General features: G+C 36.6%; 1 protein-coding gene across 3 annotated transcripts; it reads right to left on the reverse strand.

Moving 5' to 3' along the window:
• Positions 1-411: 411 nt before the first annotated feature.
• On the reverse strand, positions 412-37,507 carry LOC124080060 (terminal uridylyltransferase 7; the record flags this gene model as incomplete). 3 transcript variants are annotated; one of them, XM_046425897.2, is given in 19 exon segments in its annotated part: positions 412-501; positions 1,402-1,505; positions 4,824-4,881; positions 6,942-7,042; positions 7,592-7,678; positions 9,009-9,159; positions 9,762-10,867; positions 12,242-12,422; positions 15,228-15,377; positions 20,232-20,351; positions 22,168-22,294; positions 23,107-23,176; positions 24,400-24,451; positions 26,042-26,130; positions 28,309-28,486; positions 28,987-29,103; positions 29,813-29,994; positions 35,677-36,227; positions 37,357-37,507. In XM_046425897.2, coding segments are annotated over 18 exon segments (3,483 nt in total), but the record flags the coding sequence as incomplete, so codon positions are not given.
• Positions 37,508-53,425: the final 15,918 nt, after the last annotated feature.

The following is a 53,425-nucleotide window of genomic DNA, read 5'->3' on the forward strand; positions in this document are numbered from 1 at the left end:
GTTCACCTGTAACATAATTTGCCCAATATCACTCCCCAGCACTTTCCCCTCCCTCCCTCTCACCCCTCGGTCCTTTTCCTCTATGGATTTCCCTTTGATTTTTGTGAGATCCCACCCTCTACCTTTTCTAAAAATCACACTGTCAAAATCTAAAATATCCCAATGAAATGAACCAACCCAATTCAAACCAAACTGAACCCAATGAAGCAGTGAACTATTAACCAGAAGCAAGATCAGATTATTATGTAAAATTTAAGACAACAAAAATTTAGTTGCCTGTATAGGGCTTCCCAAAGTTACAGGAAGCATCTGACATGGTTATTTTTCATTAAAAAATACAGATTTTGTTTTCAACAAGATTTGAAGATGCAATGCAATTTCCTGACAAATCACAACAAGAAGCTTACTCACCTTTGTAAATACTTTCATGGTATAGCACAGATATTTCACTCTGGGATCAATGGTTGAGTAAGCAGATAAAAGCCTTGTGTTATGAAGGGCCTGTTAAAAGGGAAATTACACTATAAGGCTATCAATTAGATGAAAAAATATTTTAAGCTGAAATATTCTGGAAATGGTCACTTGCAATTAATTTTAGGAAGAACATATTGAGATTGAGATTACCTTTTCTTTTCAAAGACACACTTTGTTAATTTACTAGATAAAAACAAAGAATTGTAGTAACATGTTCTCATGACTTCCATTATGTTAATATGTCCTTACTTTGAAGTTCTAGAAAATAAGGAGCTATTAAAATAAACAATTAGTTTCCTTTAAGTAAATATAAAGTTTCTCTTTGCTCCATGGCATTATTTCAATTAAATTATCTCAGGGACCAGAAAAATTTTGTAAAATCCTGAAGCAAGACTGACACCATGGTTACATAGTTCTCTCCAAAAACACCACCACCACAAAATTACCACAAAATTCAAGCCAAACAAAAAAGCTTGCCACTCTGATCTCATTTTAAGTGAAGAGAATAGTAATATGTGTGTGTGTGTGTGTGTGTGTATATATATGTATATATATATATACACATATATAATACATAATAATAATTATACATATATAATTTTTTTATTTTTATTTTTTCCCCCAACTGTTGAATAGCATACTTTGTTTTTAAAAATTTTTGTGGCACTGGGGATGGAAGCCAGGGTCTCATGCATACTGGCAAGTGCTCTATCATTGACCTACTTCTCCAGCTCAAGTAAATATTCATATTAACTAAATTCTCTATCCCTATCCTCAGAACATCATCAAGCACATAGCAAGTACTCATAAAAATCTCTCCAAAGAATAAGAAACATGAAATAAATGGCTCATTTAACTTGAGGTTTTTAAAAAGGGGCAGTTATTCTCTTTAATCTTTTTAAAGAAAAAGCCCTGAAAAAATCTTACCAATGTGTTATACAAACTGATATCTACTTCCAGACCACTTCTTGAATGGAAGAACTTCACAATTGGCACCTTTGCTGTTGTAATAGGTAAGATGTTTCTCAGACCTAGATTGGGAAATAAGATAGTATGATTAAATACAGTAGCTGGGAATAAAAAATGGTTTGTAAGCTAATATTTCAACATAAACATAAATGATGTAACATAACTTAGGCTTGTTTCACTGTATTGAACTAGAACTTAATGGACCTTTTGTGTGTGTGTGCGCGCACGCGTGTATGCATGCATGTATGTGAGATTATTAGTTTGATAAACACCAAAACAGAGGAAACAACTACAGTATCTGCAGTACGTGTTTTGTCTATTCTCTTCATGACTGTATCTAATTTGGAAGAAACCTTATGGGCAATCACCTGAATCCTTTGAAACAAGCTACTCGTCATGGAGCTAGAAGTTATGAAGGTAATAGGAAGCAATCAATTTTAGTAAGAGAAGGAAATTACCTGATCTAGCCTTTGAAGGAAAAGAATGTGCAAACGATAGTGTGTAGGTTGAGGGGATTTACCAGGCAAGAAAAACTATACTCAGAAAGGGTAGACGTCTGAAACAGAATGGCTCGAGATCTTACAAGGAATTATGCAGGCAGTAGAATGAATTGAGGTAAAGGAACATGAATAAAGAGAGATGAGGAAGAAATTGGGAAGAACCCAGAGCCCTATATACCATGTTAAGAATGATATTTAGAGATAAAGAGAAGTCAACAAACTGGTGTGAGGAAAAATCACTGACAATCTTAAACAATGCCTCAGCAATGGATGCACTGGAGACAATGGAATGCAAGACAGCCACTTAAAAACATCTGGGCCTGAACTATCAAGGTACAATGGAAATACAGAGAGAAAACAAGTCATGCTTGAGTCTCTATGACAGGATGGGGAGGAGAAATGTTAAGGAGAAGGGCTGTTAACAGTAAGAATTACTATTTTCTGAGTACAAAATGTGTTACCAGGGGCATGCAAAGAGTCTTTCATAAACTTTACTTAGATTGAGCACCATCATCTTACGGATGAGGAAACAGAGACCCACAGAAATCCACTTAGGAACATACAATTGGTAAATGGTGAACCTAGGATTCAAACGAGGCACAAATGATTCCAAACCTCTCCTGAATAGACTACGTCAGACTAATAATCACTTCACCCATTTTGGTGATTCTAAAGATACCAATGTTGAAAATCTAGAAAGAGGATTCAGAAGGAAGGGCAGGAAGCAGTGGTGGAACCAATAGAAGGAAGGAAGTAAACAGAAAAATGAGTCTATTCTGATATGTAGGAGTATGAATTTCCTGAGAGTGCTAAGTGGTGATGTTTAAAGGGCAGATATACAGTTATCACATTACAGAACTTAGGTAAAGGGGCTGGGGTTTTGTGATGCTGGGGATTGCGGCTTAGCGGCAGAGCACTTGCCTAGCACATGTGACGCCCTGGGTTTGATTCTCAGCACCACATAAAATAAATAAATAAAATAAAGCAATTGTGTCCAACTACAACTAAAAAAAAAAAAAATTAAAAAAAAAAAAGAACTCAGGTAAAAAGCATGTAAATGGTAAAAGTAATTTCAGGATGAAAAGTCTGTGTAAGGGGCTGAGGTTGTAGTTCAGTGGTAGAGCTTGCCTAGCATGTGTGAGGCCCTGGGTTCGATCCCCAGCACCACATAAAATTAAATAAACAAAATAAAGGTATTGTGTCCATCTACAACTAAAAATATTAAAAGAAAGAAAGATAGATCTGTGTGGGAAACTAACTTATATTAACGGGGAAGAGAAGTAAGGAAGCTTGGATTTACTGAATACTCAGAATATACGGTGCTGTACAGACGAGGAACTGGGTGTTTATAATGAGGCTGAGTGAGGTATTGGGATCACACAGCCTGAAAATGGGAAACCAGGATTTAAAGCCGGGTGGTGGGGGAGGGGCTGCTAACAAGGCTGTGGGATCAATTGGGATAAATCCCCAGTACCACAAAAAGAAAAAAAAAAGAGTACCTGCTTTAGATGCAGAAGGCCCTGAGTTTAATCCCCAGCATCACAAAACAAAAAATTTTAAAAACAGAAACAAAAAAAACCCAAAGAGCCAGGCCCAGGTACTTGGGAGGCCAAGGAAGGAGGATGGCAAGTTGTAAACCAGCTGTAGCAACTTAGTGAGAACATTTCTCAAAATAAAAAATGAGATTATGTACCTCATTTGAATCAAATGTATAATATGTCAAGATCATTGTAATGTTTTGAGCAACTAATAAAAAAATTAAAAAAAAAATAAATAAAAAATGAAAAGGGCTGAGAATATAGCTCAGTGGTAGACTTGCCCTTTAATTCAATTCCCTTTAATACAAAAACAAAACACCCCTCAGAAGAGTCTGATTTCAGAATATCTACCAAATACTTTTCTTTATCACCTCTAAATTAGATAAACCATTTTCTCCAACTCCTTCCCATTCAGGAATTAGACACCATTGGACACTATAATACATAGAACCTTGTCCTAGCATTTATTCATAGTAAATCAAACTGGTTCTATTTTATCAACCCCAAAGCTCCCATGTTCAGTCTTTTATTTTCTACCCACTGAAATTAAGGTTTAGTCCTCAACTTCTTTCAAACAATTCCTTACAATTTTGCTTAATTCTTGGTATCACTCTTGGACTCTCAGGTTTACACAGCATTGATAGATGCCCCACTAGCAAAAGAATATGTTAATGGCATTTTAGCTCTGCAAACAATTTAAAAATCCATATATTTTACAGTTGTAAATGATTTCTCACTTTTCTTAATTTATTGATAAAACAGACCAAGCAAAGTGAACCCTGGCTCAAGGTTATAATAGCTTGATGAACAGAACAGCTGTGAATGCAACTGCCTAGGCCAAGATGCTCTTCACTACACTTATGAGGTTTTAATAATTTCTATACTTTGATTTATATGATATCAATAAGTAAAATGATTTCCAAAATTTCCTGTCTGGTATATACTTTGTCTTGGGGGAAACACACACACACACACACATACACACAGACACAAAATTCAGCTAGGGAACAATATGCACACAAATTGTCACCAACTCCTCAGTCTTTCATACTTAATCATGATATTTTTTAAGGACACTAGTACTGTAAGTATTTTATAAAATGAGTCACTATATTGCTTTGTAGGCATTAATATATTATAAGTACATGGGGCTGAGGTTATGGCTCAGTGATAGAGTGCTTGTCTAGCACACGTGAGGCACTAGGTTCACACCTCAGCACCACATAAAAATGAAATAAAGATATTGTGTCCACCTACAACTAAAAAATAATAAAAATAAATTCTAAGTACACGAAACACTAAAAAAGTTATAGTATTTTTAGAAACAAATATTTAGAGGTACCTGAATGTTTTCTAAGGACTCTTGCCAATTCTTCAATAGTTCTTACACAGTCCAACCCCTGCAACAAAGATGACACAAAAATTAATCAAAATTGGAAGACAGGTTACTATACTGTTTATAGTATCCACTGTCTTCAGATATAATGAAACTCATTATATGTTTTTCACTTTTAGTTGAGAATCAGTCAGTATCCATAGGAAATATTCTAAATATGCAAAAACTGCCACACATCCTATGTTCTAATTGCTTTTGAAGGTGCAAAAAAGGTTAAAATCAGTCAGGAAGCCATGGACTGAGAGCTTCTTGAAACGTCTCTGAACCATGGATGAGGACTTTCATTTTTTTGCTATGTAATTACCTCTCTCAGAAGTACCCTATGTGCCAGAGTATATAAGAAGGGGCTTCTATGCCTCATCTTATTAATTACAGGTAAAATCTTAATTATAGTTTAAGAGTTGATGACTTGCTGTGGATAGTGATTAAGCTCACATTATTTCCCCACTGGAAGAGCCAAAATTATAATGCAGAAAATTAAGGTAATATAGCAAATAAGAATGATATTTCTAATAATTCATACTTAAAAACACATTCACAGTCCCTATCAATGTAAGCCCTTTTGATGACTGTACACATTCCAGAACATATTTGGAATTTCACTTTAGAAATGCCTTCAAAATTAGTTTATATACTAGGTTAAAAAAAATTAATCTCGGGCTGGGGATGTGGCTCAAGCGGTAGCGCGCTCGCCTGGCATGCGCGGGGTGCTGGGTTCAATCCTCAGCACCACATACAAATAAACTAAAGATGTTGTGTCCACCGAAAACTAAAAAAAAATAAATATTAATAAATTCTCTCTCTTAAAAAAAAATTAATTAATTAATTAATCTTGAGGTTGTATAATAGGGTTGTGCCATACGGAAGACCTAATCTTGCTTATTCATTTTATTCACCAAATTCTGGGCAGATCATTTTTGTCCATTTTTCCAAATCTGTTATATCTTCAAGGCAAAGAAAGCACTTGAGAACAGTAGCAGCACTCTTCTGGATATAGAGCCTTTGGACTACTGTTACAAATTTAAAAAATAGGGACATGGGGTGTAGGTAAGAGGTAAGAGCCCTTATTTAGCATGTTCAAGTCCCTCAGCACCACTAATCAAAAATAAAAATAATAAAAACAGAAATAAACAAAACAAACAAACAAAAACGAATAGGAACTCAGCACATCTCAGAATTTATATAATTTTTATATAAGTGCCTTCCTGTATACATCAGGGGCTGACAAATTTGTTCTGCTTTGCGAGCCACATAAGCATGTGTTATAAGTACTAAACTCCCAGTCATGTAGAGAATCAGACATACACAAAACATAGGGCTGGGGGTTATGGCTCAACGGTAGAGAGCTTACTTAGCATGCGTGAGGCACTGAGCCACTGGGTTCGATTCCCAGCACCACACACACACACACACACAAACCAACTAAATAGACAATACATAAATGAATGGGTGTGGCTCTGTTCTAATACAACTTTATTTACAAAAACAGGCTGTGAGCTGAATTCAGCCCATAGGCCAAAATTTGCTATCTCCTGACATATAAAAACCAAGCTGATATGCACTATGATCTCCTAAAGCAAGAGACAGAAGTTATTATTTCCATTTTATAGCTATCGACCAAAGACCACATGTTTAGGTACTGAAAAAACCAAGTTGTCTCAAATCCAGGTCTTTGTACTATAAAGGTAGCACTCATCATTTATACCACACTGCCTGCCTGATTTAAAACAAAAACAAAATAAAAACCTTATAGATAACGTATGGATATGCATATCCAGGTCAGTCTAGTAGCCAGGCTAATGGAACACCAGGAAAGCTGGTTTGGCTTTGCAGAATTCCCAGTGGTCACTTTCAAATCTACTTCATACTAAAAGTTGAATGTACAAGGCAATCTATTCTTCATATTCACCTCTAAGCTTAATGTATTTGGCTAGAGGGTGTGCCAAATGGCACACTCCATATGGCATGCCTTGATAAATTTGGAAAGTACCAAGCTGTACCATCAGTCAAGATAGTTCAAATCACACTGCCAGAGCAAATGCAAGTTTTATGTGGTCACTGTACCTCAGCAGTTTCATGTCCGTTAATTGTCATGCAGACGTCAAGGTCACTCTGCTTAAAACCAAATCCATTTTTGGAGGAGCCAAACAAGCTCAATTTAGTTCCTGTTAGGGATATATGAAAAGTAATAACTAATTACCTGAGTACATTTAATATTTTGACCAAAATGACCCTCTCATGAATCAAATATACCCAGGTGTTAACTATCCTATCTCATAATAATTTTTTTATTAACTATTTATTTATTTTTTCCAAGTTTACTTTAATATACAAGCTGTATATATCATGAAAGATTACTAGGTGACATTTCAAACAAAATGGAGATCATTTCAACACATTTAATAATGTATCACTCCTTTCTAAATAAATGCATATTTTAGAGGTGTGAACTCTGATTACAAATGTAATATTAAGTGAAATTCACTTGTGGTATCTATTAGAATAAATTCTGCACTGTACTTTCTTTTCTGTTCGTAAACCAGGATTTGGTGCACCAAAGACCATCCTAGGTATATCACAAAGCAACTGAAACTCCGAACCCACAATCACTGCAAGATGTTATTCTCAAAATTAGTATGCTCGTAATACATGTACTCTTTTGAAAGGAAGGTCACATTACCTTTTTTAAGGATTAAAAAATATATATCATTTACCTGGAAAGTCCTGTTTTATGAAACTTTCTAAGTTTTGCCGGATATGTTCACGAGCCTGATCTTCTAAAACAGTTGGAGAAAAATCCTCTGTTTAAAATAAATAGACACATTGAGAAAAAGACTGATGACTTTTTTTTGAAAAAGCTGAAAGTAAGACTTCAAAGGTTTAAAGAAAACACCCTAATTTTTGTGCCTTTGCCCAGATAACATTTGTAATGTAAAATAATCTTTTGTTTCTTTAACAGAAGAGTCTATTAGAAAGAACTACTCTTAAAATGAAAACTAATTTAGACAGGCTCTGTACCTGGGTTTTACAGAGACCTCAAAGAGTGAATCCAAAAATTTGTGAGCATGTCCATATTTTTTCCTAAAGAGAACCTAGTTTTCTTTTATAGATTTAAACCACCAAAAAGTTTTTGTTTTCATTTTTAAATCCCTGGCAGCCAGGCATGATGGTGCACACCGTAGTGCCTGTTACTCAGAAAGCTGAGGTGGGAGGATCACTTGAGTCTAGGAATTTGAGAAGGCTTTTGATAATACCTCAAAAGTTTTTAAAAAATTATTTTTCAGCATAGATGGACACCTCAAGATGTAGCAATATGAAGCATTAAGTTCTCCATTCTAAGCAGTAAAATGTCTCTATTGCAAAATTTTCTCATTGTAGGACTTGAAACCTCTCTATACCAATGCTCCCCCAAACTCTACTCTTCCTTAAAGGGCTGTCATGTTGTGTGCACTATGAATTAATGTTAACTAAGAATAATTCTGTGCTCAAATTTTGGAGCTGTTGGATTAAAGATATAAAATCAAGTTTCTTTGCTACAACATTGCTTTTAAACACTGCTTTTATCATGCCTTGCAAATCTCTAAAGAAGATTTACTGCTCCCCAAGGGAGGGGGCAATATGTACAGTTATTCCTTTGTGAGAGAATACTTCTGGTCATGAAAAATGCATCTAGGAAAACATTTCAAGGAATGTAATCTATTAGTTGGAAAAGCTAATATAGTATTTTAATCTTAAGACTTAAAAAGTCTTAAGATTAAGTAGTTCAGTGATAAAGCATGAGTTAAGCACGTGGAAGGCCCTGGGTTCAATCTGCAGCACAAATAAAACAGAAAAAACAAACAACTTAAAAAGATATTCCTTCCTTCTTTCTTTAATGATTACTTATTGTGTGTCCCAAATGGGACCTGCATGTCACACTGAAGCAAGAGGATCTCAAATTCAAAGCCAGCCTCAACAACTTAAGAGTGACCCTTAATTTAGCAAGGGTCTCAATAGAAAAAATAAAAAGGACCAGGAATATGGCTCAGTGGTAAAGCACCCCTGGGTTCAATTTCCAGTAACAACTACAACAACAACAACAACAAGTCAATTTACTTTTCTGACAAATGAAAAGAAATGTGAATAACTTACTGTAACACTGGAAACAAACTTGATCTAAGATATTTGAAAACTTGGGTGTTAGTGGTGGCAAAGGTTCCAGCTGGATTCTTTTGAAGTCTTCAGGACAGTCCTTCTTTAGATGACCCTCTCGTTTGCACAAGCTGCACACAACTGTGGGAGACTGTAGGAATATGGCAAAGCAAAATAACACTGAAAACTTTATTTGCCAAATAATGGGATTTAGAATTTTTTTTTTTTTTTTTTGGCTTGCAGATTGAACCTAGGAGCACTTAACCACTGAGTAACATCCCCGGCCCTTTTTACTTTTCATTTTGAGACATAGTCTCGTTAAGCTGGTTAGGTCCTTGCTAAGTTGCTGAGGCTGGCTTTGAACTTACGATCCCTCCTGCCTCAGCCCCTTGAGTGGCTGAGATTACATGCCTGGATCTTTTTTATTTTTGAAGTACAAAGCCTACTCTTCACTTTCCAAAGAAATGAAGCCATTAAAAGATCTGAGAGAGAAGCATCCTTATGATGTCATCAGGAGAAAAGGATAGTTACTATCAGCTTTCCATTCCTCCTACGCAGATTCCTACAAATCTGATTGGAAGGAATGTAAAGTGGAAGGAAGTGAATCAAGTGGCTGTATTAGGACAAAGGCAAAACTTCTTAACCACACCCAAAACATGGAGAATTATGTTCTTGTGTATGAAAATTGAAATTACATGTATTAAAATTGTTTAAAGTCTCCTGGTGTTTAATTGTTTAAAGTCTCCTGATTACCTTGCCTTTGGTGAAGATAAGTTTACTAAATTCATAGAAGAAATCAGACTGGTCCACTGGTGAATTTTCCTCACATATATTTTCTTCTTTAAGATTTATTTTATTAAGTTCCGTAAGTAGGGCGCCATCTACATTTTTTTCACATTCTTTCAAGTCTTCATATTTAGCCGGCTGAACTAATTCATCATCCTCTTCAGAAAGAGCATCTTCATCACCTGATCCAGTATAGGTATTGTCCAGCTCATCTTCATTAGCAATGCCATCCTCATCTTCCCTTTGGTTAATGGTGAGCCTGGGTTCTTCCTCCTCCTCTTCATCTTCCTCCTCTTCTTCATCAAAGTGAATGATTTCAGATGTTTGACACTGGACTAAAGGGACAAAGTGGTTTAAAGAGTCTTCTAGCTCATCAGTACCTTCTACACTTTCTTCATCAAGATCAATCTTGTCATCAAAAGTAGCAAATCCATCACACACTTTGGCTGTAGGATTTTGGAGGCCTTCTAAATTCAAAATGCTATCTGTCTCATAATTACATGGGCTGCTGCCAATTGTAAGTTCTCCACACTCATTACTGCTTATACTGGGGTCATCAGCAGTCAAAGGATGCTTTCCCTTCTTTCTGATTTTCTCTTTCTCATCTTTACTTCCTGTTTCTTGATGGTGTACTTTAATATCCTCATAATTATCACAATTGACTTCTGCCTGGATACAGCCAGAGTTTCCTAAATGTGTGCATTTCCTGATGTGTACATTTCCAATTTCCTCAGCTGGTGGGCTTCCACAGCTTTCAGCAGTCTCTTTAAGAGAAAGTGGCTGTGCCTTGCAAGCATTTTCAGTTGAAATGGTAGTAGCACCAGGGCCTTGAGCCAAAACTGAATTGTTGAGCTTATCGTCTTTTGTTTGCACATCTGGATCATGATTTATTACTTCTTTAAAATGTTCTGAAATACACGTAACTGTGCTCAGAGGCTTTGGAAGGCTGGATTTTGCAAGTTTGTGTGGAAGAGCAAAATATTTATATGTCGTTCTTAAACAGTGAAGTATATATTCAAACACAGGTTGATTATTTAGGGTCCTTGCCACATTTCTTTTAACAGAGTAGGGATCTGTAACAATAACAATGAAAAAACAAATATACCACTTAATATATTTCTATTTTGTGCTCTAAAAATTAGCCCGTTGCAAATAAAAATAGATAACAAATAAACAACAGTGAAGTTTATATCTTATATGCTTAAAAAAAGAAAAAATGCAGGTAGAGAATAAGAAGATACAGTATAAGAACAAAAAGCAATGTTTTCTGAAACATCTGTTCTGCTAAGAGAACCCATCCTGTACAGAACCAGTACCCCTTCCCTATTCTGCCGTGACTGCGGTGGTAGGAAAGATGTCATTCGTGTGTTTATCGTGCCCTCAGGAAGTCAGGTCTTCCCTATAGGCTTTGCTGCTGAGTGCTCTGCCTCCCCACTCAGCCAAGCCCTGTGGTTTGTCGAGCTTACCTCCACTCTTCTGCCCTGGGAAGCCCCATCACTGAATTGGCTGGACTGAATTTCAGGGGCGAGAGGGAGGCACCAGGAGGAGACACCACTTCTCTCAATCTTTTCTCCTCCCCTAGAACTCCAGCAGGTTAGGCAATTGGCCAGAAGAGCTGAGCCAGAGAAACTGCAGGGGAGGGTTTAAAAATGTGAGATCCCCATGACTGCACACAGAATTTATGCAAATTGCAAAAAACCCTCTTATGCAACATAAAGCTTGAAAAAAAAATCAAGCAAAAATAAGAGAATTCCATTTAGGAAATTCTGTAAATTATTAAAGGAGGAGAATTAAGATTTCTAGAGGGGTTTCAACCTCCTGACTTTGCAAAGCTGAGAAGAGATAGTCCATTTAATGACATCTACAGGGCACATCAGTGTGTCTTTCATATAGTGACTTCAGTTAAAGAAGCCTTCACTAAAAATGTGTTTTTAATGAGTAAGTTACTGATTACTACTTTAAAAAATAATTATCTGTTCCCTTTACTGGAGAGTTATCCAACTAAGAATGTCAGTCTTCACAAGAAAAAGTATTTTTCTCATCTCTGCAAAACTAAACAATATTAACAATAACCCATGAAAGGACTGAATTTAAAAATCCAGAAGTGAGAACAGCAGGAAAGGGAAACTCAGATCACTGGGAAAAAAACATTAAGCATTTAAGTTGTTAAGCAATTCACAAAGAAAGCAAGAACTCAGCTAACCATTATTCAAGTTGCTTAAAAATTAAGATATTTCATTATAGTTCTTCAAAAACTCAGGATAAACCTTTTGATCCTTTTAGATGACTCACTGTAACACATGCAAGATCCTAATTATTTAGTTCACCTTTGAGGTCAGGCCTACCTTACAAGTAGGAGATGAAAAGAGACTGAAATAAAAGCATGCTGTTAGACTGGTACCTTAAAAAAATAATAAAATAAAAAAAGAATAAACATTTTGAGATACCTTCAATGGCAATGCGCTTTTTGGGCCAATCCTTTGATTCTCGAGATATTGATTCTTTGACACGGATACTGATCACTAAATCAGCCAAATTAAATTCTAAAGCATAGAATCGCAGCAGTTCCACCCAGAGCTGCCCAACTGGTACTGAAGGCTGGTGTTTTGTATCAAATATTAATGATACCTATTAATATCAAAGAGAAATATATTGGTTACTTCGGGTGTTGGCTTAATCTGAAAAATTAAAGATCATTTGAGCATCAAATTAAAAAACCTGGAAAATCTGAGCAAAGATAGAAATTTGACATCTAGACAAATCACTTTGTATGTGGGAAAATAGCAAAACTTCACTGCATCCCTGACATTTGGGTAGGTTAAAATCTAGTCAGTACCATGGAACAGACAGGACCAATTTTATTTAACCAGACAGCACCGAATTTTGAAATTTTAATAACAGGTGGATAGGACCTTGCACAGTTTGCTAATACTCTCAGCATGGACCTTCACCTGTTACTGCTGCTGGAGGGCACCTTTATATGGATACATGGAAATGTATAGTAGCTAAAGACAGAGAAAAAGAAAACCAATACTCTCATTGCCCTGATATGCTACATAAGTACACTAAATCTGCCAGTGGCAATTAAAGTCAAATAACTATAATAGAAATTGATACTAGTTCTACAGTCACTGACTTGACAAGTTCAAATAACATACTTCCTATAATCTTTTGGGAAATACACAGAACTCAGAATAGGGGGGGAAAAAAAGGGCCCAAACAGTGATTCTGCCATTTCATAGCTCTTGATTGCTCTGTAATTTAGTGTTTTCACTCTCAGACTAGCAGTATTGCACAATGGTTAAGTGAACTGGCTTTGGAATTGGAACAACCTTAGTTTGAAATCCAAACTCTGCCAAGTACTAGCCGTGTATGATCCTGGTCAATGTCTATAACCTAAGACTTGGTTTCCTCATCTGACAAATGGGGATAATAGTACCCACCTCATTGGGTTCTTGGGAGGACTGAGTGAGATAGTGTCTGTAAAGTGCTTAGCACAGTGCCTGGCACACAGTGTTCAAAAAATGGTCGCTATCATTATCTGCAGAGTAGGGATGATACCACCTATAACACAGGATAGTTATGAGGATTAAATCAGAAACAAGGGAAAGCATCTGGCAGACTTGGTTGCTTTCTGTATTTTTTCACTCAGGTAGTCTTTAAGTACAAGAAATTCATATATCACTGAAACAATGTCACAACAGTAAGATGCTCTTAAAGGTAATCTAGTGAAGAAGTCCACATGTTAAAAGGAACTGAAGCCCCAAAAGTTTTCGTGACTTGTCAGAAGGTTGCACTGCTTGTAAGTGGCGTGAGAACTTGTTCTGACCCCAATACATTGTTTTTCTCACCACAGCATATGCAACTTCTACAAAGTCTAGAGCTCACTTAATTTCAGATGTGGCAGCATGACTAACCTCTCCAAAGAACATAAAAATATAAAAGAAAAGCATTAAATGGACTTACAGAAATAGCTTTTTCTTCACATTAGTCTTATAATTCACACTGAAAAAATTCTTTCCTTAAGTATACAAATTTGTCTCCAATCACACTTTACTAAATCAGACTTTAAAACAAGTGGTATAGTAGTTTATTCATGGATAAATCTCAACCACAAAGGGTCTTAGAGTAAGATAAAGTCATCTGGTAGGTAGACTTATAAGGCAGAACTGATAGATACTGGAAGTTGTCTGGGTCCCAAATACTAGAATTGAGGACACAAAGGAAACCCCCAGAAATTGAAAGCTTTATTAAATTTCACCTCTCATCCACAGCCTTTTTCAGCTTTACAAAGGATTTTTAAGCATCTCACTGAAATGACTTGAAAACACTTTAACATGGAACTTTAAAATATCTAGATTATCGTCAATAAAATTGTTTAGAAGTAGGGAACATTCCTTTTTTGAATAAAGTAAGAATAGTGTAGGTAACATTTCCTGAGTGCTTACCACATGCTTGGCACTGAGTTAAGCATTCTATAAATCAATGACCCTATGAGAGGGTACTAATATTATCCTCATTTACAGGGAGGAAACTGGGGCATGGAAAAATTAAGTAACTTGCCAAGGACATATAAGTGGGAGAACTGAGAATATTTGTATATCTGGCTCCACAGCCTGTGCTCTTATCCACACTGGAACCCCCAGTAGAAAACAGACAAAAGTGGTGCTGTTCTGGTGCCAGCAAGGCTGGGGTGGCATCTCCTCCTTCCTGCTCCAATGCTTAAGAATTCTAGGAAACACAACCGGAAACTCTATGATTCACCACTATCTCTTCATTTTAGGAACAAGTAAACTACAGACTGGAGGAATGATATGACTTATTTGTATAGAGATGGGATTAGATTTTTGGCATCAGAATTATTTCATGAATATTACTGTCATTGGGATCTAGGACCATTCACCAATTTGGGACAGAATAGTGCGACCTGTATAATCTGTGCACAAATTTTTTTTTTTGTTGGAAACTCTAATGGTAATTCTTTACACATAGATTTTTTTATGCATTTCCAATAGTATGGGACCAGTACATTAAATCATATGCTTATTTACTGTTATTTCAGTCCTTTGAAGTTAACATTCCATAGATTTAAACCTTAAATACAATTTAAGACCTAACTCTTTTGAAGATACACAGGGATTTTTCTTTGAATTCTCAGTATTTTTCCAAGGCCTCTGTACAAAGAATAAACCATATAAATAAATTTAATGATCAATTTTTTAAAATCTTTCCACATTACTTTTAAAAATCTTTTCATAATTTTTAAAAATCTTTCATGTTGATTATTCAATGGACTAAACAGATTAGGAAATGAAATAACCATGAAATACTTAAGACAGTTAAGGAAAAACAGGAAAACTGACTAACTCATAAACACCACAATTGATAACTAAAATAAAAATCAACAGTAAAATTAGAAATAAGAGAACAGACCTGCCCCCTTTTAATTGGCCTTTCTTTTGGTGACTCTTCTTTTGCTGTGTTTGTATCCCCAACATTATCAGTGTATTCCCAGACCACAAAATCTTTCTCAACGTCTTTAAGGTTGAAGTTCGTAAGTTTGTTTAATGAGAATCCTTCAATCTAGGAAAAAGTAGACATCTATTATTATAAGGTAGAAACCATTTTTGTATTGATTTGAGCATTTAATATGTTTGAAGAAATGAAAAAAGTTAATATATTCCAAGTTCACTGAAAATATAAAAGATATTGTTTGTGGAATATTTTTAAGATAAACATAAATTTAAAAATATTTTTAGCTGGGTTCTGTGGTACATGCCTGTAATCCCAGCCATTTAGGGAGGCTGAGGCAGGAGGATTGTAAGCCAGCCTCAGCAACTTAGCAAGGTCCTAGGCAACTTAGTGAGACCTTGTCTCAAAATAAAAATTAAAAAGGGCTGGAGATGTTGCTTAGTGTTTAAGCAACCCTGGATTCAATGTCCAGCACCAAAAAATGAAACAAAACAAAACCCAACAACAACAAAATCTGCAATCAAAGTAAAAAAGAAGATTCTGATGATTCTGATTTGCAAAAGAAATGGCAAATTTTTGCTCTACCACTAACTACACCTTCAACCCTTTATAATTCTTTAGTAAATATTCTGAATTGAGGATGTACTTTGGTGGTAAAGCACTTCCATAGCAAAGCCTTTGGTTCAATCCCCAGCACTGTAAAACAAAACAAAACCAAACCGAAAAGTTACAACAACAAAATTTCTGAGAAGGCAACAGGGCATAGTGACTAAAGCCATGAGTTTTGGAGTAAAACTCAGTGGTCCCAAATCTTGGATCCTCCAGGCACCTACTCTCTTTAGGTCTCAATTTCTAGTAAAATGGGATAGCACTAGAACTTCCTTCATGGGACAGCTCTGATATATATGCCGCATGTAGAAATACTCAATAAATCCAAGAAACTGTCATTATCAGTATTGTAGAGATATAATTATAAAAACTAAATTCTCCTAATTAGAATTTTTCTTTTTTCATAGTACTAGGAATTGAACCCAGGGGATTTCTACCACTGAACGGTATTATCGATCTTTTTGTTTTTCTTTTGAGATACAGTATCCCTAAGTTGCCTAGCCTGGCCTGAACTTGCAATCCACAAGTCTTTGCCTACCTAGTAGGTAGGATTACAGGCATAGGCCATTGTGCCTGGCTGGAAACTATTTCCAATATTTTAAATTCTAGTTAAGCCCAAAGGTTTCAAAATACAGTTTAATGTGGTATTAATGAATGCAAAAGAAAATGGTCTGGGCTCCAAAGTTCTGAGAAATATTAACAGAGTTGAACAGGTCTTTTTTTAATTATATAATGGACTCATTACATAATAAACAGGTTAGTGAACATAATAAATTGTGAGATGAGGTAAGGATAAGGTTTTCCAAATTTATTTCTACCCCAAAGAGTGATCCCTCTGAAACATAAGACATCGTGTCACACTCTTCTGCTCATTGTGGTTTCCTTCTTATTTCAGAGAAAATTCAGTCCTTCCAGGGTCTATGTAATCTGGCTCTTGGCTGTTTCTCAGAACCATAGTCTATCCTTCTGATTTGGAACTAACATCTGCTCTTCCCTCTGCCTGGAATACTCTTCCTGCTATCAGTCAATTATATGGCTCAACTTCCACATCTTATTTAGACTCTGCTCTACTAATTTTTTTTCTAGTATCTTCCTGCTTTTCACTCTTAATTCAATGCCCATTATGATTAACTTCAATTGTATCAAGATCTAATAACAATACAATGGGAAATCTGACTGGGAGTAAAAGATTTGGAGATTATCCTAGCCAAGGTGGAAGAGATCTGAGTACAACTGGGCAGAGAGGCTAAAAACCTCAAGAAAGATAAATCAGAGCACAGGGGCACAATATACTAAATTTCCTGATAAGAGAATTTAGTCTTGTTCATTTTTATATTCTCTTCAAGGCCTGGTACAATGACTAGTGTACATAAGTACTTTAATTGTGAGGACCTTGAAGGAGTTTCTGCAGAAGTGATGTAGGTGAAATATCTGGTAAGAATAATATTAATTCCTTTCCCCCTCATTTGCTTTATTTACTTTTCTTGATTAAGCTTCTGGCAGCAGCCACTAAACCAATGCCTGTATAGTTTATAACCTGCAGATCATTTTGGTTCATTAAGTAGATTTTTTGGTTCATTAAGTAGATTATTTGATCCATAGAGTCAACCCAGTGTTTGATCATCATGTATCTGTTTTTGTCATTAAGTCTTGGGAAAAAAGTTAAATGATACAATCAAAATAAATTCAGAGTTGCTTCAGAGAGTTTCCAGTTTCACTGCAAAGGAAATTATACATTGGCCTTGGAATAAAGTATTCATACTACTCTTAAGGAAGAGAAACAGCTTTTGTCCTACATCCTCACATCACTGACAAATGATTATTTAGAGAGGATCAGTACACATGAAAAGGCAGCTCTTACTCAGTAAGACATTTATGTGCAAAGCCAAATATCCAATTTATTTCCAGGCCCTTTTGGGTCCAACTGTTTTGGTCCCATCCTAAACTCCACTCTCTCTTGGGACAAGATGAAAGGAAAACTTCAAACAGTTTACCAAATTCCTTCTAGGGTGTGGATGACTTTGTTCTCTTGTTCTTTTTGGAAGGAGAGTAATCTGGCGGAGATACCCTCTTGGTAGCCCTGAATCCTTTCTTCTCAGTGTCATAGCTACAAAGAGTTACCATTAGACAACTAAGATATAGAGCATACTTTAATCCCTTGTGTCAGGATAAAGTTTGCAAGTAGTTTATTCTACTTCAGTTTTTTATTACTGAAGCCTGCTAGACAAAGTCTCCACTTAATTCTGTTTATTAAATATAAAGAAAAAAATGTCTAAAATCACACACACACACACACACACACACACACAAATATGCCTACAGATAAGAACTACCACTCTAGAACATACTTTGTGTGTGTGTGTGGGGGGGGGGAGTACTAGGGATTGAACCCAGGGACACTTTACCACTGAGCAAGATCCTTAGCCCTTTTATTTATTTATTTTTTAAATTATGAGAAAGGATTTAAATTGCCCAGGCTGGCCTCCAACTTGTGATTTTCCTGCCTTATCCTCCTGAGTTGCTAGGATTACAGGCATGTGATACCATGGCCAACTGAACATCTTCTTCAAGAGAAGACTGTGTGCTATTAAGTAAGACAAAAAGCAGTGAAAATATTCAATGTGTAAAAGTAAGCTTTTCAGTAAATAAGGCTTTCTATAAAATACCTACACACATAAGAATATACCAAGATAAACATGTAGAGATTAAAAATGGTTCCAGAAGCAATAGCATAATTTTGACCTTTCAGTGGCTTCTTATTAGACTTATTAAACAAATCAACTCAATTGTTTTTTATGGTTTTTTTCTACATTTTTTTATTGGTGCATTATAGTTGTATATAACTGGGATTTGTTGTTATGTATTTGCACACGCATATAATATAACAACGTAATTTGGCTAATGTCATTCTTTAGTATTTCCCCTTCCCACCCCCTGGTCCCTTTCCTCTACTCTGATTTCCCTTTGATTTTCATACGACTTCCTTACCCCCACTTTTCTTTTCCTTTTTCCTCTCTAGCTTCCACACATGAGAGATCACATACAACCCTTGACCTTCTGAGTTTGGTTTATTTTGCTTAATATAATGTTCTCACGTTCCATTCATATCCAGCAAATGACAAATTTTATTTATCCTTATGGTGGAATAAAATGCCATTGTGTATAAATACCACATTTTCTTTATCTATTCATCTGCTGATGGACACTTAGGCTGGTTCAGTAGTTTGGGCAAATATAAATTGTGCTGCTATAGACATGAGTGTGCATGTATTACTATAGTATAATGACTTCAATTCTCTAGGATAAGTACTAAAGAGTGGTATAGCTAGTCACACTGTGGTTCCATTACTAGTCTTTTGAGAAACCTCTAGACAAATTTCCATAGTGGTTCAAATAAACTCAACTTTAATTTTTTTCAGGTCTTGCTAAGTTGTCTAGGGTAGTCTTTAACTCATCATTCTCCTGCCTCAGCCTCCTCAACTTTAATTTATCCAGATTACATTATTATTGTTTTTTAAAAATATTTTTTAGTTGTCAGTGGAGCTTTTTATTTTATTTATTTATATGCGGCACTGAGAATTGAATCTAGTGCCTTACACATGCTAGGCAAGCACTCTACCACTGAGCCACCACTCCAGCCCCTCCAGATTACATTATTAAAGTCTAATTCACCTTAAAGATAAAACCAAAATATTATTGAAGAGTTGACTATAAGCTCTGCATCTTGTATAGTTAGTAATCTTGATGCTTTTATTGTTTTACAGGTCATGGGATATAAAGAGAAGCAAAAAACCAGAAATAGAAAGTAAGCTACACTGGTCATGGTAGTATATGCATGTAGACTCAGTTACTCAGGAAGCTAAGCCAAGAGGGTCATTTGAGCCTAGGATTTTGAGGTTAGCCTAGGCAACATAGCAAAAATTCATATTCATTCATTCATTCATTCATTCATTCATGTATACGTACATGAATTGAAGTCCATTTCAGAGAGACAAATGCTTCATATACTGTCTGAAGATGATATATAAGTTTAAGTATCGAATTAGAGTGCTGTACCCAAAGAATGTGTCAAAAGATAAACTTAACATAGATTCAAAGTCTCTTGTTTGAAATCTTCAGGTCCACAGGTGTTTCAAAAACTAAGATTTATAGGCTAAAAATGTAGTAATACCCCTAGCAAGGTATAGATCGGCATCTTGTAATCATATTAACATTTCAGCAATGAAAGATGTGAATACCAGTAAAACAAACAAATCTATTTTACTTCTGGTTAGCTTTTTAAATTTTGAAATTATGCATAAGGAATTGTAGATCTATAATCAATCAATCGGATATATAAGCAAAAAAGTTTCATACCCATGAGCCTAGATAAACTGGCAGAAGAGGTTCTTTCCTCTGTTGAAGAAAATAAATGGCCATAAGGGCAAACACGTAAGGTGGCAGGCCTCCTTCCTCAGGGCGATCTATACTGCAAAGCTATAAGTGAGAGAAAAGAGAATTTGCATTTTTTTTTTTTTGCATCAATTTGTGATTTAAATAACTTGGCCTAAAACCTGCAACCCATTCCCATATTGTAATGGTTAATTAGAATTGTCAACTTGATTGGATTAAGAGAAACCAGAAGGTGTGTTGATGACAGTGTGTCTAGGAATAACTGGCATGTGGAACAGCCAAATAAAATGGAGACCCTCCCTAAGTGAGGGCAGCACCATACAATAAAATGATGGTTTGGATGAAATAAAAGATGGAAGAACATGACAGCAACAGCAGATACAAGCTTGATTTTTCATGATCGAGTTCTTGACTGCAGCCGTGATTGATGATATGGGGCTCTCACTTTTTCACTCTTCCAAAGTGGATTCTGTCAGTGATTCTCCAGAAGCCTTCAGTCTCAGCTTGGGATAGCACTTGTTCTGGGGCTTCAGCTCCTTGGACTGAGCAGTTGCTGGTTCTTCCAGCTCTCTGCCTGTAGATGACCACTGTGGACTATCTAGCTTTTGGTCGCCTGAGAAATTCTCTTTTTGTAATTATACTTCCTGCTGATTCTGTTCCTCTAGGGAACCCTGACTAATACACATATATTATATGATATATAGTGATTATTCTGAATAAAGCAGCACAATAAAGGGCAGGGGTATAGCTCAGTGGTAAAGCACTTGTCCAGCATGTATAAGGCTCAAGATTTGATCACCAACTCCACAAACAAACCAAAAAACAAAGCAACAACAATCCCTCCCCCCCAGCAAAGTGATACAAATAGACAACTTCCTATTCCTTTGCAGTAACCACATACTGTGGTTTTGAAAGAGTTTCAATTTCAAATATTTAATCTTGTTAACTTACTCATGGAAGGCCCTAAAATACTATTTACTGTTTCATTTTTTTGACATCTACAATAAATCCACTCACTTAGTTAAGACACATGTTAATGAAATACAAATGATCGTTCAGTTCCAACTGATTTTGCTTAGCTTAAGGGTCCTCTCAACTTTTACAGTCCTGCAAATGCATGCTTTGGTCACAAAGGCAATTTGGGGAGAGAATGTTGGCAAACCCATCAGTACTAATTAAAATAACACCTAAAAGAGCATGGCCTACATAGTGATGAAGCAGAAGAGAGTTTTCAAAGAGGAGCATATTGTAATTATTAATTCATCCAGCAAGAGTGGGGTATCCTGTGTTGATCCTGGATCCAAGAAATTGGAACTATCTCTTATCACTGTTATACCTCAATCAGTAAGATTTTTGCTTTTCTTTATATAAGGCACCTTATAGAATATCAATTTTATCATTATGATCTGACCTTATACTATGGGGGAATATTAAGTGCTCTAATGATTATTACAGCATATCAACTGGGAGAATGTATTTAAAACATTGTAGATATAGGCAAGACCAGATATAGTATTTTTCATTTCTTTATGTAATCCTTGGATTTCTTCTTGAAAATGGTTATGAGAATTATTTTCTAAAACTTTACAGTGCCTAAGTATTACCCTGGGAAACTAGTTAAGATTGTAAATTCTTTGACTACATCCTTTGGGATTTGACCCAAATCTGACTTCTAATAAGCATTATAAGTCATTTTGATCTTTTAAGCAATACTGTTGTAATGAAACAGAAACCTTAAATTTTCCTTCTGTATAGTGTTTCTATTCCAATATTCAGATACTTTCTCTTTTGATGTCTATAGGTATTTTTCTAAACATTTAAGGTTAAATGAACCCAGTAAAAATTAAAGCGCAGTTAAGTTCACAGAATACACACATGCATTTAATGAAGTCTAACTTACCTTTGCCCAGTACCTAAATGCAATCACCAAAGGAACCAGCTTTGGTTCTAGTTTTCCGAGTGCAGTTAAGTGCTTTGTTGTCAGACAAGCATTTTCATTTCCTGCACTCACTTTACAAAGAAGACCACTGGTGGGTGTGCCGGTGAAGTTGGGAATGAAAAAGAAAGAGAAAAAGGTGTGTTACATAGGTATCAGTACATTTTTACACCAGTAGCTAATTTACACTGATAATAACTTTTTTAAAAAATGGAAAAAAAAACCCCTAAAACTCCCTACATCTTCATAGGTCATTTAAAAATACTGAATTAAAAAAAAAAAAAAAAAAAAAAAGACACGACAGTTACTTATTGAACAAACTATATTTTCAGAAGAACTCTGTTTTAATATGCTAAAATTATTTTGGGGGGGAACATGCAAATAAGGAAAATATTATGAAATATTTCAAATGGGAGCATGACTTGTCTCATTTTTTCAAATGGTGTTTTTACAAGAGTTAAGGAATCTGTTGGTGAAGAGTCATTATTGCTTATAAGCCACCCATTCATGGTAGTGATAGTTATGTTTCCAGATGGAGGGAGACCTATACAGGGGAGGTCACATTAACAGCTATTCAGCACTGCCACAAATGCTGGTAAAAAGGATGGCAAGTAAAAAGTGATTAAAGCAAGTAACCATTTGATAAGGTTGTTTTTTTACTTAGTTAAAATGGGTCAAATGCTTCCTTATAATTTTTCCCTCTAGGTAATTTTACTCTTTTTAAAATAAGATTTCTTTCCCTCTCTTGCATCAAATGCCAAAGTATAGACAGAATGCTAGTAAGAAACATGAGATAACCATATAAGGTATAGCTTATAACTTCAAAGTTGGAATTAAGATTTAGCAAAGTCCTTGTGCTTTTGGCAAGCTGATACCTAATGATCAGCTTAAAGAAACAGAGACCTTTGCTTTTCTCTGCATACTACCACCGGTACCCTTGCATGGAAATCTGCGTCAACATCAATAAAGGAGTCTGAGGAAAGAAGAAAACACATGTTAAGTAGGTTAATTAAAGCTTTGTTACAAGCAAAATGAGATAAAGTACAAGGACCCAAGTACCATGTGTGGCTTATCTATTCAGCCATTTTGAAAGACAACTACTAAATAAAATTCTGAAGGGATTTGAAAAAAGAAAAAAAATGTTATATTCAAGAATCAAGTAATCACATTAATTTAAAATCATTATTTTATAAAGCTTATGTTTAATTAAAAGTAACTACGCCAGTGGATCACAATATTTAAATATTATGAGGGTAACCTAATTAGAAATATAGACATATGATTTAAAAACAACATTGATACAAAGGCTACTGAAATCTTCAGTGTCAAAATATGTATTGACTAAAATAAAAAAATATTTAAATGCTTTATTCAATCAAAACAAAAAGGACAGGGGATGACTACTTCAAGGGAAAATTAGTGAGGTTATGAAAGCAAAAAAAGTCATAAAGCTCTAAGTTGGATAGTATATTGGAAAAGGCAACGGATAAACTTACATGGGAACAACTATTTATGAATTCATTAATCAGGATTGGGCCACACTTACTGCACCTTTATAAAACATTAATTTGAACCACTGGATACAGTATATTATTCTTTAATTTTACTCTCAAGACTAAATTATGCATATTTTGCATTTCTTCGTCACACTCTAAGACTCATTTAAGCTTTAAAAAATTTTTCTTGTAGTTGTAGATGGACAGAACACCTTTATGTATATTATTTTTATGTACTGCTAAGGATCAAACTCAGTGCCTCACACATGGTAGGAAGTGCTCTGCCACTGAGCTACAGCCCAAGCCCTCATTTAATCTTTATAGTGATGTCATCAGCAAGCTAAAAGCTTTGAGACATAGAACTACTACTAGAATGCTAGCTAGTTAATAAATCATGGCCATTTGCTTTAATTTTTTTGCTTTGGATATTACACTTATCAATAATTTTAAGAGGGAGAGAGGAAGGGAGGGAAAGGAAAGTTACTGGGGAATGAAATTAATCAAATTATGTTATGTGCCTGTACAAATAAGGCGTAATGAATTCCACTATTATGTAGAATTATAATGTAACAAAAAAGCAAAAGAAAAAAAAACTTTAAAAGCATGAGTTTCTATTTTCAGAGTTTGAGTAATAAGTTATATAAAATTTATAGAGAAAAGAAAATATTAAGAGCAAAGTGTACAAAGCATTTGACCTTACCACTGTTCTTTAAACATTCTTGAACAATTAAGAGGACATCTGGCTGAGACATCTAGGAAATAAATGAATGAATACATGAAATAATCCCTAAATAATTTTGCTTCACGATAAAATACACAGTCTAAAGTTCCCAATATTGTTTCCCAAATTAGAAATGAACATTGGTACCAGAATAAAGAACTAATCATTATGCAGTGTCTATGTACGTCAAAGACAGAAAGACAGATGAAAACCAAATGAGGATGAGTGTGGGCAAGAGACCTACTATACATTTAATTTGTGGTTAATTAATTCTTGAGGTAATTAGCTTTTTAGAAAATCTCAAAGTGGTAGCTGGAAGTTGTTACACTACTAATGACATTTCCTCTCACTCTGTAAGACTATTACAACAGATAGCTTACTGGTTCCAACTCTAAATCTTGTTCCACAGTGGAATCAAAACCATTAAAAATCATGAACTGGATTCTTAAAACGTATCAATGACTTTTCACTGACTGTAGATCAAAGTAAAATTCTTACCATGGCCTATGAGATCCTGCATATGGGGCTTCAGCCTACCTTCCATCCTAATCAGAGTTCAGCTTAAATGTTCCCTCTTCAATGAGGCCTCCATGACTGTGGCATCTCTTCACAGTTCCTGTTTTCTGTTATTGAACCCTATTTTTCTGCACAACTCTCATTATAATTAATAATATAAGTAACTACTTATCTCCTTAACTAGATATGTGTTCTGTGAAAGAGAAACTGCATTTGTTTTTTCCTTTAGAATCGAGTATAGTACCTGCCATACAACAGGTATTTAGTGAATATTTGTTAAATGAATGAATGAATGATGTCAGAACAAAATAACTGCTATGGTTAGTAATTTCACTGATCAGAATTTAAGATTAAAAGAAGAGCAAAATCCACTGGTTAGCTGACTAAGTAACTACATTACTCAGAGCAAGGAACAAGAGGCTATAAAATAGAATATCTGGGGGTGGAATCTCAGAGTCTATACTTTTAATGAGTAACCAAAGTAGGATACACCTTCTGCAAACTGACCTATGAGAATGACGAAGTGGGTAAGCAGATAATCTACTTAAGTTCCTTCCAGTTTTAAAATTCTGACTGTCAATGTCTTTTTGAATTACATTTAACCCAGAAATCGAGGCTGGGTGTGGTTGTTCAAAAAAAAAAAAACAATATTTTAACAAAATTGATATATAAAAATAGGAAATTCGGAGGCTCATTAAGCTTTCAGATCATAAATGTTTAAAAATCTACACTGTTTAAAACCTGAATTCTTTTCCTATTAATGGAAAGTTGATTTTACCAAGAATTTAAGCTTTCCAAGCTAACAGAAACCTAAATATCCCCATAAGATTCACATGGTTAGAAAACCAGTGTTACAAGTAAGTATGAAAGATCTGTAGTGTAAAATAAACAAGATTGAAAATCTATGGAGCATAAGAATTCTCTGAACCTGAAGCTGAAAACAGGCAAGACATAAAAATGGAACTTTTAAGAAAATAGGTGTCACCATTAAAGTATCTTTACGTATCTAAAATATATTCACACACAGTTCAATTTGAAATAAAGACAATTTGAAAGAAAGAATTTCCATACCACTGAAAATTTCAACATTTCATTTTGTACTTACAATGGCTGGAAATTGAATGTCAATGTTTACATCCGAATTTTTGAAACCCAATCTGCTACAGGAAGACCCATATAATCTTAGAGAACAATCTACAAATAAATAAATACATAGAAGGCATAAATAGAGTAAAATTTCTCAAAAAGTTGTAACAAAACACTGCTATTTCAGAAATGAACCATCAATTAAAACTACATACAAAAGCAAAACTGTAATGTATGTCACCAACAAAGGACAGGAATAGGTGGCTATTTGCTCATCCCTTAATTTTATGTAACAGGGAAGACAGCAATGACTGGTTTGGTTTAATGACTATTGATCTCAAGTCAGTTGCAAAACACTTTAAATAAAAATTTTTATTTTATCACTCTTGCATTTTGTGTAGAAAACTATTGGCAATAATTTTCAAAATAAGAAAGCTGAAAAGGGATGTCTATTTTACACTTATAAACTTTATAGTATAGTCAAGAGCTAATGCAAATATTTTTTGTTACTTATTTTATAATACAAATTACTCACAAACAAAAAGTATTTGATATAATGCAATCCCTTGAGAAAAACTTGCAAAATAATTACAATATAACCGATATCTTAATATGCTAGGCAGTATACATTTCCTTTTCAGAGGAGGATATAAGTGTTAACATGTGTATCTTCCATATGTATTTATGGAATTTATTTTCAATATTTTACTATTTTTGCCAAAATATTACCCATTCTTATCAAGAGGACATTTTCTTCCTTCAAGTTTGCCAATTCAAATGATTTCTTTGGGGTTTAAGATGCATATTTTTTTCTTCAGATGGGGACTTACTATGTTGTCCAGTTTGGACTCAAACTCCTGCCTTAGCCTCCTAAGTGCTGGGACTACAGTTGTGAACCATCATACCTGGCTTCAAGAGTTTTCTATTAACAAATCAGGTGTGATAGTCCATGTCTACAATCCCAGTGACTCAGGAGGTTGACACAGGAGGATAAGGAGGCCAGTGTGAGCAACTTAATAATATCCTGCCTCAAAATAAATAAATAGATAGATAGATAGATAGAGCTGGGAATGTAGATCAGTGGTAGAGCACTTGCCTAGCACATGGTTTAATCCCCTAGGTTTAATCCCCCAGTTCTGCAAAAATTGATAAATAGGAGTTTTCTATAAAAAAGTTTAATTTTACATGGAATTTCATAGCAAAAATCAGTGAAATTAAAATTTACTATTTGGGAAATACCTATGTATTGAAATGAGTTGAACTTCCCTCCTATTCTTGTAAAAATTATATGTATATGTATCCATGTATACATGTTATAAATACTTGCATGATCTCCAGGAACAAATAGTTTAAAGAATTATAAGGTGATATATACATAAATAATGAGTCTAGCCCTGTGAATCAGAATCACTTGTGAAATTTTCTAAAAGTAATTGTCCATGACTCCACAGATAATTCTTATTTATGGCAAAATTGAGGATGATTAAGCTATTCCAATCATTTATCTAAATAGGAAGGCCAATGACCTTTCATTGGCAAGGGTTGTTCCTATCAAGACTAGCAGCTGCAGTGTCAAGCATTTACCATACCCAGCCTTAAATTTTTATAAGCAGTTTACTCCAAACATTGTATTCCCTCCCCTATTTTGCACTAAAGTCTACATGAAAAATAATGCAAGTCAGTGGTGTGTGCCCGTAGTTCCAGCTACTCAGGAGGCCGAGGCAAGAGGATCATTTGAGTCCAGGAGTTCAAGGTGAGCTTGGGTGACACAGTGAGACCTCTGTCTCAAAAAATTAAAATAAAAATAGATATAATTTCAAAATATCAACTGAACAGCACACAAAACCCATTATAAAATTATTTATAAACTAGTTTTTCAAAGCTCTTTTAGATCCTCCTGACTCAGCCTACTGAGCTGCTGGGATTATTTGCACCATTGTGCCCAGCTATTTTAATTAAAAAGTATTCTGTCAATTCAGATGGAAAGGTAAACAAATACATACAAGAGTCCCACAGTGCCCCAATATAGGGCAATTAACCATATTGAATTTTATAAGAGAATAATATTTATAATGAAAACAGGTTCACAGTGGCAATGAATGTTTAAAGTCTGTTACCTTTGGAGAAGCCAGGAGAAATAACAACCAAACACAACAACAACAAACATACTCACTAAGGAAAAAAGCTTCAGTACATAACAAATGAATTTTATGAGGTGAAAATTACTTGAAATATGAACGAGTTACTTTTAAGTAGCTAAGTAGAAAAAAGAAATCTAGAAAATACCTGGTAACTTGTGCTGGAACACATTTTCCATGATACATTTGATTTCTAGCCTCTGTTCCAAATTCTCATTGTGTAAGCCAAACTCCTGTACCACTTTGTCAATGGCAATGCCAATTGCATTTATCTGGGAGGGTGTTGGCGGGGGTAACGTAGTGAGCAACTCTTCCTCCTGCTTCTCCTTTTAGGATCAATGTTCAAATTAAAAATGGCTCATACATAGGTTTTACCTTTTATGTTTCACTGAGACAACACCCTATAGAATTTTCAGGAATCTGTTTTTAGCCCTCCTTTTCATCTTAGCTGTGTTTGTCTTTATTGTAACAAACATATACACACTTTATGCATATAATTTGGATCAGTGACAATAGAGAGTAAGCAGGAACAAGGAGAAAGTGTAAGAAAAGAGCATTAAAACCAGTAATGACAGTCTGATTATTTTTTTTATTACTGTCATAAGGACACATATAGGTCCTAACTGTGATTTCCTATACCCTGATTTTATACTTAAGGAAATTCAAAAGACTGCCCAGAAAACACATCTGATTAATTAAAAGTATTTTGGTTAAAACAATTTCAAGAAGTTAATTAAAGTTATTAATATTCATAGCTTTAAGGAGAAGAAAAATGACAATGACAACTGATAGGTAAAAACAACAGTTTGGGTCACATAAAACTTACCTTAATGTTTTTCTTGTGCCTCTTCTCTTTGATATGCTTATGAGCAAATGCAATGGATTCAATTAAAACATCACAGAGTTTGCAGGTGTATTTTGCTGTAGGGCAGTTTCGTGGTCGCTATAATTTAAACAGATTAATCAAAAGGTATATCTCCAAACATCCAGGGGAAAAAAAATAAGCCAGAAAAATGATTTCCCCTTCAGTTTAAAAACCGACACTATGTTACTGTCTTGCTTTATCACTATCTTAATAGTAATTTTTAATTAAGTACAATTGCAACTATTTGGAATTCTATTGCCTCATAATGAATATACTTTTCAATGTGTAATACTTAAATACTGATAATCCAAGTAGTATACCTCAAAAGGGAGGTAGGCTTATTTGTATGATGGGCAGGTCCTAGGACTTCAGAACATGTGAAAAAAAGTTTTAACCCCCAGAAGGAAATAAAATCACTGAATTACAAGGGGAACTTTTTGACAATGCAAAGTGCCACAACAGGGTACAATAATTATCCCAAAAGATTCCTCAGGACAAAAGAAGACTACCTAGAGAAGTTAGGAAGTGATTAGAGGAGAAGCCTGATCCTAAAGTATTTCTTACAGGATGGGGCTGAGGAAGGAGAGATTTAAGGGAGGAGGTTTCATGGTATAGCAAGTTCATTAGTATATTTTCAGAATAATATGCCTGTTAAAAATAAACACTTGTTATTTTAACTTTAAAAAAGTAGGGTTCCGAATTCATCAAAGCTGGTATTTCCAATTACTAACACAGTTTAAACCAGAACAAGGATTTTTATTAGCAAATACATGCTCATAGCTGTTACCCTTTTTAGTCTGTCAATGCAGTCTCTCCTCAAACGCTCCTCAGCCTGCTGTAAGCCCAGTAGCTCCTTTGTCGAAAGCACAGACTCGTCAATCACAGGGCCTTCCAACTCTCCATCCTGTTCATTTTCCTCATTTCTAGTCCTCCTTGGTTTCCTGGGTCTGGACCGCTGCTTCTTGTTTTCTTAAGTTAGGGGAAAAATATTATTGGCAATATTGAATTATACCTCTTCTGGATAAAAAGCAGAATTTACCTATTTATTAATTAAATGGCATGACAGAATAAATCACATCTGAACACAGAGCAAAGGGAAAGGTGGATCTCCATGGACAAAATGTTTGAATAATCACTAAGCACATCATCTGTGATATACCAATCCACAGAAATACCATAACTTCAAAGGAATTCTGCTGGAATGAAGAAAACTGTCATATGTTTTTATGAATATGTCAAAACAAACCTTACTATTAATTAAGTGCACTAACAATAAAAAGAAGAAACAAGAAGGAAAAAAAAAATTTATCCAGGCATAGTGGCACACGCCTGTAATCCCAATGGCTCGGCTCTGGAGGCTGATGCAGGAAGATTGTGAGTTCAAAGCCAGCCTCAGCAACTTATCAAGGTGCTAAGCAACTCAGTGAGACCCTGTCTCTAAATAAAATACAAAATAGGGCTGGGGATGTGGCTTAGTGGTTGAGTGCCGCTCAGTTCAATCCCTGGCACCAAAAAAAAAAGGAAAGAATTCTGCTTTGATAATACAATTTGATTTTCTTTCTTCCCGATATGCTGCTGAGCATTCTAAATCAAGAGTAAAAATTATCCTCTGATGGCAAGTATATATGTAATTCTAATATATTCCATATTAGAATTTTCTAATATACTAACATATATAATCTACATTATACCTAATATTTTATTATACTTGTTACTACATCTGTAGTAATGAAAACTTCCCACGTTTGCTTTTATTTTTTAAGTGACCAATCTTAATAGTGTGAAGTGGACACTATTGTATACTTCTCAAGAATTCAGAAATCCTTATGAGCAGTGAAAAAAAAATCATTTAGTTGTAAATTAAGCCTTTCAAGACATAAAATTGGGGTCTACCAGAAATGGGAAGAAATATAAAATTTCATCTGCTGAGGGCACCATTTCCCATTTTATTTTTACTTTCATTTTAGATTTTTTGAGCCACCTGCACACCTAGCATATCAAAGGAAAAAACAATTGGTAGTTAAAATAAAGGCTTTTTTCTAAGCAAAAATTTATCTGCTTATAAACTCCTGCTGTTACTTCTATAATTTCTAGAATAAATGAATCAGTTCTTTTTTTTTAAGTTTACAACTTTCAACCTGTGAAAGAGAAGATGGTGGTGAGACTGAACCATAAACACTGTTTTAAGTACATCTGTGACTTCTAACAATAAGTTGAGAAAAATAAAGTTATTAATAATATGACTAAAATTTGTTTTCCAAATTAAAATTCTGTTAAGTGGATGGAATCATGTGCAATGGTTTAATACAAATTACTTTTTGGAAATATAAACCTACTGCCCAGCATGAGGCAAATTCCTCTCAATTTTTCAGAACTCATTAACTCATTACTAGTGAGCAAATTACAATGAATTAACTAATTGTAAAAAAATTCAGTGTCAATGGAAGTATAGGACCTCCAGTTTTCAAAAAGGCTATTTTGAGGCTGGGGAATGTAGCTCAGTGGTACAGCACCTGCCTAGTATGCATGAGGCCATGGGTTCAATCCACAGCATGGAAAAACACACAAAACTATAGCTAAGAACTCTAACACACAAATAGTAAGCAATATGCTCAATACACATGAGATGAATGTAATGAAATTTGACAAAAAGCTTCTATAATAAGTGAAAGTTTTTTAAAAACTAAACAATATTAGGGAAAAATGCACTTAAAAAAATCAAAATGGACTGAGCAGCAGGGCACTATGGCTCATGCCTAAAATCCCAGCAATTTGGGAGGCTAAGACAGGGGGATCCCAAGTTCAAGGCCAGCCTTAGCAACTCTGTGAAACCCTGTCAATCAATCAACCAATAAATGGGTTGGGGATGCAGCTCAGTGGTAAAGTGACCCTGGGTTCAATTCTTTTTCTTTTTTTGGTGGTGCTGGCGATCTCCTGGGCTTAATTCTTAAAAAAAAAAAAAAAAAAAAAAGACTGAGCAAATAAAACATCAAAAGATTAATAGTATTTGACTAGGAAATCATCAGGCTACCTCAATACTTCTTCCCCCAATTATCACAAACTTTTAAAGCCAGTAGTACTTATTGTCTTAATAAATTTTTGAGATGACCATCCCTTAACTTAAAAATGTGTTCATTCTCATTTAATTATTATTAGTTTAATCTTTATTTATTTTATTAGTATCTTTTTCTAAATAAATACATTTGACTTCAGTGTTCAGAACATGACAGAAACTTCTTACTTAGGCAAATACTCAAAAAAGAGTTTCAACATGTGCAACACCTTTTTAGAAAAGTCTCATATTCACAACAGTAATTGATATGTAACCAAGTTCCTTCATTAACTTCCTTTCTCTTGTTGACAAAAGCTTTCCCATATAACTATTTGCTGTCATTTTCTAAGGATTGACATCTCTCACCAAAGACCATGATTAACTCCAATTACTTTTATCTGTAGCATGGCTACAGAAATTCTGCCAGATGACGATAACAGTAGCTACCATTACTATTTTATTATGTGGCAGATGTAAAGCAAGCATTTTCTGTGTGCTGCTCTCGTTTAATCCCTACAGTAATCCTGACACGGATATTAATATTTTCCCCATTGTACAGATGGGGACAATGCCAGTCCAAGAGAATTAATAATCTGTTCAAGGATACGGGACAAAGTCAAAGGAAAGGGATTTGAAATACAGATTAAAATATGGATGGATCCTGAAATTCGGCCTTTCATCTTGAAACAGAAAAAATAAAAATTACTACAAAATCTCTTTGAGGCACATACAGACTCACATCTAGAACAGACTAGAAACTGATAGCAGTATAACCTCCTGAACTAAATCTCACAGGCCTGCAGGTATAAACTGTCAAAATCTCATTGGAGGGATTCTTAGAAGGTATAACTGGGTATTGCTAAAAAATTCCCATAATGGAGGAAGACCATCTAGCTCATTCCAAATTTATTGTAATAAGAGATCTCTATATTTAGTATTTGAATTTTCCCAGATTTTATTTGAATATGGTCCATTAGCCCATTCACAAAGGACATGTGTATCTGAGTGGATGTTTTCCAGCTAAAATAATTAATGGCATTTTCCCAAATATGTTAAATTGCAACCTAGGACATTTAAGAGATGAGGTAGAAACAGTAATGTAAACTGATAAACAGAAAAGATGGTATTAAAAAAAAGTAACATTATTTTCATTATATTTTCTCACAGTTTCAATAAGATCCTTCTATTAAGACACATTTTGATTTAAGGACATTTTGATCCCTTTAATGAGATCCTTTTTAGGATCCTTTAAATGAAGAGCAAAGTTTAGATATTAAACTGAATAACAGTTATTCAATTTGAACAACTTCCTTAGTTATTCCTAACACCAAATAAGAATACATGAACTACTTTTTGGGTCTCCAAATGGCACCTTGTATTGTCTAGCTGCAAATTTTTGATCTGTAAACCTTCATTTTTAAATGCTTTTCAACTTTTTCTTTTATAAAAGACAAGCATTGATAATTAAATTTAATGTCCACATTCCACATGGACACTGCAATACATAAATACAAATATACAATATAAAAAAGAAAAACAAAAACTAGAAGCCCAGAAATTATCAATAAATGTTCAGTTTCCCTATTTGGATTCTGGGTCTAGTGAGAATTACTTAATGGCCAGGGCGACGGAGTCCCCACTACTGTTCTACTTCCTCATCTACCACTTTGAATAAACAAGTGTGGATAAATTTAAACTCTCCAAACTGCAACTGCCTAATTTGTAAAACTGTGATTCCACCTTTGTTGTATCATAACAGTGCTCCATCAGAAAATTCCTTCAAGTTCTTTTCAGGCTTAACGACATGTAACGCTAAGGTATTACCTCTACCTATTATTTTAATTCTTTTATAATCTTGCATTCTGTCTCTGCTCCTTGATGTTAGCATTAATTTTAACTTTCCTTTTTCCTTTTCCCCCATTTAATATTAACAAGTGCTTGAGATTTTCACTTTGTACTAAGACTGTCTAATGATTTAAAAAAAAAAAGAGCTTTTCCTTTTTAAGCATTCTATATGCATGAGTCCCAAATTCAAGTGCCTTGCAAGTAACACATATATGAACTGGCTACTGAGACAACATGAAGAAAGAGGCATCTGGAGACTTAGAAAAGTACCCACATTTGCCTGAATACATTTAAATTAAAAAAAAAAAAAAAGTTTAAAAAAAATTTGATTTGGACAGTTTACAATTCATTCTACATGGTCACTACAAAAGACTTTCAGCCAATAAACATAAAAGCCCATTTTTAAATACTATGTTTCATTTTTCCCATCCAATTTATGACTTCCCCTCACCTCAGTGAATATATCCATTAGATAAAAATAACCTTCCTGATTATAGAAATCATTGCTACATGGACATTATCTACCTTGAACCTTTCAGAAAAAAGTATAAATAATCACTCTGGGGTAATTATTATCAAGCATGTGAAGGCACTTAGAAATGGGTTGTTATTTACTGAAAACAAACAGCAAAGCTTTTTTCTGTATTCTGACTTTCTAAACTCATGTTTCCCAATCTCTGTTGCCATGCTTACCCTCTCACCCCTACCCCTCCATGGCCTTGCACAAGCTAGGTAAGTGTTCTACCACTGAGCTATACCCCTAGTTCCCCCCAGATGGTGACTTGCTGAATTCCCAGACTGGCCTCCAATTCTTAGGTTCAAGTGATCCTCCGTCTCCTCAGGGCTGGGACTACAGATGCATGCAACTAACTGCACCTGACAGCTCTTGAAAAACAAAAACCATGGGTTGTTCTCCTCTGGAGATTGATACTTCACCCAAAAGACAAATCCTTCTTTTGGCAGGCAATATATTCAGTCTATATTGTGTTTTCACATTGAATCTTTTTTGTTTTACTTTTATACTGTCACTTATATAATGGACATGTTCATTATTTAAATACAATTTTTTAAAAATTTTTTAGTTGTAGTTGGACACAATATCTTCATTTATTTTTATGTGGTGGTGAGGATCGAACCCAGGGCCTCGCACGTGCTAGGCGAGCACTCTAGCTCTGAGCCACAATTCCAGCCCTAAATACAAAATTATAAACATAATTTTAAAAATACATAATACCACTTAGAAATTATGCTATGGTCCCTAGGGGGATATGATACCCTCCTTCTATAAAAAACATATTTTTTACTGTATGAAAATATGTTCACTAAAGTAAAATAAGCCTTGAGGTAAAATTTTTTTTTAGTATGGGGGATTGAACCTAGAGGTGTTTCACCGCTGAGCTACATCCTCAGCCCTTTTTTTAAATTTTTTCTATTTTGAGAGAGCCAAGTTGCTAAAGGTAACCTTGAACCTGCAATCCTCCTACCTTAGTCTACCAAGTTGCTGGAATTAGCAGGCATGTGCTACACCCCCAGTGAGGTAAACTTTTGAAAGGACCAATATATGAAATGTGTTAGAGGTGCCCAAATGTCATGATTATAAACCTTAAAATAATCACATTAAATAAATTAACACTTCTGAAAACATATACTATGAAAAATTGGAAATTCACTGCTGAAAATAAAACTTATTTGGATGAAAAAGAATAAGACACTGTTGACTTTGGGCTATAACCTTACAAGTTGGAACACATTACCAGGACTTCCTGCTTCCATTTCTGACATGGCCTCTAGGCTTGTTAGGTCTTTATGAAACAGTCTTCTTACAGTTCTGCAGCCTCTTCCATCTTGCCACCTGTAACCATCTTCACTTTCTTGAAAGGCATCTTTCCTTGGTCTGCTTATGATAGGAATTCTAGGTCCAGGTTTAAACTCTCTCCAATTGTCTGAATTACCAGTAAGTTCATCAGATAGCCACCTCTTATTCTGATCTTTGTGGTTGTCATTCATCCAAGTGGGCTGACTGTAAATTGGGTTTTTAAATGCATATGGATTGCTGGAAACAGCGTATGATCCTTTTCTCGCGGTATTCCCATAGTTCCCAGGAGTTAGCTTTTTTTTCGGAAGGCCTTTTTCCATTTCACTGCTATGGCCTTTAGCATAATCATCCATTATTAAATAATCTTGTTGGGGGTGACCCCTTCTGAAATCATCATCATCAACAGGTCCTCGATCTTTACTGCGCTTCACAATATAAGGTTTTGCTGCATCTCCCATGGTCTTTGACTTCAATTTTCTTTCTTTGCACCTGAAAGAAGGCATTTCGGGAAAACAATTAAATACAACAAGATATGATACCAAGTACACAAAATGCCATATCATATTGATGCCCAAAAGTGTGTAAGAAACCTTTCCTTTTTTTCTTTTAATTAAATTTCTATCACATTCCTAATAATCAGTGCATTGCACTAGAAGTTAGGAGACATAGTCCTACAATCATGGGATTCGTACCTAGTATTTTTTGTGAAGACTAAATCTGTGAATAAGAAAAGCTCCTCTTATCCGGAAAACTATTATAGTAAAACGTTATATCACATTGGTAAGCTTTACTTATATACAAAAGCGCCTCTCTTCAAAGAAAACTTCAAAAGCAAACCTCATCCCAAGCCAATACTGCTACAGAACTCCTGAAAGTCTATTTTTTTAAGTTGGCAATTACTTTAAAGTGTTACACAAAGTAACCAAAACTTTATGTAAACAGACTACATTTCCTCTCAACTCCACTCTAGTTGCTTCATCACATTTCAGAACAGACCGGCTTTGATCTCTCGGGCTACAAGAGGGGCTGGGCTCCGGACTAATGAAAGGGACTGGGTTTCTGACCAAAGGACAACTCCAGAGAACCGTCCTATTTCTCATTCTTCAATACTAAACAAGTTTGGTTTTGTCACTAACAGCAATTCTCTAAAGAATGCCACACCTTTTCGATTCTTGTCTTGACTGCCCCACCCCGGTCTGCCTCAGTTTCCACCCCTGACCGTCCGAGATGAAAAAGTAGGAGGCGTACCCGCAGTCCCGGCCACGAAGCCACCGTGGGGACCAGGAAGCAGGAAGTGACCCGCCACTTCGATGGGATTCCGGGGTCCCCCCAGCCGCCAGGGGGCCGGGGCCGAGTGTCTCGACCCAAATCCCTTCTCCCACCCTCGCAGAGTCTGACACAAAGTGAAAAGGCGGACTCGAACCCGAGACCTCAGTTCTAGCCGGCCTGGAGGATCCCTAGACACCGAAACTGGACTAGGAGGCCGCCTCAGGATGGAGCCAACGTACCTATGGGGCCAGGCCCGACCTCTACTTTGGAGACTAAGGAACCCACGGGAGACCCAGCCAGGGGGCGAGTCTAGGAGGGACACAGGGAGAAGGCGCCCCAGAGCACTCACCACCTCCGCCGCGGTCCCCCGCCTCTTCCTGTCCCGGCTGGGCTCCCTCTCCGAGTTTTCCTTCGGTCCCACTTCCGGCGCTCAGCGCTGTCTCATTGTGCGCGATTGGGGGCCGGCTGTGCCCCCGCCCCGGCGCTCCGCCGCGCACGCCGGAAACGCGCGCCGCGCCCGGAGGGCCGCCCTCCGCCCCGCCCGCCGTCGCCCCGCTGCCGGGCCGCCCACCGTCGCCACAGCGCTCTGCCCCCGGGTATGGGTTGTCAAGGCCCAGCCCGGTTACGCCCCTCGGTGCCCGCGGGTGGTTCGCCCTCTACCCCGGCGCGCGGGCAGGGCCTTCTCCGGTGAGCAGTGCCCGGGGCTCCCCGGGTTCCCCTCTTGATTGTGGGCGCTAAAAGCTCGGGGTAGGGTGGGGGAAGCAAGGGGAGCCCAGTCTCCTGCGATCTGAGGGGAGTCGGCACTGGGGGACTCAGCTTTGCCCCTGGATGCTACTCAGTGGCTTCTGGGGGAAATTGAGCCAGCTTCTTTCTATTCCTGTTTTCCTGATAATTCAGAGTGACTTAACGTTTCCGTGAGGTCTTAATTGCCGACCTGGTAGAAAGGTCAGTTTAAGCATCTAATGTTCACCCACAGTTTAATGTGCCCCAGGGGAATGCTCTGCTCTTTCCTAAGGTTGTGACCCTAAGAGAAGATAAGAACAAAGTGAATTTTGACGAACTTGGCAGGAGAGTATGGCCAAAGCACGACCATATGTGGACATTTAAAAAGAAAGATAGCCGGGAATGGTTTACTTTTAAGAAAAGTCATTTTTAGAGAGTGAAAGTGATCAAGTTATATCTATGTATGAATATTCCACAGTGAAACCCACTATTCTGTACAATTATACACCTATTAAAAGTCGTTTTGAAAAGTATGTGTGATGGGAAAGGATGATCAGAGAGGGTCAAATTCAAACTATTTTTTTTTTTTGATACTGGTTGAACCCAGGGACGCATACCACTGTTGAGCTACATACCCAGCAATTTTTTTTTTTTTGACCCAATTCTGCTAAATGGCCCAGCCAGCGATCCTCCTGCTTTGGCCTCCTGAACGGCTGTGATTCACAGGCCTCTGCCTCAGGGTTAGTTCAAATTCAGATTTTTGAACTGAAGAATGTACACCTTGAACTAGCAAACAACTAAGGGTTGCCTCCCCCCCCCAAAAAAAAAAAAAAATTGGTATTATCCTCCTTGCTACCTGGGATGTTCTGAGTGTTTAAAAAAAAATCAAAATTAATAGAATTAGGGAGTGCTGGGAAAATAGGACAGCTTATTTGTCCATTTTTCTAGAGCTTTTAAATTTAAACCCATGAGATTCTGTTGAGGCAAGAGTCTAAATCAGTAAAATATTGGTTATTGCCAGACATCTTTGAGAGCTTTACAAATATTAACTCATTTAATCATCCTCACAACAACTGCATTAAGAAAATATCATTATTCCCACTTTAAAGATGGGGAAACTGCTGAGTGGGGTGGGGCATGCCTGTAATCCCAGAAACATTGGAGGCTGAGGCAAGAGGATCAAATTGGAGGCCAGCCTCAACAATTTAGCAAGACCTGTCAAAAAGGGCAGAGGATATAGTTGGGGTAGAGTGTGAAGGATATGAAATATAACCGTCAAGGAGAAAGGAGGACAGTTTGTTTGGGGGATGATCTCTGAGCTCTGGACATTCATTCACCCTTTCCCAGCAACAAATTATTCAAATCTTATTTTTTGGAGGGGGGTGGATACTAGGGATTGAACTCGGGGGCATTCGATCACTGAGCCACATCTTCAGCCCTATTTTGTGTATTATTTAGAGACATGATCTAACTGAGTTGCTTAAGGTCTAGCTAAATTGTTGAGCTGACTTTGAACCTGTGATCCTCCTATCTCATCCTCCCAAGCTGCTGGGATTACAGACCTATGCCACCTTGGCTTTCAAATCTCATTTTTATGAATCAAAACTTACTCAAATCCTGTAAAAAAAAAATTAGACCCCTCCTATAATCATTTGCCATTTTTTCTTCTGAAAAAAATGTGCCATTCTGTTGCTTAATAAAGAAAGCTTGCTTTCCATTGAGATCTGGTCTCTGATTATTTTTGCTTTCCTCTGTATAAATAATAAGTAAAGATGGGGAAATTAGCACTTAATGGTGAATGAAGTAAATAGCACAACTGGAATCCAAACTCAGATTATCCTGAGATGTCTGTTCTTAACTAGGTGACTATACTATGGTGATTTTAGGCACATTCCTACAACTTTGCTGTAATTCTTTATTTAGATGTTTTGGGACTGCATGGTGGCACACACTTGTAATCCCAGCAGCTCAGGAGGCTGAGGCTGGAGGATGACAAGTTCAAAGCCAGCATCAGCAAAAGCGAGGCAGTAAACAATTCAATGAGACCCTGTCTCTAAATAAAATACAAAATAGGGCTGGGGATACAGCTCATTGATTGAATGCCCCTGAGTTTAATCCCTAGTACCAAAAAACAAAACAAATCAACCCCCCCCCCCCAAAAAAAATGTTTTGGTTTTGAAAATTCATGGGAATAAAACTAATAATCTTTTTGACCAGCAGGCAGTAGCATTTAGCATAGAGTAGGAAGGGAGTGTGGGCGATACATGATTGTATTTATTATGGGAAAATAGCATTACCAGTCAGGTTAGTACTTCCTATTTGAAAGAATTGGTTTAGGTAAGTCCATCTTGATTTCTGAACTCTAGGGAACCAAAATAGCAAACATCTTTTTAAGGATTTAGAATAGTTCATATTTGCATTTTCTTCAATGCTTTGTCCAAAGTGTAACTTCTCATATTATAAATTAGCTGACTTTAAGATTCATCTTGAGGATATAATACTAATTGAAACACTGGCAGTAGAGTTACTTTCTTGTGACCTTTTATACTGTAAGAGTAATTTAAATTGGTCAGTGGAAATCCTTAAATCTAGTTGAAAAGTTTGGAATTTTCTTTGATGTCATTGAAAGGAGGATTGAGTTTCTCAGAATGATAGCTTTTTGTTCTACAAATATTTTCAACAATTTATAGTAGAAATGTGGGGACAGAGGTTGTTCTCTGGTTGGGAGGTAGCGATACTGTTGTTACCAAAAGCATGATCATTATCCCCAATGCCAGTTCAATAAAAAGGACACAGTTTTGAGAAAAAGGAAAACATTTTGATTGCTTTGCAAGCAAAGGAGAAATATCAGGACTCCTGTCCCAGAGGCTGTGGTTCTGCCCATCTAGGGGAACAGGGATTTTTAAAGAACTGAATCAAAGGCTACTTTCCATGTGTAATTCACTTGTTAATTTGAGAGAGAGTCATTTCTTGTATTTTTTGGTGCCATCGGCAAGTCTGAATTACTTTGTTCCAGTGGTGGGTGTGTGCTCAAGGACAGATAACTGCAGAAGTGGAAGAAAGATAATCCTGTCCCATCCTGTGCCCCTCCCTGCCTTCCCAAGATTAGGGTTGGGAAGAGATTAGGGAGGAGAAGTGACTGAGAAAGGGGAAGAAACATGTTCCTTTTAAAAATAAGTTGCAATCATGAAATGGTGCAACCACTTAGGAAAATAAGCTAACAGTTTTTTGTTTTTTTTTTTAAAGATTAAATATTTACCTATCATGGGAAAAAAAAAAAAAGTTGCAGTGGCAGAGCATAAAATGAACCACTGTTACATTTCCTTATTTTGTATTTTATTTAGTGATAGGATCTCACTGAAATGCTTAGCACCTCGCCATTGCTGATGCTAGCTTCTTTGAACTCATGATCCTCCTGTCTGGCCTCCTGAGATGCTGGGATTATAGGCCTGTGCCACCTTGCCTGGCCCTTACTGTTACTTTCTACAATTCCCTTTTTATGGCAGTGACATCTCTGAGCTACTTTCTGTGTGAATTTGGGGGAAGTGACCTGAAGTTCTTGTTCTCTATCAGGTGGGACAGTTAAGTGTATATATTCAGCATCAGGGCAGACCAGAGGTCCATGGTGGCAGTTGGTAAGTGACTGGACAAAGTTTACATAGGACAAGGATCATGCTAGGACAATAATAAAGACTTCAAAGTATTATGTTTGGGTGAGCAATTAACACAAAAACAATTAGTATTTCTGCCAGTCTCTGAAAACCATAAACAAGTAACTCATAATCATGTCAATGAAAAACAGATCAAGTTTATCTATGTAGAAGGTTAAGAAGATTTGTAGGTCTATGAGATCAGGCTCAAATTGACTCAGGATATACTTGTGACTTTTGAGTCTTTCGTGATCATTATTATTAGGCATTCCCACACAAGAACCCTTCCTTTATAGCTTCCAGCTTTACTTACTTTTGGTAGCGTTGACAGAAGTGTACATCTTAAGTTACATTAAAAAAATTATCTTTCCATTTATGCATTTAGGAACCAGGGATTAAACCCAGAGGCTCTTAACTATTGAGACATATCTCCAGCCCTTTATTTTTTATTTTGAGGCAGGGTCTCACTAAGTTGCCTAGGGCCTTGCCAAATTGCTGAGGCTAGCTTTGAAATTATGATCCTCCTGTCTCAGCCTCCCAAGCTGCTAGGATTACAGGCATGTGGCACCATGCCTGGCTGTCTTTCTTTTTAAATGTCCACATATAGTCATACTTCAGTCATACTCTCCTGCCAGGTGTTTAAGACCAAGTTGGTCAAAATTCACTTTGTTCATATCTTCTCTTAGAGTCAGTGATCTCAGGATTCCTTAGCAATCATTCTTGGGGACATAGTATGAGAAGTCTCTTTCCTCTTTTAGCCTTCCTGTACCAATTGTGTTATCTGCTAGGATGGGTCAAAGTCTTGCTGACTGTATCAGGATATTTCCCTCTTCAATGACCCTGTTCTTTGCAGAATGTGCACTGATTGGCTGGCTTCCTGTTCTCTAGTATCTCCTTGATCCCCCTGATGAGGAGGCTGGGTGACTCCTTGAAGTTGCAGGGTCCTTAGAGGGGTTCTGTCATTCTCTGGCTCCTTGCTGATTTGAGAGAGCAAGGGCCAGAAAATTGGCTGCTTTTTCCTTGGCCCTTTTACTTCCTTGACTTGGGTCTCCCAACTTTTTGGTTTTGAACATCCAGCAGGCCAGTTTCACCAGTATTAAAAGTGGAAAATATGGGTTATACTTTTACAGTCACCCTATCATTTAATTGAGGTATTAGTACTGAAAAGCAGCATTGCAATCTGTCTGTTCTTTAGGTGATAACTTATTGTCTTAAATTCATTACGGTTGTTCTGTTCGAAGTAGAACTTCTGTAAAATATTAATAGGCAATAGTTATATACTTTTATAAGGAAAATACAAAATGAACACTAGACTATCTTTGGTATCCTATAGCTTCTAGAAAGATCCATATATCTATCAACTCAATTACATACAAGTTTTGTTTTTTTCTTAACTCTTTTACAAGCCTAAATCACTTTTACAGTTTGCCCAAACTTTTACTTAAGTATCACATCCCTTGTTTATTTTGAGATCATAGTAATCTTTACAACAACAACAAAATAAGTCTTTTGAACACAACTTTAAGCTTAATTTTAGCTTACTTTGGAACTCTTCTAACATGGAGAAGGACAAGAGCCAAGCCTTAACTTAGGTGAGGCTGGACTCTTGACAAAGTGTTTATTCCTGAAGCTGATCTGATCTTTGCCTTTCTTTTTTAAAAAAGTATCATTTTACAAAGTTCTCATGAATTGTTTCCTGAGTCTGTCTGAATAGCAGTTAGCATAATACAACATCACATCTGAAACATGAATCAAAGAAAAAAGGCTAAGAGAGTTCTTAACTTTCTTTTTGTGGAAAAAGTGACAAAATGTTTTCATGTTCCACATTGTCAACCTTTGAACAAATCAGGCTCTCCTTATTATCTTCCAAAAGTACATTTAAATTTCCATCCCAGTGTAAAGAGTACCACAAAATTTTATATGTAATTTATTGACAATGGGTTACTTTTATCCAGTTACAAAACATTAACTGACATAAGTAAATACCAACCAAATTTGTTATTTCTATATAAACCTGAGGGTGATTATTGCTACAGATAATTTTAGTTTAGAGAACACCAACCTGGTAAATTGCTCTTCTAAGCTTACATTTAGATGGCTTATATATTTGAAGAACATAAACTCATTTACTATTCAAAGAAGCTAGTAATGGTTAGCATTACAATTGCATAGATGTCCCTATATTAACTAAGTTTAACTTAAAAGTAAAATTTAGAGTCCACATTGTATATGGTAACAATAATCATGAGTCTTCATACTAGCAAAAATCAAAGAATAGCCTTAAGTCTCATATATTTAGGAAACTATTAATAATCAGGAATAGGCTTAGTCAAAGCAAATAGATATAAGCCAGGTCTTCAAATGGCATTGTGGCCCTTCTATGTCAGATACAAAGTATAAAAGAACATTTATTAGTTACCTTGCTAGTAAACCTACATAAACTTTCATTTTATGAACTTACGTAACACTTAGACCAGGCTCAGGCAAACACAATTCTCAGATGTATACTTATCTCTGGTAACATGTATTCAGGGTGTCAACTATATTGTAGTAACCTAAAATAGAAGTTGCTTATTTAACTAGTTATGAAGTAATCATTTAAAAGACTTTAAAAGAGCAGATAAATGTTCTAGACTTTGCTTCATATCATTGCATTAAAATTTGAATAACTTTGACTATGCTAATTACAGCCAATTTAATCACACAAACTTTTTCAGATGTACCTTCACAAACCTTCTGCAACTTATTTAGCCATTCTACACTTGTTTACATCCTTAGTTTTGTCCTCTCTTTCATCTTGGTCATTAGCGCAAGAATATTACTTTATCAGATAAAATACTTCATCATCCAGAAATTTCTTTTACCTTCTAAGACTAAAATATATTTCCATACCTATAACTTTCTTACATTTCTTTTCTAGTTTCAGACCCTCTCTTAAATTCATATTTTGAAATAATCTTTATGAATATTATATGTGCATGTAATTACTCAACAAATTTTATCCCAGGAGAGGACCAGACAATTTGGCATATAGAAAAACTGTACCTTAATCTTTTTCTTCTAGGTTGGATTCAAGGGGTTGGAGCACGGGATATTTTTGAGCCTGACCTGTCTCCCTTATCTTTATTATAATGCCACCAACTTTGAGTTCCCCAATGGTCAACTGTACCCCAAGTCACCTTTCACACCATTTTCTTACACTAGGCATATTGATGGTCAATAGAAGAGGCCCTTTCCATCCTTTTCTTTGGGCATTCTTGAAGATCCCTTTGCGGAGGTTGCCAGCAAAACTTGGGATTGGCTTTAATTTCTACTTTTATTTATTTATTTTTTATTTCTGAGTGCAGTTGTTTATCCTACCAATTTCCTTATGCATTTAGTTTTTTAAATTTTTTTTATAGTTTTAGATGGACAGCATGCCTTTATTTTATTTGTTTATCTTTATGTGATGCTAAGAATTGAACCCAGTGCCTCACACAAGCGCTCTGCCACTGAGCTACAGTCCCAGTGCCTGCATTTAGTTTGATGGGATACTGTTATAGCAAGGATTGCTCTGCCCCAGTGATGGATATCCCTGACTGAATGGCTGCTTTCCCTGTTGTCATTTCTTTTGGTGCCATCCCTAAGTCTGAATTACTTTGTTCCAGTGGTAGGTGTGTGCTCAAGGATAGATAACTCCTTGGGATGGGGAAGAAAGGTATTCCTGTTTCTCCTGAGGTTAGGGAGGAGAAGGGAGAGAGGAAGAGAAATAAACATGTCCCCTTTAAAGTCACAGTGGCAGAGCAGCAAGGGCTATATTCAAAGCATAAAGTAGACCACTGTTACACTATTACCCAATGTTCAGAAGACATTAATACTGCTTCTTATGTTACAATATGTCATCTATCTTAAGCCAGAAGATTTAATATTATATCTTGACAATCCAACCTTTAACAAAACCAATGCCCCTTTTCCTGTGGAGCTGTGGTTTCCGAAGTGCAGGAATTATATTCATAGCTTTATCAGCCACGTTTTTTTCTTTGAATGCTTTCAAGCATTTTGTTAGCATGTAATATCGTTCTTCCTTTAAATATATATCCAGGGGAAATAAAAGATAAATGTGGTCAGAGTTCAGTGACTTCTGGACACTCCTTCTGCTTGCAACATGGTCTTTCTTAGTCATCACCATGACTTGCCTGGATTGCTGAAATCAGCAGTTTCCACCTTTATCCTCCTCTAGTCTGTTTTTAACATAATAGGCATATGCTACCATACTCAGCTTGCCAAGTTTTCAACATCATAATGCCTTTAATTTTTTTTCTTTTAATTTCTCAAATAGAACTAGGGATGTAACTCAGAGGTAGGGCACTTGCCTAACATGCGTGAGGCCCTGGATTCAGTCTCCAGTACCAGGGGTGAAAAATCTAATTAAATAAGAATACTTTTTTCTTTTTTTTTTTGGTACTGGCAATTGAACCTGGGTCACTTTACCACTGAGCTACATTCCCAGCCTTTTCTATTTTTAATTTTGAGACAGGGTATTGCCATGTTGCTGAGGGTCTTGCTAAGTTTCTGAGGCTCGCCTTGGACTTGTGATCCTTCTGCTCAGCCTCCGGAGTCACTGGTATTACAGGCGTGCACCATTGCACCTAGCTAGAATACTTCTTGAGCCACTTAAGAAGTATAGGGATTTGGGTTCGAAAAACCTAATTTAAACTGGTTTAAACAATGAGGACATTTATTGATTCACAAAATAGTGTCCAGACAGTCTTCTGTGCCAGCTTCATCTAGTGGCTGTGCTTTCCTCTCTGTGTGTGAACATCTTCAGAAAGGCACAGTTGTCAGTAGCATTTATTAACTTCACTTCTACCAACAAGAAAGAAGGTAAGCTGGGTGCAGTGACACATACCAATCCTAGCAGCTTGGGAGGCTAAGGCAGGAAGATCATGAGTTCAATGCCAGCCTCAGAAACTCAGCAAGGCCCTAAACAACTTAGTGACACCCTGTCTCGAAATAAAATGTATAAAAAAAAAGGGCTGGGGATGGGGCTTAGTGGTTGAGCGGCCCTGGGTTCAATCCCTGATACCAAAAAAAAAAAAAAAAAGAGAGAGAGAAAGAGAAGGTGGCCTCCAGAGATCAGGAAGAACTTTCCAGTAATCTTTTGCAAACTTCATTTGACATCTTAATATACTTAAATAGGTCAGTCTAATAGCAGTTTCAGGTAAGGGGGAATCATTACCCTTAGACCAAGTTTCTCCACCTCAAAACTATTGTATTTTTGAGTTGGGTAATTCTTTGTGTATGGTACTGTTCTCTGAATGATAGAATGTTCTGGATCTCTAACTGTGATTTCCTCTGTCTGTGACACTCAAAAGTATTTCCAGAGAGGTGGAGAATGTAGCTCAGTGGTAGAGGGCTTGCCTACAGTGGGCCTGAGGTTCCATCCCCAGCACTTGGAGGGAAAAAAAAAAGGAAAGAAAAGAAAGATCTTACTCAGACCCCCCCCCCAACTGAAAATTGATCTAATCTTGCTCTGAGAATCCTACTCCCCATTTAATGTATCTTAGTTTTTTCAAATTTGAATTATGTCTTATAGTTCCACTTCTTTTGGATATATGTCCTCTCATTCAGATTTCCTATTTCACTTTCCATGGATACCATTGGGGATGTGATGATCTGGACTTATGCTTGGAAAGAGTCCTTGTACATACATCCACAGGGCTGTTTGTGTGATTCTCTAACTTATTTATTTTATATTTCATTGATTTTGGTACCAGGGATGCGAGTTACATCCCCAGCCCTTTTTAATTTTGAGACAGGGTCTTGCTAAATTGCCTAGGGCCTCACTAAGTTGATGAGGCTGTCCTGGAACTTGTGATCTTCCTGTGTCAACCTCCTAAACTGCTGGGATTACAGGCATGCACCACCATGCCCAGCCTCTTTTTTTTTTTTTTTTAAACTTAATTGGTGGTACTGGGGATTGAACCTGGGGTCTCTATCATGCTAGATAAGCACTCTACCACTGATCTAGTAGACTCCTTACCTCTTTTTAAAATTTTATTTTGAGCCAGGATCTTGATAAGTTGCCCAGGTAGGTTTCTGTTCTACTTGCTTCTCTGATGTTTCCAATGTCAAATAAACATTACATTGCTTTGAAATGAGAACCTGTAATAGCCCAGGTTAGAAACCTAAATGGAGTCACACACTAAAGTTTCATGTCACAAAACTGCAAATAAGCTAATTTTTTTTCTTATCTTCTGAGAAATTAGGATGAGAGAGGTAGCAGCCAAATTTCCCAAATAGGGTACTTTCACTTGACAAAGTAGTGAAAGTTTCCTCTACCTTAATCCTTACACAAAGAAGTTATCCTAAAGTGATCTGAAATTTATCCATCAGTTAATTTTTCTATTGTCTATTCCCATCTTACTAAGAACTGTTTTGAAATGATGAATCTGCTTTTTGTTCTTTTGTTTTTGCTTTCTTTATTCTCTGTTTATAAAACTGACCTTTTCTGCTTTGCCCATTGGAACCCTTTTTCTCTTCTGTGGAGTGAAGACTTGCCTGATTTTAGAATAAAAAATAAAGTCATTTAAGATTATTAATCTAAATTGTTGTGGTTTTGTCTTTTAATACCAGTCTCTCTTCATTGCCTTATTGATGATATCTAATGGTGAGTCCATCTCCTGTGCTTTGTTCCTGCTGACAGGGACCCACCTTTCACTTTAATCACAGGTGATTTTCAGTATGGGTGGTCCACTACTTTGCTCCAATTGTGGCTGTCTCCTGGTTACTTTGCCATATGTTTTCCCTTGGCACCACGAAGAACCCAGGAATGCCTGGATTCCTTTCAAGGACACATGAATCTCAAGTGTGCTTTAAATTTGCCAGTTTTGGGCCTGTTCTGCTTGCTATGCCCTGCTATTATTTTTTATAATGCTGAAACCATTCTGTTTCTGTTAGTGGTTAACTTCCCCTAGTTCCAAGCCAGGGTCACATACTCTAAGCTTTTCCTTTGACTATTCTTACTCTCAAATATGGTAGAATGTTCTGTTTCCTTTCCTGTTGCCTTGGAGACCACCCTGCCTTTCCCTTCACTTCCACTTCCAAGTCTCAGCCTTCCTTTTTCTGAATACCCAACTCCCAACATTTTTGTAGATAACATAGCTGTGTGCCTCAAACTTTCACTATGGAGAATGGTTCTCTCATCTCTATAGTCATCAAATGTAGGCCTCCACTTCTCTCTGGCTATCCACGCCCTGCTTCCAGAACTTTCCCTAGAGATCTCTGCATTCACTGGGTCACGAAGCTGAGTATATCCCTGGGCCTCAGGGCTACCTACATAGCTTCTAGTCCTCTCATTGCTGGCTTACTGGGGGTCATCCTGGGGCTTTCAGACTCATCCCTAGGCTATCTTCATCTTTTTTTTTTTTTTAAAGAATGGAAAAGGTATCTTTAATTCTTTTTTGTAAGATTTATTTTAGTGTTACCAGTGTGTTATTTTTTTTTTAATTTTTAAAACATTTTGTCAGTGAATGATAGCAGGACTCATCATGCATCTTTGTACATGCACATAAGATAATGTCATTAATCTCATTTCCCATACCTTCCCTTTCTCTCCTTTCCTCCCTCACCATTATCTGCTTGCTCTAGTGAAGTACCTCTAATTCCTAAAAGTCTGAGCTTCAGCCAGTCAATGTGGGTTGAAACCGAGGAAGCTAGATTTCAAGGATCAGACGAGGCCAGGAAAATTTAAAACAAAGGAACGAAAAGAAAACTTGGACCAGTTTTGAAATCTGATAGACTTTGAAATTAGGATAAAGAGGCCACCAGATTACATTGACAGTGCACAAATTTTACAATAACTTAAGAAAGCACCAGTATTTTAAGACTCTATTTTAGAAAATAATATAAACTCTCAATGAATTAATTGTTTGTAATGAAAGATGTTATGTCATGTGTGTGTAAGATTGAGATGGCAGTGTACCTCCTTTCATTGTATAGAATTGATACTAAATTAATCCCTGTTAAACTGGAGATTGTGATCTCCCAGCCCTCATCTAGGTATAGTCAGCCATGTGGTATAAGTCACTGTCACCAATAAGGACATAAACAGGCACATTGTGTGGCTGTCTTCATCTTTATAGACCTAACCCCCAGAAGAAGCCAGCAAGCTGCTGCCTTGCACCTGACTAATAATTCTAGCATAGATGGAATGCCTCCTTTAGCACTTGACATTGGGCTATGATGGGAAGAAATCAGGGCTGCATTCTTCAGAGGAAAAAAATCTATCTCCTTAAAAAGGAGATCAAGCTGGTGTTAAATAGACCTGTTACCATGTTGATTATGCAAAGACAGGAGAGGGAGGAAGGAAACTTCTATATGTAGTAACACTGGGCGGAGCACTAAGTATATGTGACTGGTTATCTTTTTGCAATCTACAATTTATGAGTTAAATTAGAAAGTGGAGGCTCGTTGAAATTAAATTATAGGCAGTGGTACTATGGCTTCACTGGTCCTCTTTAAGACTTGAGGAGGTTTGTTTCATTTGGGGGGGGGGAGGTACTGAGAATTGAACCTAAGGGCTATTTACAACTGAGCTACATCCCCAGCCCTTTTGATTTCTTATTTTGAGACAGGGTCTCACTAAATTGCTAAGTCTGGTCTCCCCCTGCCTCAGCCTCCCTACTTGCTGGGAATACAGGCCTGTATCCCCACACCCGACTGACCAAGATCTTTATGACTTCAAAGTTTATACTCTTTTACTAGACCACAGGCTAAGCTCTTGTCCCCTGATGGAGGTCTTATACTCCAAAGAGCCACTGTTTCTTTCTGAATTCTCTTTTTCTGAGACTATTCTCAGAAACTAAGACTCAGTAGGCTCAAACCATAGTTCCAGTAGTGTTTCTGCTTTGATCTTGGGCAAGTTGTCTTCCCTCCTGGGCCTCAGCTTCCCTGTCTGTAAGGAAAAGATAGAAATATAAAGTCAAAATCTTCTGTTCTTGATTTATCATGAATAGTTTAATTCTTCTTACTGAGAAACTTATCTTGGGGTGTGTTGGTCAAATACCTGACAAGAACAGCTTAGAGGAGGAAGTTTATTTGGCCTCGTGGTTTCAGAGGTCTCAAGTCTATAGATGGCTGACTCTTTTCCTTTGGGCTCAAGATGAGACAGCACATTATAGGAGAAGGGCTCAGTAGAGGAAAGCTGCTCAGTTCATGGTAGCATCAGGAAGCAGAGAGACCGGGCTGCAGAGAAAATGTACCCTTCCAAGGTACATCCCCAGTGACCCACCTCCTCCAGCCATGCCCAACCTGCCTACTGTTACCACCCATTTATTCTACACAAACTGATTAGGTAATAGCTCACAATCAATCCAAACATTTTACCTCCAAACATACCTGCATTAATACTGGAGCTTTGGGGGAACACCTTGTATCCAAACCATAACATGGGTGAATATTTTTATAAGGCTTTATTTATTTTTGCAGTACTTTGATTTGAATACAGAATCTCATGCATGCTAGACAAGGCTCTACCACAGAGCTACCCTAGCCCTTTGTGAGACAGGGTCTTCCTAAGTTGCTGGCCTTGAGCTTGACATCCTTCTCCCTCGGCCTTCTGAGTAGATGGGATTACATATAGGCATTCATCACCACTCAGCTTTATGATTTTTATGTTTTTATTGATCATTTTAAATTAAAAATTTAATGAGATTAATTTTTAAAGATTTGGATTTAAATTTCTAAAATTTAGAAATTAAAATTTTGTATATTTTGTATTTTTTGTTTCTATTTTGTCATGTTCTTTTGAAGTGGATTCTTGCTGTATTCCCCAGGCTAGCTTTGAACTCCTGGGCTCAAGTGATCCTCCTGCTTTATCCTCCGAGTATGCACAATACCATGCATTCCTTTTATTTTTGTTTTATTTTTAGATTTTATTTTATGGTACTAGGGATTAAATCCAGGGGCCTTCTACTGTTGAGCTACATCCCCAGCCCTTTTTAAAATTTTTTTTGAGTCATGGTCTTGTTAAGTTTCCCACACTGACCTCGAATTTGTGAGGCTTCTGCTTCAGCCTGCTTGGTTGCTGGGATTACAGACATGCATCATCACACCTGGCTCTTGTTGTTATTTGGTCCTGGAGATTGAACCCAAGGGTGCTTTACCACTGAGCTATATCCTCAGTACTTTTTATTTTGACACATGTTCTTGCTAAGTTTCCAAGGCTCGCCTTGAATTTGCAATCCTCCAGCCTCAAGCCCTTGGGTTGCTGAGATTACAGACTTTCTGCTTACTTTTCACTTTTTCCTAGTATCTGTTCCCACAAAAGGCAATGTCCCTATATTAATAGTATTCCAGGCATTAGAGAACCAGGGTCAGAATTACAAGACTTTAAGGCTACTTGCTTTCTTCTCCCTTCAAAATACACACACACACACACACACACACACACGCACGCACGCGCGCGCGCGCATGCACACACACACGCACACACACACACACACACACACCCTGCCTTTGAAAGAGTCATTATTCAAAATATAGCCTGAAAGCTGTCTAGGCTGTAAGCAATTGATAATTAAGATGACTGCAATATACGTTTAATTTGTGTGAGAATGGGGAAGGGATCAGTTGTAGTATCAAGATAGAGTACTCTGTGAACTGGTCCTGAAGCCAGCAAATAGATTGCAAAGGTTTATGCAACAAGAGGACTAATGACATTCTCTCTTCCAGAAAAGTGGAGTGACTCAGTATACAGATGTTCCACCTACCCCAGCGTTTGTAATTATGAACTGGCTGGCGGCAGTATGCGAGTAGTCTTTGAATCATCTGTTTTTATAGTTTCTTTGGCTGCTACTCTTTTTAGAACAATCTGGGACATGTCAACTGAAAAATGCACCAATTGCTTACAAGGAGAAAAGGACTTGGTATAGGGGTGCGGACACAGGGAGTTCTTAACCTGCCTCTACTCAGAATGGTGGGTAGGGAGAATGACCTGATGATTCTCAGAGAAATATATGACTTCTGATGAATCCAGATATCTGGAGAACATGAAATGAAAATACTAGCCTAGGTGTATACAAAATGAGGCAAGCTTCAGGAAGAAATGCTGATATCACTTTAATAAATACTAACACAAAGGAGATAAAACTAGAAAGACCTGAATTTGTGGGTAGCCTCATGAAGTAAAAATAAGCTGGGCGCCTATTGCAAAATCATTTTTGTTGCAGTGTGTGCCCCAGGAATGTGCCATTCCTGGTAATCTTTTCCATTTGCATGTGAGCATCTTGTTCCAGCAGTCTTTGGATTCAAATGAACAGAACTTTGGGTTGAGTGAGTTCTTGGTCATCCTGGCACAGAACAGGCTATGTATTAGTCAGTTTTCTGTGACTATAACAAAATACCTGAGATATTAAACTTAGAAAAGGTTTACTTTGGTTTAAAGTTTTGGAGGTCCGTGTTCATGTTTGGTTGGCCTTATTGCTTTGAACCTGTAGTGGCAAATCATGGTGGAAGTACATGGCAGAGGGAAACTACTTACCTAATGACCAAAAAGCAAGAAAGAGAGGGAGAGTGCTGGATCCCACAAACCCTCCCCGCCTTTTTAAAAATATTTTTTAGTTGTCAAGGGACCTTTATTTTATTTATTTATATGCAGCGCTTAGATTGAACCCAGTGCCTCACACATGCTAGGCAAATGCTCTCCCATGAGCCACAATCCCAGCCCCCCACAGTCCCTCTTAAAGGGGATTCCCCAGGGACCTAAAGACTTCCCACTAGTCCCTACCTCTTAAGTTTTTTACCTCCCAGTATGTCAACCTGGGGACCAAGCCTTTAACACTTGGGCTTTGGGGGAACATTGCAGATCCAGAGTATAGTAGGCTATATGTGTATCTTTTAATTTGTCAAGTATATCTTTGTCAAAGTAGTCTATAAAGTACTGCTTTGGTTTCTGTGTTGAATCAAAGGCCCATATTTTAGAGCTGTGATCCTTACCTTGGTGCTCTTGGAAGGTGGTGGTAGCTTTAAGATAGGGCCTAGTGGGAGGTTTGTGGGTCATCAAAG

This window comes from Marmota monax, unplaced genomic scaffold (genome assembly GCF_021218885.2).
Source record: "Marmota monax isolate L192 unplaced genomic scaffold, Marmota_monax_Labrador192_F-V1.1 WCK01_AAM20220418_F8-fsc01604, whole genome shotgun sequence".
NCBI classification, from domain to species: Eukaryota; Metazoa; Chordata; class Mammalia; order Rodentia; family Sciuridae; genus Marmota; species Marmota monax.